This window comes from Mustela erminea, chromosome 17 (assembly GCF_009829155.1).
Source record: "Mustela erminea isolate mMusErm1 chromosome 17, mMusErm1.Pri, whole genome shotgun sequence".
NCBI lineage: Eukaryota > Metazoa > Chordata > Mammalia > Carnivora > Mustelidae > Mustela > Mustela erminea.
The window spans coordinates 1,194,204-1,265,204 of record NC_045630.1 but is presented as its reverse complement, the minus strand read 5'-3'; the positions used below and the strand labels follow the sequence as shown (position 1 = coordinate 1,265,204).

At 47.6% G+C, this 71,001-nt stretch overlaps 1 protein-coding gene across 1 annotated transcript; it reads left to right on the top strand.

Moving 5' to 3' along the window:
- Nucleotides 1-25,747: 25,747 nt before the first annotated feature.
- Nucleotides 25,748-27,339, top strand: LOC116576009. The gene is made up of 3 exons (XM_032317690.1): nucleotides 25,748-26,048; nucleotides 26,581-26,712; nucleotides 26,774-27,339. The coding sequence occupies exons 1-3, from the start codon at nucleotides 25,835-25,837 to the stop codon at nucleotides 27,262-27,264; spliced, it is 837 nt and encodes a 278-aa protein (XP_032173581.1). The 5' UTR covers nucleotides 25,748-25,834; the 3' UTR covers nucleotides 27,265-27,339.
- The last annotated feature ends 43,662 nt before the right edge of the window (nucleotides 27,340-71,001 follow it).

Genomic DNA, 71,001 nt, shown 5'->3' with positions numbered 1-71,001 from the left:
GTTTGGACAGGTAGATAATGGCATGTCTCCGTCATGTAGTATCAGACAGCGTGTTCTCACTGCCCTGAAGTCCTGTGCTGTGCCTGCTAATCTCTTCTCGCACCTCCTTTCCTCCACCAACTCCTGGATCTCTTCACTGTCTCTGTAGTTTCCCCTTTCCCAGAATGTCATATAATTGAAATCACACAGTAGGAGGCCTTTTCAGACTGGCTTTTCACTTAGTAATGTACATTTGTGGTTTTTGTATGTCTCTTCTTGGCTTAATAGTTCATTTCTTTTTAGCCCTGAATACTGTTCCATTGTCTGGATGCCCCACTGCTTATTTGTCCATTCGCCTACCAGAGGGCATCTGGGTTTGCTTCCAAGTGTTGGCCATTACGGAGAAAGCTGCTGTCAAGTCTGTGCGTGCAGGGTTTTGTGTGGATGTAAGTTTTCAGTTCCTTTGGGTAAATACCAAGGAGCTCCACTGCCAGGTCATGTGGTAAGAATAAGGTTAAGTACAAGTATCCTTAAATAGGTATAAGTTTTGTAAGACACGGTCAAGCTGTCTTCTGCAGGAGCTGTGCTACTTCGGTTCCCAGCGGCAGTGAATGGGAGTGTCTGTTGCTTCATGTCCTTGCCAGCTCTCGGTGTTGTCAGTGTTCTGGAATTTGGCCACTCTGATAGGTGTGTAGTGGCACCTGATTGTTATTTTACTCTGTATTTCCATGATGACAGACGACATGACATATATTTTCATAGGCCTATTTTCTGGTGAGGGGTCTGTGAAGGTCTTGGCCCATTGTTTTATTTGGGTTGTTTGGGGTTTTGTTGTTGTTGAGTTTTAAAAGTTCTTTGTATATTTTGTATAATAATTCTTTGTCACATGTGTCTTTTGCAAATATTTTCTCTCAGTCTGTGGCTTGTCATCTCATTCCTTGACAGTATCTTTTGAAGAGCAGACATTTTTCATTTGAATGCAGCTCAGCTTGTCAGCTTTTACTTTCATGGGTTGTGCCTTTGGTGCTGTATCTAAAAAGTCATCTCTCTGCCCTGCGCCATCTTAGGTCTTCTACATGGTTTTCTAGGAGCTTGATAGTTTGCTGGTTTCCATGTAAGTCTCTGATCTAATCTGAGTTAATTTTTGGGAAGGGTGTAAGATCTGTGTCTGGATTTGTTGTTTTGCATATGAATGTTCAGTTCCAGTACTGTGTGTTAAAAAGACTGTCTTTGCTCAAATTGCTTTGTCTTTGCTTCTTTGTCAAAGACCAGTTGACTGTTACTGTGTGTGCCTATTTCTACCCTGTCCAATTAACAGATCTATTTTCTCTTCTTTTATTAATATCACATTGTCTTGATTATTATAGTATATTAGGAATTGAAGGCATCCCATAGCATTATGGGAATCCGAATTCCTTTTTTTCCTTCAACATTGTGTTGGCTATTATGAGCTTTTTGATATAAACTTTAGAATCATTGTCAATGTCTGCAAAATAACTTGCTGGGATTTTGAGATTGCATCGGATCTACAGACGAAGCTAGGAGAATTGATATTTTGACAATATTGATTTCAACTGTTTCATTCTTCTTTCATTACTGTCATCAGAGTTTTGTGGATTTCCTCATACACATCTCGTACACATTTTTTAAGAGTCAGACCTAAGTATTTCATTTTGGAGGGTGGTAATGCAAATGGTATTGTAGTGTTGTTTTTTTTTTCCCTTTGCCTCAGAAGATATATAAAGACAAAATGTCTTTATGACAAATGTCAAAGCAATTGTTGCCTGTTCTCTCTTCAAGGAGTTTGATGGTTTTAGGTCTCACATTTAGGTCTTTAATCCATTCTGAGTCTATTTTTGTGTGTGGTGAAAGAAAGTGCTCCAATTTCATTGTGTTGCATGTGGCTGTCCAAGTTTCCCAGCGCCATTTGTTGAAGGGACTGTCTTTTTCTCACTGTGTATTAATTCTTCCTTTGTCAAAAATTAATTGGCCATATATTTGTAGGTTTATTTCTGGGTTTTCTAATCTGTTCCCTTGATCTATGTTTCTATTTTTGTGCCAGCACCATACTGTTTTGATTATTACCACTTTGTCATATAGTTTGAAATCTGGAATTGTATTACCTCTAGTTCTGTTTTTCTTTTTCAAGATTGGTTGACTCTTCGAGTTCCTCTGTGGAGCCATGCTAATTTTAGGATTGTTTGTTCTAGTTCTGTGGAAAATGCTTTTGGTATCTTTATGGGGATCATATTAAAACTGTAGATTGCCTTGAGTAGTATAGACATTTTAATAATATTTGTTCTTCCAGTCCATGTGTATGGAGTATCTTTCCATTTCTTTGCATTGTCTTGAATTTCTTTCATCAGTGTTTTATGATTTTCAGAGTAAAGACTTTCACCTCTTCAGTTAAGTTTGTTCCTAGATACGTTATTGCTCTTGATGCAGTTGTAAATGGGATTATTTTTCTTAATTTCTCTCTCTCTTGCTTTGTTATTAGGGTATGGGACTGCAAAAGATTTCTGTACATTGATTTTGTATCCTGCGGCTTTACTGAATTCATTTATCTGTTCTAGAATTTTTTTGGTGGAGTCTGTAGGGTTTTCTACATATAGTATCATGTCATCTGCAAATAGTGAGAGTTTTACTTCTTCCTTACTAATTTGGATGCCTTTATTTCTTTATTTTGTCTAATCACTGTGTCTAGGACTTCTAGTACTATGTTGAATAAAAGTGTGAAAATGTACATCCTTGTCTTGTTCCTGAACTTAGGGGAAAATGGTATCATGTTTTTATTTCAAATTTCACTTTTTCTTTGCTGGTATATAGGAAAGTGATTGACCTTCGTGTATTAATCTTGTGTCCTATGATCTTGCTATAATCACTTTTTGGTTTCCGTTTTTGTTTTTGTTGTTGTTGTCATTGATGCATTTGGATTGTCTACGTAGATGACCGTGTTGTCTGCAAACAAAGACCAGTTTACTTCTTCCGTCCAAATCCGTACACCTGCCATTTCCTTTCCTTGTCTTCTTGCCTTAGACAGTACTTTCGGTACCATATCAAATGCATTCTTTTTCCTACTAGCAGTTTATTGAGATATAATTGACATAGAATTCACTCATTGTAAGTGAACAGTTCAACTGTTTTAAGTAAATCTGTAGTTATGCAACCACCACCACCATCCAGTTTTAGAACATTTCTATCTCCCCACATTTCCCTTGGAATCTTTGGAAGTTTGCTTTTCTTATTGAGGTATCATTGAATGCAGTGAAATGGCTACACTCTAGGTATACCTACGATCAGTCAATTTTGCATATCAAGACGCAGAGCATTTCAGTCATCCCAGAAATCTTCCTTGTGCCCTTTCCCAGTCAACTTTCTTTAACCACTGCCTCCACCAAAAGCAAATACTGATTTGATTTTCATCACTGTAGATTCTAGAATATCATATAAATGAAGTATAATATTTTTGAAACTTACCCAGGTTGTTTCAGATATCTGTAGTTTTTACCTTTTTATTGCTGAGTATTTTCCCAATGTTTTCTATCACAGCTTGTTAGTTCATTCTCGTGTTCATGAACATCTGGCTTGTTTCCAGTCTTTGCTTGTCTGAGTAAAGCTGCTGTGGACATTCTTATACAGGCTTTTTTTGTAGACAAATATGTTTCTTTTTCCTGACTAAATAGCTAGGAGGAGAATTGCTAGGTCATAGAGTAGATGTTCATTTTAACTTCCTATGAAACTGCTAAAATGTTTTCTGAAATGGTCGTACCAAATTACACACTTGTCAGAGTCCTGCTGATTCCAATTCCTTTTCAGTATTTGTTATTTTAAATCTTTAAAACTTTAGGCATTCTACTGTGTGTTTGGTGGGATATCATTGTGGCTTTAAATTATCTTTAAAAATGATACCACATTTAGGGCACCTGAGTGGCACAGTCTGTTAAGCATCTGTCTCTTGGTTTCAGCTCAGGGCATGATCTCAGGGTCTTTAAATCAAGCCCTGCATTGGGCTCTGAGCCCAACATAGAGTCTGCTTAAGACTCCTCCCTTCTCTCTCCTCCAACCTACCTCCCATGCATTCTCTTTCTCAAATAAATAAATATTTTAAAAAATGACTTCCAGTAACTTGATTACCAGGGAGGTTGACTAATTTTTATGCTTGTTGGCCATTAGATTTACCCAATTCTCTTCCTAAGTGCAAATTTCCATGAAAGCCTAGCGCCCATGAAATAGTAAGAAACGTCAGAAAACACTGGTCTCTTTTAAGATCAATGTCTGATTTGCAGATTATCTCTAGACTTCAAACACATGGCCCAGTCCTGGCTTTTAATGTTGAATTATCTCTTTCAAATTCATTTCACATTCAATAAGGAAGGGACACAAGTTTAACTATCCTTTTAAAGTTTTTTTTTTAATTTTTATTTTATTACCTAACAAACGAGGCTAAATAGATGAAGTGTTATGGGACCAGTTATGTAACTAGTACGTGGGGCATAATGTTTAAACCTTTTGTTGAATGATAGAATAAATGAATAAACGAAAGATCCAGAATCTGGGGCTCCTTCTGCTTCTGCTACAGCTTCTCTTGTTTCCACTTGTGCTAGGTTGTCTTTCTAGTTTTTCCCTGATGGGGTTTCGGTAAGAGGTGGTAATGTGGCCTTAGAACATAGCATACCTGGGGTCGAGAGCAGTTGGAGGAAGTCGGAGTTACTGTTGTTGTAAGTGGTCCTAAAGCCTTTTTGGGAAGAGTCATAGAGTAGAACACAATGCACAAGACAGAAAAAGCCTGGTTGTGGCCCCACAGCACAAGGCTGACTAGGGAGAGAGCAAGCCAGTCACAGGAACAGTAAGAGCTCTGGTCTGTGGTCCAGACAGTGCTCACAGGAGGAGTCATTAAAGCCAGCGGGGAATACTTTGTGCAATTGGGGCCCTAGAAGAATCTAGGACTGAACTAAAAGTATTGCAGAAGACTAAGAAAATACAGATGGGCAAAAGGAAAAAACTGAACAGGAGCAGAAAGGATCCAAACAGATGCAGCAGCACAGGACAAGCACAGGAGTGGACGGCGCGAGCAAATGCCTGAGCGGGAGCTCGGTGCGCTGTCCGCGAGGCAGTGCAGCAGGGATGGGGCAGAAGGTGCACATCATGGAGAAAGGCAAGCACCAGGCTGGCGGGCAAGTGTGGGCCACATTATAAAGGACGACAGTTAGATGCCAGGCTATACAGCTGGAGGTTTTTATGTAGCTAGTTAGGGACCTTTGTGGCTTCTCCAGAGGGGAGCAGTAAGATGAAAACATCTGTGCTGGGATTAGTTTGGTGATTTTTCAGGCTGTGTGGGAAATAGGAGAGACTGCAGTTGAGGAGATTCTGTGATAACCTCTCAGAAATGCTTTCTCTGAAATGGGAAGAATTTCTTCACCTTCCAAAGATTAAAATCAAGATGTTCAAATATTCTTCTTCACATTAAATGCTTGTACCTCCTGAGCACAGATTTCTCCCAAGTTTTGCCTTCCTTGAAGATGACAGGTTATACAGAATTCAGACTTCATAGGACAATCAAGTTGTTGTTTCCTAATTGAGCACATACTTCGCAGATGTCTCGCAAAGCATGGCCAAGAGCTGGTGTGGAGCTTCTGTAACAGGTCCTAGGTCCAGCAGCTAGCATTTCTGCAGGGGTTTTTAACACTTTTACAAAGTGTTTGTAGTCCATCACCTCAGGGGGCTCCAGAACATAATTTTATTGATGAGAAAACTGATTTTGTGCGAGGTAGATAATGTTGCCGATGTCACAGAGTTAGAAAAAGGTAAAGCCAGGACACTGTTTTAAGAGAACAGCTAAATTTATCAGAATTGAACATAGCACATTTCTGGAATCTGGTTTAATAGGAAACATGGTTTAATTTTAAAATATCAAACGCAAAGGATCTCTGATGAATGCAACTTTTGGAAGAAGCAAGTTTCCCTGGAACACTCATTGAAGTCTGATCTTTCTTCCTTTGGCCGTTATATTGCTGGTGGTGTTTCTTTCTGATAATAGCTAAAATACTACCACCAGCAGCACAACCACTTTTTTTTTTTTTTCTGATCATGTTACAAATGCCACCACTTCTAGTTGTATTAGTGGCTCATCATAGATCCCACCGTGAATATAATAATACCAACATTTCTGGAGGGCTCATGTGTCAGACACTGTGCTGAAAACATTGCCTGTCTCACCTCATCTGTTTCCTTCCCAGACCCTGTAAGGAAGGCACTACCATGATGATTATCTCCATTTTACAAAATGAGAAAACTGAGGCATCGTCAGAGAGGCCAAGAGCCTTTGCAAGTTCACTCAGCTAAGAGGTGGGGCAGCCAGCAATCCAGGCCAGGTTTGTCCTGCTGGAGAATCTTAACCATTGAGGAATAAGATGAAGACATTCTCTGGTCTCGCATCCCAGGAAGATTCTGGACAGCCTGTCAAGAGCCAGTGGTTCTTAAGAACTTTCCTGTCTGGTGAGTGACAAGGCCTGAGCAGCTCCGCCAGCAGCCAGTCCCTGGGAGAGAGCTGGCATTTTACTCAGCCCGTTCTGTCTGTTTTCTGTCCCCTTCTCTTTGCCAATATAAATTAGTGCCAATGAAAGTATCACCGGATTGTGAAAGACATGCCAATAAATCTGCTATAGGAAAGCATCCTTAATAGTGATACTCTGTCCTTGACGCATGGGATCTGAACATCTTCACAGAGCAGCCTGGAGGTACTGGAGTCCCGCGTTTGTGCCGAGAGATTTCAGGTGTCGGGGAAGAATCTGAAACAGGGATGGGCTTCTCAAAGTCTCCCCAAGGTCATAAATCGAGGCTGATCACAAAGTTGTCATTGTCAGGCTATGTTTGTGGTAAGTGAAGACACTCACAAGGCCTGGCCCAGGCCCTGGGGAGAGTCTAGAGTGAAAACTAGACTCTAGACTCTGCCAAGCCCAAAACAGAGAAAGGCAGTGGGGAATGTGGTTAGATGCATGGATTCCAGAACTGGAAGCATTGGCTGAAGGTTAGTAATTAAATGGCTCTATGCCTCAAATTCCTCATTTGCAAGATGGGCCTAATGTAGTCCGGTTGTGCCAGATTACGGTGAGGATGGTGAGACTGTGCTGGAAGGAGGCTGAGTAAAGGGCCATGCCTTCCCAGTCAATGGTAAATAACACGTGTGAAACTCCAGTGCGAACCAACCTCCTTTAGCATAAGCTGTTGGTTTCTAAAAAGAGAGGCATCCTGATGTTATGGGGAAAACCCATTACTGAACACCTAGGCTGCGGTTTGGGTTAGGTTGAATTATATACTATTGTTTCCAGTTTGTAAGTGGAAATGTGGAGATGCAAGTATTTTGCTCAAGATCAGAGGGGAAAACCATCATTTTATGTGAGGTCTGTCTGACTTTAAGGGTTTCCACCATATGGTATTCTTTCTGAGGCACACATTTTTCAGACATGAGATATAAACAGTTGAGATGTTTCTGTGAGTTAACACCTTAGCACCACCGAGTTCTGCTACTGCTCTGCTTGCTAGTGTCAGGACTCCAAGTCCACAAAAGTGGAAAATTCGAACGTCTATAGGTGCCAGACCGGGGTCTCTCACTGGATGTCGGTAAACTAGCAGGGTGTACTGGATATTGAATAGCAGAGAAACCTGAGTCCAGGGGACCAGGAGGCGACAGGGAGTTGGTGAGGACTGGCATGCAGTGGCAAGTGCACGTCGGGCCGGAGTTGCAGCTACCACTCCATTCTAGCCCATTCTGCCATATTGGAAATGGTCAGATCTTGCAATATTTCCAGAGAAGATAAACATCTAAACTTGTATGTGAAATTACATTAAATAGTTTTAATTAAACTTTTTATTTTGAAATAGTTGTACATTCACATGCAGTTGTTAAGAAATAATACAGAGAGCTCCTGTGTATCCTTTACCCAGTTCCCACCAATGGTAACATCTTACAATGTTATAACAGGGACTGACACTGATATAATCAAGGTACAGAATATTTCCATCCTCATAAGCATCCCTGATAATGCCTCTTCTTGGCCAGTTACATTTCCCTCTCTCTCCCACCACCTCCCTGACCCTTGACAAACACTAATTTGTTCTCCACTTCTATGACTTTGACTTTTCTAAAACGTTATATAAATAGACTCATATGGTATTTGGGGATTTGCTGTTTGCACCCAGTTATCTGGTTATCTGGAGATTCATCCGGAAGGTTGCATGCATTGATACTTTGTCTCGTTTTATTGCTGAGAGGTAGTCAGTGCAGCATGGTTTACCAGTTCATCCATCGGAAGACATCTGGGTCATTTCTAGTTTGAAACATTTATGAGTAAGACTACTTTAAATGTTCTTGTACAGGTTTTTGTGTGAACATAAATTTTCATTCCTCTGGGATAAATGCCCAAGAATCCAATTGCTGGGTCATATGGTAATTGCATGTTTAGTTTTTTAAGGAACTGCCAAACTGCTTTCCAGAATGGCTTTAGCATTTTACATTCTCACTAGCAATGTATGAGTGACCCAGTTTTTCCACATCCTCACCAACATATAGGGTTGCCACATTTTTTTTTTTTTACTTTAATCATTCTGATAGCTTTGTAGTGATATCTCCTTGTGCTTTTGAATTGCATTTCCCTATTGGATGCTGATATTGAACATCTTTGCATGTGTTTGTCAACTGTACATGTTTGGTGAAAAATCTGTCCATGTCTTTTGCCCACTTTCAAGTTTGATTTTTTCCCCCTGAGTTCTGAGAGTTCTTTATTTATTCCAGATACTAGTTCTTGGTCAGATGTGTGATTTGCAGATATTTTCTCCCACTCTGTAGCTTGTCTTTTCATCCTCTTACCAGGATCTGCAGCAAAGTATTAAGAAATTTTAGTCAATTTATCAAGTTTTTCTTTTATGGATCATGCTTTTGTTATCAAATCTGAGAACCCTTTGCCGAGTCTTAGATCCTAAAGCTTGTCTATGATTTTTAATGGTTTTATATTTACATTTCAGTCTGTGATCCGGTTTGAGCTAAATTTTACCATTTCTCCAGTACTATTTTTGAAAAGGCTATCATTCCTCCATGGAATTGCTTTTGTACCTTTATCAGAATATATTGAGCATATTTCTGTGGGTTGGTTTCTGAATTCTCTATTATATTGCACTAACCTATGTGTTTACCCATTTGCAAACTTGATTTATAGAGGTATTTTCTGATATCTTTCAATAGCACTGAGTAATTCTCAGTATACAAGTCCTGTATATGCTTTATTAGATTCACATCTAGGTCTTTCTCTCCCCCTCACGGACCTTCCCTCCCTTCTTCCTTCCTCCCTCCCTCTTTCTCTTTCTTTCCTTTCCTTTCCTTTCAACTACTGTAAATGATACTGTATTTTTGATTTTGGTGTCCCCATGCCCATTGCTTGCATCTAGAAATATAATGGAATTTTCTACATTTATCTTGAATCCTAAGACCTTGCTGAATTCACTTAAGAATTCTAGAAGTTTGTGTTTTGTTTTGGTAGACTTCTTGGGAGGTTCTATGGCAATCATGCCATCTGCTAAAAGGGATAGTTTTAGTTCTTCTTTTCTGATCTGTACATTTTTTATTTCATTTTATTGCTCTATTGCACTGGCTGGAATGTCCAATATTATGGTGAGTGGTGTGGTGAGAAGGAAGCACCTTGCCTTGTTCCTGATCTTAGGGGTAAGCATTCAGTCCTTTATCATGAGGCATAATGTTAGTTTTGGTTCCTTGCAGAGGTTTGTGATCAAACTGAAAAACTTCCTCTCTGTTGCTATTTTTTGGCGTGGGGGGAGGTTGTTTCTGTCATAAGTAAGTGTTAAACCTTGTCAAATACTTTTTTACATCAATTAATAAGATCATACGATTTTTCTTTTTCATTAATATGATGGATTACATTGACTTTTTGAATAATGAAGGAGGCTTACATTCCTGAAATAAACCCATTTGCTCATACTTTAGGATTCTTTTCATATATTGCTGAGTTCTGTTTGCTAATATTTTGTTAGGGATTTTTGCATTTTGATTGCTGATGAATATTTTGTATTTGTGGTTTCTTTTTCTTTCTTTTTTTTTTTTTTTTTTGGTACTGTCTTTGTCTAGCTTTAGTGTCAGAGTAACACTAGCTTCATAAAATGAATTGGGAAATGTTCCCTCCTCTTCTGTTTTCTGAGAGAGAATGTATAGAATGTTTGTTTATTTTTTAAGGTTTGATACTATTCTGCAGGAATACCATTTGGGCTGGGAGAGTTCTCTTATTTTTAAAAAACTACTGAGCACATTTCCTAAAGAATGATAAAGCTGTCGGACCCTCCAGCATTCTACAGCTATAAAACATCCTCATAACACTATTCAGCTGCAAACAAGTCTACCTTTCATGAGAAGGAGAAATGGGAATGAAAATGATAATTCCAAGGTAGAGCTGTGAGCTCAGGGAATGGAGCCATTAGCCAGAGAGGCCTTGAAACCTACAAAATTTGCCCAGCTGGATCTCCAAATTCACTGGGCCTGGTAACTCCTGTCTTCCTTCCATTTTTCTTTTTGAGTGGGAATTCCATAATTTGCTATCTTATGCCTGCCTTTACAGGGAGAGGCAGTTTCCCCAGGCTGGATCATAATAAAAGTCTTCCCATCGCTGTTTAAATGACTTAGATGAAGCATTTGGAAATTTGAGCTGATGAGAATTTGGACTTTGAGTTTATGCTGTAACAGAGTGAGACTTTAGAGGACCTCAGGATGGGGTGAATACATTTTGCACATGGGATGGTCGTGAATCTTTGGGAGCCAGGAGGCAGACTGCAGTAGGCAGAGCAGTGGCCCCTCAAAGAAGTCTACATCCTAATCCCCAGATCTTGTGAATATGTTACCTTACAGGGCCAAAGGTCCTTCACAGATGTGATTAAGGATTTTGAGATGGGCAGATTAACCTGGCTTCCCTCGGTGGGCCCAGTATGACCACATGGGTCCTTGTATGTGAGAGAGACAGGAAAGTCAGTACCAGAGTGAAGCAATGAGACAGGCCAGTACAGACGGTGATGACTGAAGATGAGGGAACGGCCACAGGCCAAGGCACGAGGGCAGCTTCAGGAAGCTGGAAAAAGCAAGGACACGGATTCCCCACCAGAGCCTCCATAACGTGACTTAGCTTTGATTCTGGCCCAGGGAGACCCGTTCCAGACTTCCAACCTCCATAACTCTAAGATGATGAATCTGTTTTGTTTCAAGGTACTAAGTTGGTGATCATTTGCCACAGTGGCAGTAAGAAACTAGTGCAAGTACACTGAGCTTTCAATTTTGAGGACTATAGCTTTCAATTCTAAAATGGCCATTTGGTTCTTTTTTATGGCTTACTGAGGCTTTCTATATTTTAATTTGTTTCAAGCATGTTCACAGTTACTTGTTGAAGCATTTGTGTCATGGGAAGCTTTAAAATCTTTGTCGAGTAAGTCTTACATATCTGTGTTGGCATCTGTTGAAGGTTTTTTTTTTTTTTTTTTCATTCCCTTTGAGACCCTCCTGGTTTGGGGGTGATGAGTGACCTTTGATGGGAAAGAGAACATTTTTGTATTGTGTTAGGAGGCTCTGGATTTTATTTAAGCCTACTCTTTTATCTGACCTCTGCTGACCCCATTCTGGCAAAGGAAGTGGACTGCTTTCAGGCAAATGTAGAAGGCCAGGTTTGTCCAGGTTCACCACTTGGCCTCCTTTGACAGTCAAGTGGTGGGAGGTAGGGAGGCTCCCCTTTGAGGAATGGTAGCTATGCCTCATTACTGCTTGATAGGTTCCCCATGAGGGCGGGAGGTTAGGGTTGCCTACCAGTCATAGTGGATGAAAATCTCTACTTGGCTCTCTCTGACCCCCCCAGTGGGGTGGTTGGGGCACCTCAATGTAGCCTCACAACAGTGGAAATCAAGACCTCCCACTTGCAGGTACGGGAGGGGTCACTGATCTTTTTCTTAATGTTTGGCTGGAGTAGAGCCGTTATTGTTTAAACATTTTCTATATTGTTGGGCTGCCCTTTTTCTGTCGTTGTGTCATTCAGGCTTCACAAAGCAGGCTTTTCTTGGGGGTTTTGTTATCGGCACCTGTTATGAACACCAGCATTTCTAGATTACAGGCTTAATTGCAAGTCTGGATACATGAGCCCAAAAGAAAATTCAAGAAACTCACGACTGTGCTGTTTCTCAGGTCCTGAGGGTCCTGTCTAGTCTGGCTTCTTGTCTTTACTTTTTAGAGCCTTCTGTTTGTTTTACAATGTCCAAGGTTTAGTTGTACCTAGTGGGAGGAGTAGAATAAACTAAGTCTACTCCAGCTTTCTGGAAGTGAAAATCTCTCCTAATTTTTTAATGTTGGTAACTCGTTAAAAATAAAAGTAACACATTTTGGGAAGAGATGTTAAAGAAAAACAGTCTATTTGGTCCTGGGCTGTTTGTTTGTGATCTCTACCTTCAAAGAAAGAAACTGAAGGACTAGAAATGTTAGTTTGTCTGTGTGTGTGTGTGTGTGTGTGTGTGTGTATGTGCGTGTATGTGTGGATACCCATGGTGGTGATGTGTGGTGGGCAAAGGGAGGGATGAGAGAAAGAGAACTTTGGAGGTTAGAGTTCATGGAGGCAGGGAAAGCTGAGAGGCCAGGCTGCTCTAAAACACGGACCATAGCAGGTCTCTGGAGGGGAGCTCCTGGCTTCTGAGAGGACCTCTCTGCTTCAAGGTCCCTGTGTTCACATTTGCTAGAGGGACTGCTTTGGAATTTATTCTTTAGTTACCAACTTAAAATAACGTGGTTTTTTTGGATTATAAAAAATACAGTTTCATGTTGAAAAAAAAAAAAACAAAAAACAGAAAACGCAGACAAGGAAAAAGAGGGAAATCCCCTCCCCCAAGCCTTTATTCAGAAACGACTCTGAATATTTTGGTGTGTTTCCATCCAGTCTTTTAATCTATCCATCCATCAATAGCAATAAATTTGTGGCTATTCTTTTTATATATTTTTAACCATTTCCCTCCCTTCCCTTGTCCCTGAATAATTTGTAAGCCAAGCTTTTGATAACTATATTGTGTTCAGTTATTTAAAATTTAGCAACATTTCTCTCTTTGTTGAATGTTTTATTGTTTATAATTTCTCATTATTAGAAGTAATGCTTTGATCAGAAAGCTAGGCCACATGTCCTTTTAATTCCTAGAAGTGGCAATACTTGAGCAAAGAGTATTTAAGACTCTTGATTTGTATCTTCAACTTGTTCTCCTTAAAGACTACCAATTTATAATTCCACCTCCAAGATTAGAAAATTCTTGCCTCACTACAGTCTCCTAGGCACCGAATATTATCATTTCAAAACTCTTTGCGAATTTGAAGGCAAAAAGGTCCCTTATTGCCATCTAATCTGCATTTATTTTATTCCTAATCATTTTAAACTCTTTTTTGTCTTTAAAAATTTTTTTCTGTTAACTGCTTTTTGTTATTTGCCATTCTTTTTCTATTGCACTTTTCTTCTAAATGGTTGGTATGTCACATGTGTTACAACGGTATTTTTCTAGTGCATCATTGCCTTTTAATTTGTCTATGATAATAATTACCATAAAGCAGTTTTCCAATTTCAAGTCTGTTATTCTTTTATTTTGATTCCAGCCAAGCCTTTGTGCTTAGAAAGGTCTTCTCTGTTGGTTCTATTTATCTATAGCTGCATAACAAATGACCCCAAAACTTGATGGCATAAATTAAATCCCATTTTATAATTTTTGTAGGTTAGGAATCGGGTAGGCTCAGCTGGTAATTTTTCTGCTCCACCCAGTGTGGACAGAAGTTATTCAGAGTTCATCTGCTGGATGATTGACAGACTCCGAGATGGCATGACCCATTTCTGGAGCCTTGTGGGATGGCTGGAAGGCTTAGCTGGGACTGTCCCTGGAGTGCTTCCCTGTGGCCTGCCCTCCATGCAGCTGAGGGGTGCATGCAGCTCAGGGACTCTAAACATGAGGGTCCCAGCAAACAATGGAGAAGCACAGAAGCCTTTTCTGACATAGTCTCAGATGTCAGCTGCTCTAGCAGAGTGTTTCAAGCCTGCTCAGATTCAGGTGGGCTTCGTGGGAGAGGTGTCCTGTTATTTGTGGCCATATCTTAATATTGCCAGTCTACCGCAAGATGAGTTAGAAGCAACTTACTTCTTCTTCTAGCTTGTTTATGCTTCTGTTCCTGCTTCTTTTTATTTTCGTACACATAAAATCCTTAATACACCTAGAAAATGTTTTTTATACAAAACTTACACTGAGATTCAAATTTGAATATTTCTCAGGGTGCCTGGGTGGCTTAGTCAGTTGGGCGTCTGACTCTTGGCTGCAGGGGCTTGGGTCGAGCCCCGCATCCAGCTCCGTGTTTAGTGGGAATCTGCTTGGGATTCTCTCCCTCTGCCCCTCCCCTTGCTCATACTCTCTCTATAAAGTAAATAAATCTTTAAAACAATTTTTCTAATATCTCTCCCTAATGGTAAATGACTTCACTCTGGCGTTTTCTGGAGTAACCCTCTTCACCGGCAGCGGACTTCCGCAGGCCCGTGTGAGGCTGCGGTTAGAGGAGGCCGAGTCCACCCCCGACTCTTCTCGCTAAGCAAGAGTAACACCCGCCCGTTCGGTCCGGCTCTTCCGTCCGACGAGCCCCAGCCACACGGCGGAGGCAGGCCAGCGAGCGTCTGTCTCGCCGGAAGGGCCCCGCGACTCGGCTCCCGCTTTTCAACGACTCTTCACAGTGGGGGGCTCTGCCCCGCCGCGCTCTGAGCCTCGCGCGGCCGCCCTGGGCGTGTCCGGTGGTTTTGCGGCCGCTGGTCCGAGTGGAAGAGTCCCGGGGAAGCTCCTGCCGTGAGGCGATGTGACCTCCGGAAGAGCCGAGCTCGCTCCTGCTCGTGAGCCAGACAGGAGGCGACCACAGCGCCGCGGGCGTTTCCCCGCAGCCGCCCCGCCCGCGCCTCCGGGGCCGTGCGGGGCGGCCCTACCCCGGAGAGGCCTCTGCGGGGCCGAGCTTCCTTTCGACGCCTCCGCTTCCGCCGCGGAGAGACGCCGGGCTCGGGCGCCGCGGCCGGGGGGGCGAAGCCTCCGCCTTCTGCCGGGGTCGTGACCCCAGCGTCCCGGGACCGAGCCCCACGTGGGGCTCTCCGCTCAGCGGGGGGCCTGCTTCCCCTCTCGCGCCTCCTGCTCGCGCGCGCTCTCCTGCCAAAGTAAGTGCATTGGATCTTTTTAAAAAAGAAAGGAAGGAAGCGGCGCGGGGCGAAGCCTTGTTCGAAGCTGGCGCGAGGCCGAGCCCTTCTGTGGCCTCCGTGGGGCCCGCGGCTGCACCTCCGTGTCGCGGTCGCGCCGCAGCTCCGGCCGTGCATGTCGCGCGTCTTTGTGGCTCGCGTTGTGCACCGGTGCGCGGCCGCTCTGGGGGCCGCTGTCGTGCCGGGTCGGCTCAGGGCCGGCGGCTCCGTGCGGTCTCGGATTCCCGCCGCCCTTGGCGCTCGTCGGTCTCCAGACACGGAGCGACGCCCTGTCGCCGCGATCTGCTCTCCTCACTGCGGCGGCTACTCCCACGTGTCTTCCCTGAGGCGGAGCGGCGCGGCTGACCCCGGGGTCGCCGGAGACGACACCTGCGTGACGACACAGTCTTGTCCCGCAGGCACGTTCGCCACCCGCCCTCCTGGGGCTTCTCGCGCCGCGTCACCCTGCTGTGAACGGCTCGGGCTGCCGGAGGGGCAGCGGGGACGACCGCCCTGGACGTGGGCCCCCACGGCCGCGTGCCTCAGGGGCGTTTTCTCCCGCGGCGCCCTGCGGCTCGGCTCTTCCGGAGGAAACCGCTTCTGCGGCGGAAGCCGGGATCGCAGGCGGAAGCCGGGGTCGCAGGCGGAAGCCGGGGTCGCTGCCGGAAGCCGGGGTCGAAGCCGGAAGCCGGGGTCGCTGCCGGAAGCCGGGGTCGCCGCTGCGCTCTGTGGAGAGCAGCAGCCGGAGCCGCAGATTTCGTGGACGGACGGTCGGCTGCTCGCTGCTGCGGGGCCCGAGTGGCGGTGAGGGGTGAGGGGTGAGGGTCCGGCCCGCCGCGACAGGGGCAGGGCTCAGGGGCGAGGACTGCCCGGGGCGCGAGGAGACAAAGAGCCCAGAGAAGCCTCCGCAGCTCCCGCTTAGCCCTTCGGAGAGCGGCGAGACGGAAGCGCGAGCTGCGGGCGCCGCGTCCTGCCCGACTCCCGGGACCGTGAGCCGGACGGGGACCGGCCGACCTGAACTGAGGGGACGAGTAGTGAGGGACCCGGGAAGCGGCAGCTCGCCCGTCCAGTTTTACGCGTGATGCAGATCCTAGGGAGGAAGACCTAGGCATGTCTTGGGGATCCCCCCATGGCTTACCCCATTTCTTTGTGGGAAAGTGTGTGTTGTTTTTTTCAAATAGGGATTAAACGATTTTAAGGTTTTCCAAAAGAACCTTTACGAGGCCCCAGCAGGGTCTCAGCGGAGCCGGGCGTGGCATTTCTTGCTCGGGAAGAGAGTATTGGATTCTCGGAGAGAGGCGTGGGTCCGACCCAGAGTGGTCCGGGGCCGCTTCAGTCTGGACACCGGTCTGGACGCGGCCGTGTGTCCGCACCCGCCGGGGGACTCCGCGCGGCGGGAAGATGCAGGCCTGCTCCGGGGCTTTGCCTGCGAGAAGGTTCTGCGGGACCTGGCTGTGGCTCCGGCCCGTGGGGAATGCTGGTCTGAGTTAATGCTTCTGAAAGTCCTTTTCTTTGGGTCGGATTGTAGCTCCGGGAAGGCGAGATCCGCGTCCCGAAATAGTTGATTTCCCCAGGAATAAGGCTAATGCAGTTTAACTCGTCCGCTCCTTGAGATCAGCAACGGGCCGTCTCCCGGTTGCCGACACTGCTGGTTGCTGTGAGGAGCATCTCCCTCTTCCTCGCTGTCAGAATCCCGGTGTTGGTTGCCCTTCTCCGAGCGGCTGTGTCCTTTACAGGAGCCCCACATCAGAGGGCGGATCTTCATTGGTGTGGGTCAGTTCTGGTGGCCTTGCCTCGTCCAGGGGTTGTTGCAGGATGGCCGGATGGTGCCAGTTCTGGCCAGTGAGACACAGGGGACATCTGGTAGAGGGACACAGATAGGGAGATTCCCGTTTCCTCTTTCTGGAGATTGTTTACAGCGCATGAGGCCTGACCTACGGCCCATCTTGGGGCTGTGGGAGAAAGCTGCAGAGGAGCTCAGCCAGATCCGTGATGCGCGGGTGAGCACCCGCTCTGAAACTGTCCTACCTCTGACCTTTACATGATGCGCGGGAACACACATCCTTACTGTCTAGGGCCCTGGTGGATTCAGCTCTTCTGTCCTTGGCTGTCCAGAGCACATTACGTAGCCTTTGTTTGGAAGGGGAGGTTGATGCTGGTGGGGTAAATCAAAACTGAGAGCTGCGTCCTCTCTAACACATGATGGGAAGGGCAGCAGCCTTGTTTGACCGGTAGTTCTGGTCGGTCTGTCTCTGAAGAGCCTTCTCTGCTAACATTCCTCCGAGCCCTGGGACTGGGGGAAAACGATTTCCTGAGGTCGACTCGGTTCAAAAAGAGTTTACATTCCAGGAGTAGCGAAGAAGGGTTGTGTCCCACCTGAGAGGAGGCGCCAGCCTTTGTTGCTGCCTTTCTGCACACCAAGAAGAGGTTCCAGCCAAGCGTTGACCGTCTGCGGCAGTTTTGCACAAACATGATTTCAAAGTGTGACTCTCATCTTGCCAGGTCAAAACTGAGGTGAGGGTCTAGCCAAGGATGGAGAATGTGCGCTAGCAGGCATAGAATGGGGCGGGAGCTCTGTATGTGGGTGCAGGGGCGAGCCAACAAGGATCTGTTAAACCCTGCGGAGCAGCGCGAGCTCCCTGCCTCGGAGTATGTTTTCCGTTTAATTGACACGCAGTGAGCACGTGTCAGGCCCCACGTGAGGTGCTGAGAAGGAAGGAAGTGTGGGCTTTGCCCACAAGGAGCAGTCAGTACACAGTCCCGCCTTTGGCTAAGCACCTTGACTCCCTGCCTGCCTGAGCCCCATCTTACACTCTGCTGGTTTGATGGCCCCTCCCACTCCTCAGTCATGACGTCACTGCCCCGGGAGCTCCCACACATGCCCCATATGATTTCCTTGTTCCAGATTAAGAAACACAGTAGTTGCATTCTGTGACGAGTCATCAAGAACCTGATGTGAGCCGGGTGGGGTGGGGCACACAAAGTCAAAGGGGATCCCCTACCTTGCAGGAAACAACAGCTCCGCTGGGGCTCTCGGATTTGCACAGTGAGAGAGCAAGCAGCTAGGTGACAAGCAGCATTTGAGTAGTACAGACGACTCGTCACGTGTGTGTGGAGCCCCTCTTTGTGTCAAGTACTGAATCAGGCCCCTGGGACCCAGGAACGCTTGAGCCCAGCTTCTGCCCTTCCAGGAGCTGTCTTGAAAATAACGACACAGCAATATTCGTCATATCAAGTGACATGTACTGAGCACCCGTTATCATTACGCATTTCTGGGTGCTCTTCCTGAGAGCTTACCTGTTCCCTACCTCTATGGGGTAGACACTAAAATCCTCATTTACTGATGAGGAGACAGAGCTATCCAGGGGCTAACTTTGCCAAGATCACAGAGTTAGTGTGACAGGGAAGAGATTTATGAAGAATCTGTTTATCAATATTAAATGTAATAAATCTGCATCTGGAAAAACAAGGCTCTTGAGGCAGACGAGCGAGGTACGGCAGCGAAGGAACTGCAAGCCAACTGTGGCACAACATGTGGGGTAAGGTGCCTGCACATTCCTCAGCACGGCCGGGAACCCCCGAGCCCCAGTGATGTGGCCGCACGTCGTGTCCGACGCTATCGAATACACAGCACGTGGGACAGAAAACTGCGGTCGTCGGACGGCCTTCTGTCCACACCCGCTGACCTGAGCTGAGGTCTGTTGAGGACACTTGGTTCTTGGGCACCTGGAATTCGAATCCCATGGAAAATTATGGTGGAACCAGGGGTACGTCTCCCTAATTATGTAATCTAATTGAGGCCATAACAACAGCCAGGGAACGCCAGGAGGGCTGCCCGGCTTCTTACTCTGGGCTCAGCCTCCCGGGAGCCTGCAGGTAGACTGAGGAGTGAGGAGGCAGATTCCGTCTGGGCCATCTTCTCCCAAGGCACTCAGATGCCTTCTGCTAGATCCTAGGTCATCTTCTCAAAATGACACAACCCTTTTAGTCTTGGAGTTGTTGTGATATTGTGACTTAAAATAAATATGTATTTGGTCTTTGTTCCCTTTTCTGGCACAGAGCTCTCAAACCTTTGGAATTTCCTAAGTGGTAGGAGAGATTAAGGTGGGAAGGGTCTTTTGTTGTTCACAGCAATGCCTTTCAAGGACAGCAACTGAGTTTGTTAATGAGGTGAGTTTTAGAAAGCCCCTAGATAACTGCACAGTGGGGGCTGGTTTTCAGGACAATCCACCGTGGGATTAGAGGGCTGAAACTTTCAGTTCCCCCTCTGCCTGGGCAGAGGGGAGTGGCTGGAGGTCGAATCAACCACTGACGGCCAGTGATTTAATCAATCCTGCCCATGTAATGAAGCCTCCATAAAATTCCCTGAGTGTAGGATTCAGAGAGCTTCCCTCCTGGTGAAGAAGAATGCATCCACATGCCAGGAGGCTGGCGTAGCCCAGACTCCACGAGGACAGGCAGAAGCCGCTGTGCAAGGACCCCTCTGGACCTCGCCCTATGTATCTCTTCATATGGCTGTTTGTTCATTTGTATCTCTCAGTATCCTTTGTAATAACTTATAGGAAACCATGTTTTGTTGTTGTTGTTTCAGCTCTGTCAGCCATTCGAGAAAATGATCAAGCTTGGGGTTGAAGGTCATGGGAATCTCTGAGTTATAGCTGGCCAGAATACTGGAGATGACCTGAGACCTGGGACAGAGAGGTCACAGTGGGACCAGGCCTGTGGGACTGGGCCCTTTCCCTGTGGGATATGATGCCATCTCTAGGTAAATCGCGTCAGAATTGAGTTAAAGTGTAGGATACCCACAGCTGTTGGAGAATTGCTTGGTGTGGCAGAAAAGTCCCGTACATTTGAGTACGGAAGTGAGTAGAGAAGAAGGAAACAGTTTTCTGTTTCAGAAGCATATGACCTACACTTGAGAGGGGTTAGAGTCTGTCTAAGAGATGGGCAGTTCTAAAATGAGTACTTTCTTTACATTTTAAGGACGTATTTCTACCATAACTCCCTACCTGATTCTGTACATTTTTCTTCACTTGGGGTACATTTCATTTGTAGTATATTTCATATCTTATTCATACATTTCATACCTCCTCATCTGATTCTATGTATTTTTTTTCCATTTCTTCATTATTCATTAGTGGTTCATGATAGGAACCAATGAACAGTGTCCCCCAGCGGCCTAACTTATCTATACCGTAGAAGTTTTAGTGTCCCCTGATTAGGAGAGAATGCTTCTTAGCCTCCAGGAGGGATCTGAGATGGGAAAATAGGAGAGTCAGAGAGCAAGGGACAGATTTCTCTTAAAGCATTCATTCATTCGTTTGCTCAACACGTGTTTATGAAAGCTCTACCCGGAGTCGAGCCCTGTGCCCGGCTGTGGAGGCACAATCAGAAACAAAATTAAAGTGGCCTGTGTTCTCCGGGGTTAAAGTGGCCTGTGTTCTCCGGGGTTTCCAGGCTACTGTGGGAGACCAGGAAGGCAACAAAATACTCATTTACAAATCCAAAGAAGTGCTTCAAGGATAAAACATAAGTCCAGAAGAGACAAAGTGTGAGGGGCAACCCTACTGTATTTTCACAGTCAAGGAAGGAGGTCACGTGAAAGCAAGACCTGGGGGTTGCAGGAATCAGTCCTGGAAAAACTTTCCAGTCAGGGAAGACTTCTAGAAGAGACTGTGTTTAAGAAATTAATCGAGATACGTCCCGCGGTAGAAAATGGAGGGGCGGAGAGAAGCAGGAAGTGAGACTGGAGAAGTGGGCGGAGTGTGGGAAGGGTTTTGGATTTTCTTCCAAGTGCAGTGAGAAGTCCCAGGAAGACAACATGTAATGACAACTCCTCCCCCTCGTCTCAAACCACATACTGTCCCTTCCAGAGTGAAGGGAAGAGCGTGTGAGTGGAGGGCAAGAAGGGAGGAGTGTTTGCTTTCCTCTGAAACCTCGGAGCTCTTGAAAGAACAGTGCCTGCCCTAAATTATGCTGTGTCAAGTGTGGGAGTTACAATTTCAGGATTAGCACTAGGAATATAATCAAATGGCCTTCAAGGGAGAACTCGGAGGAAGGATGTTTCGAAAGGAAGTTCTGGTTGGAACACTTGGGAGATCTGCACATGTCATGCGTCTTCCGCTGAACTGCTTCGGTGGTTCAGCCGGCCTGACACGGTCCCAGTAAACACGTGTTTATTGAGCATTTACTTCTCGCCCGGCACTGAGAAACATGCAGTGGGAGTGGTAAAAGCATGTTAAATGGTCCCTGTCCTTGAGGCCTAAAACAACAGGATTGCAGGCTTGGCAGAAAAAGCGCATCCGAACCCCGAGCCACAGTGTCTTTAACCTCCCTGTTGGCCTTCATTGTCATTTCACACAGAGTTCCCGCTGACCCAGAGATGAGGACACGGAGGAGAAGCCTGTGAATCGCTAGTGAGGCTCGGCCAAGAAGCGGGTGAGCGAGAGGACGGAGGTTCTCCTCACACGCTGTGTTCCTCTCCACAGGATTATTCCAGACCCTGGAATACAGCAGCCGACTGGGAGGCACTCGCCCACCCTACGCTCTTATCCTCGGCGTTACACTTGTGCCGCCACTGGGCACGCTGGCTGCCATGGTCATTTCCCAGACTTTCAGTTTTCAGTGTAGGGGCGGAGGCCTTTCCCCAGTGTCATACTGCCCCTGTTCGAAACCAACCAAGGAAGAGGAGGAAGGACAAGGCTGCACAGAGTCCATGGGGAGGAAGCTTGGGTGCTCAGTTTCATGTCCCTGGGGTTGTAAACTGGCAAGTTAGTGTTCAGATTCAGGGCCTGAACGTGGCCAGATAACATTTGATCTTATTCTGTTCAAAGGAGCAAGTTGGACCTACTGAACTCCAACCTCACTCCAATGGGCTGACCCCAGCCCTCCTGGACGCAAGGGGCCCTGGGCTCTCCATTTTGTCCAGTGACATATAGCCCGTCGGAGAAATCCCAGCCATCCTGCTACAGGCCCTGAGGCTTTGGCCTTGCCTTCAGTTTAAAAAAAATCCTGTGGCCTGTTCCAGCATGCAGCTGTCTCACAAATTCCTTCTCAGTATCAGTGGGTAATGTTGGAATCTGGAAGTAGGATTGCTGGATGGGGAGAAGGGCCCGCTTTACTGCCCTGTGATGCAGTGCGTCATCCACAGGCATGTGTGGGGTCTGCTGTGTGCCAGGGCATTGCCACGGACGCAGGCCTTAAAGTCGTAGGAGTTAGCAGAGCCATTACATGAGGCAGGTTGATGACGGCACGTGCCCTCTCAGTCGGCGCTCTCAGACTGCTTCATTCTTCCCGGGGTTCAGGTCTCGGGTCCAGGTGTTGTGTTTCCAGCCACTCCTACTGTGGCATGTTGAAGACACCATCCAGAGCAGGGTGCTGGTTTGGTTGACATTAGGGATCTTCCTTAATCGCACAGCAGACCCGTGGCTACCCCAGCCGGTGTGTGACAGCCCTTCCCTTGGGATTCCTACTCCAGGGCAGTCGCAGTCAAAGGGCTCAGATCTCACTTCCAGATTCCTGTTACCTATGATGCCAACTGTTCCAGTGCTCATTCTAGTGGAAATCAGACCGAAGAGAAATATGTGTTGGTGGGACAGTTCAGATCTTTCTGATGGGCTCCATTTTACCAGACAGAATGGCATTCCAGCAGCAGCAGTTAGGGCCCCTAAGATGCTTCTAAGAGAAGTTGGGTCAACCAGTTGTTCCCGCTCCCGGTCATGAAGCAGAAAACTTCAGATTTGGTTGTCAACAAGGGGCTGAAGTTGTGACCCAAGATATTTAGGAACTGGTGTGTTAGGACCATTCCCTCGAATCTGGGTTTATTCCTTACCAGTTGTGTGCTAGTAAGTAAGCCAACCTCTCTGAATCAAAGTTTCCTTATCAATAAGCCAAATTTAGTGTCTATATACTAGGCCGTTGAAGAGAATCAGATGAAATAAAATACGTGAAAGACCTGGGTAAGGGACAGAATGCTATACAGACGTGAGTTGGTCGTATTAGAACGCTAAGATGGGTGACTGGTGTGACAAGTGTCTTCCTCGGCTCCTTGTTGTGGCTCCCTGTGTGGAATTACAGGATCTAAAGGTCCGTAGTTTCTCACTTTAACCACTTGATGCTGTCGGCCTACGGCCTACAGGACTTTCTAAGGGTCCATTAAAATATTTGAGATAGATATAGGAAACATGTAATTCAAAACTACAGCATCAGAAAAGGATCATTAATATTTAAGTAAATGTTAAAAAAAAGTTTCAATTAGTCAAATGCAACCCAAATTATTACCAAGTTGTATATTGTATATCAATTATTATTTTTTAAAGATTTATTCCTTTATTAGAGAGAGAGAGAGAGAGCAGGCTGGAGGAAGGGTCAGAGGGAGAAGAAGAGGGTGAATCCTGAAACAGACCTCCCGTTGAGCACAGAGACTGACACAGGGCTCGATCCCAGGACCCTGAGATCATGTCCTGAGCAGAAACTGAGTTGACGGCTTAACTGAATGAGCTACCCAGGCACCCCAATGTATCAGTCATTTTAACTTGTGATCGGGGGATCTTAACATGTTTGATATGGCGAAGGGGAGAATCTCGAAAAGGAAGTTCTTGGGCCTGTGAGTTGTGCAGGCGGCCCTATTTGTGTCAGTGTTGAAATGGGAACCGGGAACAAAGGCCTTTTCTCTTTCGATAGTTGAAACCCACATTCATCTGTTACAGTCTAGCATCATATCTATTTTTAATTGAATTGCTAAATGCTCTTTTCACTTTGTCCTGCAGCGTCCTACAACTCGTCCCTATAAGCTGCAGATGATGAACTAGCTCAGTTTTGTTCAACTCCAAGGTGAAGTGTGCTCACTTTTTGTATGTTTTGAGAAATGTTGATGCTTCAAGAAAGTCATTCCCATCATGCCCTCTTGCCCTTCTGTTCTCATGGCCTGTGGCATCCATGGGACTCTGGTTATTTGTAGGTATTTATTGCATTGTGTGATGGCTCTTTGAGCTGGAGCCAAGAGGCTTTGTGCAGACAGGCGGATAGCATCCTCAGAGGCTGCCATCTTGCCTTGGCCAGCGATGGTCTGACCTGGGTCAAGCCCTTTCTCTGTTCTTAGTTCTTTTCTCTGTGCAGTGAGATGTGTAGGATCTAGGAGAGCCGGGTGAGCGATAAGGTCCAGCTTTCATGCCTGGGACTTCTGCCTGCGCTCCCAGATCCCTCTGGGGGACACACGGATGACATGGGCACTCCGGAGCATTTTGTCCATCAAAAGCATTTTGTCCAGCTAGACACAGCCATAACGTGCTCTGTGGAAAATGTCAGGCTCCCGTGAACACAGGCAGCCACTCGACATTTCTTTCCCCAGTTAATCATCTCACGTGTCCCATGGGGCTCTCCGTGCTGGGGGTGAGGGAAGGTGCCGAATTCCTCGCTCTGCTGGTTCTCCCTGTGCTGTCACCCATCAGCCTCACTCTGCCTTGCCAGACTAGACCCGGGTATTGGTCACTGCACTCGGGGGAGACAGGGCGACCGGCCCCAGGAATTGGGACAGTCTACTCACAGCGGCTCTGTTCCTTTTGCCTGTGATTCTGTGCTGCAGTTCTGTCCAGTGCGATGGGAGGGGACGTCTGCTAGAGTAGGGGAACCAACCGGGAAAGTTCTTCTTTGAAAGGAATGTGAGGTAGGAAAGGTTTTCGCCCTCCTGTGTCCTGTGCGAGTGTACAGTGCTTGCAGCGGGAGCAGCCGTTTGGAGACGCGAGAGGTCTACGGCCATACCACCCTGAGTGTGCCCGATGTCGTCCGATCTTGGGGTGCACGAGAGCCCATACCTGAAGCTGAGGACGGCAGATGGAGAACATGGAGAGAACGTGGGTCCTTGATGACATTTTTAAGCTGCTCATTTAAGTAACCTGGAGCTTCTCTGCTTTGGAAACACTACAAGAGTGAATGCTTTGTTCCTGTTGCCCAGGGTCCCCTCTGGCTGGGTTTGCGGCTCTCCAGGCCCGCTCATGGCTGGACGGAGCTGCCTCTTTGGCACCAGCATGTGCCTTCCCACGTCAAAGGCACCCTCAGAGGGCAGGTCTCGTGTGAGAGCTTCGACAAGGGACCCCGAAGCCGGGCCAAGGCAAGGGGAAGTGGGTCTCCCTTCAGATGCTGGGGCTGAGCCTAAAGCTGCCCGCCAGAGAGCTGAAATTCGTTTGATTTCCTGACTTCAACTTTGAAATTCATGTGAAATTTTCATTCTGCTCCCTCTGGTATCTTTTTCTTTCTGTAAAACTCACATTTTACCTCCTCGCCAGGCACAGTGTTCAGCCACCCCTCGCCCGAGATGGTTCGCCGTTGAGGAACGTGGCCCGGAGTGCAGACGGATGCTGCCCGCGACGCCAGTGGTTCCAACACCCACGCGCAGAGGAACGGCATGGGCAAAGCTCGCCGAACCTTGCGGCTTCGCTCCTGCTGTTACCGGGGCTGGCGTGGAGGGGCCGGAGCAGGAGGCAGGCCCTGGGGCAGGCCCTGGGCGGGTGTAGCAGCTGCTCTTCCTTCATTCCTCCGCCGGACAGCCCGGGGCACGAGGGGCTGCTGGACACCGAGCACGGGCCACGTTCCTGCCTCACATGGCGGCTGCGGAGGGGACTCCTGAAAAGGACAAGTCGTCGCGGCTGAGAGCCCACGTGACTGGCCCGTGCTGTCGCTCAGCACCCGGGCAGCGTCGACTCAGCACGTGTCGTCCACCTGGTGGGCTCCGTCTCAGCTCGATGTTGGGACAGTTTGCCGACAGGGCTCGGGGTGCTCTTCTGGATGTCCCCCACCCAGAGCGCCTCCTTTGTGGTAGGTCTGAGCTCCCTTCTCCTTCTCGCGAAACCCCCAGACTCCTGGCACCGGGGGGTGAGGACGGGCCTGCCCTGTTCCCTGCCGGTTCCGCACGTGGGACATGCTTGTCAGTATTGTCTGAGTGACCGGCCTCAAGGAGACAGCACGGGGAGACTCCCAAGGCCATTCCGTGGGGAGGAGGAGGTGCTTTGAGGGCAGCGGAGAGCCGCCGGGAGCTTAGACAACAGGAAGAGCCGTGGGGACGGGGCCTGCGAGCCTGGCAGTGTGCAGGGACAGCTGCTGCAGGGGCCCCGCCTGCCCCCGAGGGGGTCCCGCTGCGGGAGGGGTGGCTCTGGCCTCACGGGCCTCGCGAGCCAAGTGCGAACGCAGCTCATCTTGTGTGAGAGCTTTGCGGGCCGGGCTCGGGTCTAGGCCAGGCGATGCCCCTGTCGCCCAGGACCCGGCCGAGCACCGTTTCCTTAGCACCTCCCTGAGGCCTAGCCAGGAGGCCGGAGTCTGATGATGGGACTTCCCTCTGTCCCTGTTCAAGGGCCTCTTCCTGCTTCGCTGCCCAGCGAACCGTCAGGACACGTGTTAGCTCAAAGGAGCCTGTTTCCTCATCCTGGAGCAAAGGTGGGAAAGCCCTGGATTCTCCTGAGACGCGGTCTGGGGGGAGTGCTGAGCAGCAGGAGCGCGAGCCCGCGGAGTCGGCGCGGCGGTGGAAGGGCCTCTTGCTCGAGACCGTCCCCGAGTGCCAACCCCCTGCTGCCAGGCTGTCCTGGTGGCCTTCATGGGCTCTGCCCTCTCTGTGTCTGCAGCAGCCCGGCCACTCTCCTTCTGGAATTCTCGGGCTCCAGCCCGCCTGCTTCTTTGCATGCCTCCTCGGATTCCAGCGACCGTCGGAGGAAGAACGGAGGTCGAAGCCCACGATGCCCGGAGTTGTCCAGGCGGAGGGCGCAGCGATGGACGCGTAGGCCCTGGGGTCGGGCCGGCTGGCTCCGCTCCCGCGAGCCCTCCCAGCTGTCCCCGGACAGCGCGTCAGCGTGTGCGCGCCCTCGGCTCTTCCTCTGCAGCCGAGGCGCAGCATGGAAAGCCGTGGGGCTGTCCCGAGCGCTCAGATCGGTGGGGACGTGAGCCTCTGCTGTGGGGCTTGGCGTGGAGCAAGGGACGAGTAAGGGCCAACACGACTCACTTCTGTTTCTCCTTTTCATCCTTCCTTTTAACTCTTGCCTAGATCGACAGGCACTTTCCCTCCGCGCAGGGTGGTGTTTGTGGCAGTGAAGATGAGGATGGAGACATTCTTCTGTTTTCTTTCTTTTTTAAAAAAGATTTTATTTTTTTATTTATTTGACAGAGACACAGTGCGAGAGGGAACACAAGCAGGGGGAGTGGGAGAGGGAGAAGCAGGCTTCCCGCTGAGCAGGGAGCCTGATGCGGGGCTCGATCCCGGAACCCTGCGATCGTGACCTGAGCTGAAGGCAGATGCTTAACCACTGAGCCCCCCAGGCCTGCCCTCTGTCTTATTTCTTGAGTCATCGGATCAAAAAAACCCTAGAAGAAGCCGCGGCTGCTTGTGGAAGACCAGGCGTGGTCTGGGCTGCAGGCCCTCGGAAATGCGGGCACAATTTCACGCGCCTTCAGACCCCGGAGGAGCCTTTCATTGCCCCTTCCTCACAGGTCGGCGGTAGTGACACGCTTCAGAGGAGCGGAAGGTAGAGGACCTGACATCTGTGGCGTTGGGGACCTGCTGCACCTGTTTCTCTCTCTCTCTCTCAGGACGTGTCCCTCGGGAGCCTGACCACAACACGGGAAATGCAGTGACACCGCAGGGACCACGTGGGAGCGCCGGGTGCCAGCCCCCGGGGATGGAGGGAACGGCTGAGGCCTCCGCAGCCCCTGCCTTGTGTCCGTGCCCCGGAGCCCAGCAAGCGCGTGAGGCAGCCTCCAGCGGGAGCCCAGTCCCAGCCCCAGCCGGCCGCAGTGTCCTAAAGGCCCGGCCCGCAGCGCTGCTCTCCGGCCCCCAGCGCGCCCACGAGCCCTGTGCTGCCTGGAGCAGTGGAATCTGGGCTGATCTGTTCTGCCCCGAGAGGAGACCAAGACAACGGTTTTCAACCGTGACCCCGCGACAGGTCCCGCCGTCTTGCAAACGCAGACACCAAGGCTCGAGGACTCAAGAAGTGTGTCAGTTGCTGTGAGGAGATGTGGGGTCGGGGTGCAAGCGTGTGTCCGGTGACAGCAGAGCGCTCGCCGGGTGCCCTGGGGCCACCTCCGGCGCCGCAGGAGGCCAGAACAACGGACCAACGTGTCACTCTGGTGTCGCCAGGCTGGTGCGCGAGGGTGAGGTGCGGGCGGCGGCGTCGGGCTGAAAGCTCAGCTCCTGCTCGCGCTCGGGGGCTGCAGGCCATGGGCAGAGCGGACGTGCGGGCTCTCGGCCCCATGTGTCCCCTCAGAGCCCCGCTGGGCTGCGGTGAGCTGGGGTCCAGGAGCCCCAAGGCCCCGGCTGCCCGGCGAGGCCAGCAGAAGCTGGGGAGCCCGAGCTCGGGGCCGGTGAGGAGGCCTGCGGCGCGAGTGACCAACGGCGGGGAGATCGACAAACAAGGCCGCGGGACAGCTGCCCGGCAGGGACTGAGGGGCCACGGAGTTCTGAAGAGCAAAGAGGAAAATCCTCGAGGACCGCGCGGGTGAATGGTCCCTGGAGACAAGCAGTAGGGCCCGGCGGCTGCTGAGGAGAGGCGACCAGTTTGATGGGAGCCGGGCAGGGCCCTGCCTGTGGCCACAGACCCCGACAGCGTGGCCGTCATCCCCTGGCAGCCTTCCTGGAAGAGGTGCTCGGCTCCTTCACGTGGACATCCAGCAGGTGCACTCCCGGGCTGCTGACGACGGGACGTTGTGATGTCAATGAGACATACTCGTTCCCTGTGCGTCGAGGCCCCGGGTCTGGAGGGGACGTCACCTTCCCGAGACCTACTGTGTGCTTGGGCCCGTGGTTCCCGAGTTTTATCTCACTTCATCGAGGCCACTTCTTTCATTTCCTTAAACTGTCCCGCAAGCCCCAGGCCCCCGCCCCCGCCCCCGCCCCCATGTCCTCTGCGGGGCTGCAGGCTCCTGCCCCTCACTGTCCCTCCCACTTCCCTTCGCTGGTGTGGCTCCGCCCGGCTGGCCTGGCGCGAGGCCCACCCCTCTGCTCCTGGACCAGGACCAGGTTCACGGCTCTCTTGCTTGCACTTCCGTGAGTTTTCTTCAGGTTCAACCACAAAGGTCACCTGACTAGGTGTCTAGCTGGACTCTGGGGTAGGGGCAGGTGGGAAAAATGAAAAGGAGAAGCTGGTCCAGTGGGGTTCCGCAGTCAAGACGGGCCTCAGGTGCCTGAAAGCAGTCAAGTGGAAGTTCCATTTCCCTTGCCAGAACGGTGTCTCCTCTGAGATGTGTCCGGGTGTGTCTGCTTCTCCCATCTCCACGGCTGCTCCCACTACCACGGCTGCACCCTGACCCGCTTTCACCATCTCTGCTGGGTCACTGCCCTGGGGGTTGAACCTGGGATCCTACTTTCTCTTTTGTTGCATCTGGAATGCAGCCGTCGCATAGCGACCAAAGGATCTCCCGCGGATGTCAGTCCAGTCTCACCACTCGTTGCTTAAAAACATATGTATGGCTTCCAAAAGCGGGAAAAATAAAATAGAGACTCACTGGCACAGCCTGCTGGGCCCCCGTGAGCGGTCCCTGCCTCTCGCTGGCCTCACATCTCTCCACCTGGCCTCGAGGCTAAGCTCCTGCCCCCCCGGGCTTCATTCTCTTCCTTAAACAGAGCCAGGTTTGGTCCAGCCACGAGGCCTTGCTCTTGAGGTCCCTGTTCTGAGATGCCGGCTGCTGCCTCGTCTTCAGGCTTCAGAGTAGTCTTAGCTCCCAGGGGGAAGCTTCTCTGGGCACTCTGACGGAAGAGGCCTGCCACTGTCTCCCCGGCCCTGTCCCTCTGTGTTTTATCCGGGCTGGTCTCTACTTCTCGGGGTCTGAATCTGTCTGCTGTGTTTCCTCGCTGACGGCGCCGGAGGGTGGACCAGAAGCTTTGCGAGAGCAGGGATTGTCGGCTGCGTTCCCGGCGCGGCTCCCGGGTCTCCTGTGCGTGGCCCTCGTTAGGACCTCAGTGGGTGGACTGTGTGATCGAAGGAAGAACACGTGAGCGGAGGAGTTCATGAGCGCCTGTGTGCGGGGGCGGAAGACGAGTGCCTGCGCGGGGCACGAGGTTGGTGAGAAGGGCTCTCCTCCTGGGTCGGCCGTCCTGCTTCCTGCCCGAACGCCCGAAGGGCCATTTGTGCGTGACAACGGACCTCCGCTCCCGGCTTGTGGCTGCTGTGCAGGACTGTCACACCGGAAGCATACGTGGAACCTGGCTAAAGTGTGCACAGTTTTTATTTCTCCTCTCTGGTACTCTGTGCATCTGAGGACATGTGCTTTTCACCAATTCTAGAAAAATCCTTGGCCTTCCCCTGTCCTCTCTGTCCGCTCTCCTGTCGGGCACACGCCAGAACTTCACGTTCTACTTTTGTGTTATTTCCCTTCTCGTTCATATTTTAAATCTCTTTCTCTGCACTGGATCATTTCCTTTCTTCAGATCTGTCTACCTCGGTTCCCTAATTCTTCCTGCAGATGTATTTAATCTGCTCTTAGCTTTAAATTCAGTCACACCATTTTTCCATTCTAGAAGTTAAATTTTTTTTTTCAAAATTGCTTGCTTTTTAATAGTTTTTTTTTATGTTAAAATTTTATCTTTAACTTGGTAATACTTGAAAAGTTACTTATTTTTAGAAATCTCTGAGTTTTCTAACCATCAGTGGTGTTATCTCTGTTCCGAGATGTCTACCTGAGCTTTTTATTTTTGCTGACTCTTGCTCCTGCCGGCTTGTTTACTCACATTCTTTGGGTATTCCACTTTCCGGCTTCTGCTGGGCTGAGCTCTGCCTGTGGGATTCCTGTGAGGTCTGTGTTGAATAACTTTCCCTCCAGGTGTGGCTGATTTTGGCATCTGCTACAAGCTCGGGTTTGTTGCCAACCTAGGGCCATTGTACATTCGCTTTTTCTTTCGGAGTTTCTGACACCAGACAGACAGTGTGGACAGGAACCCCAAACCCACATGATGGCAGGTTGCGGTTATGAATTCTCAGAGGAGACTTTTTCCCAAAGAACCCAGGAATATGTGTAAGTATTGTTCTCTACCTCCTTTGTTGGTACATTTTTCTTGTTCTTCTTCACCGAGGATAGAATTTCAGTGTGCCAGGGTTTATGCAGGGGTCTTGGTTTCATGCCTCCTGTTCTCATGTGCTTTTTTCGTCAGTCTAGAGAATGAAAGTTAACCCCCAAGGGATCTCTTTGTCATCGGGGAGACATCCAGGAGCGGTGCTGCCTGACTCCAGGTTCTTTGCTTTTCCTCTGTCGCTTGAGCTGTAAGGGACTTGATCTAAGTCTGTCTGGAGTCTACTAACTCTGATTAAAGCAAACAGCTAAAGAGTGAACGTCATTAGCAAGTCAGAGGCTTTTTGACACTCAAGGCAAAGCCACCTCTACCTGTTGTGTCCCATCAAGTTTGCAGGACTTCTGCAGGACCGGATTCAGAAACCGTGCTCGACTCAGGCTTGGAAGATCAATTTACTGGATTGTAGTTAAACTAGGAAATTAGTGGCAGAAGGCATTTGACCTAGATGCTTGTATTTCTTTAGTCCATTTTCAGGATTTATCTCTTTATGTTTTGGGAATAACTTCAGTAATTCATTGCCTTATCTTGTTCTATAAACAATCAGTTACTTTCTTAAAAAACAGTGGAATTTTTATGAGAAATGTTAACTTCAGTGACATTTATCGTAACAATTAAGAAGATATCTACAGAGGATGCCTTTTTTTTAAAGTTTTTTTTTTTTTAAGATTTTATTTATTTATTTGGCAGAGATCACAAGCAGGCAGAGAGGCAGGCAGAGAGAGAGAGAGGGAAGCAGGCTCCCCGCTGAGCAGAGAGCCCGATGAGGGGCCTGATCCCAGGACGCTGAGATCATGACCTGAGCCGAAGGCAGAGGCTTCAACCCACTGAGCCACCCAGGCGCCCCAGAGGATGCCTTCCTTAAAGAAATAACTCCTAACTGTAAATAAGGAAATTCCCTACAAGTCCTTAATCTAGTGATTCTACGCTCTCTCTCTCTCTTAATATAAGCTACCCACTTTGGAAACTTCTGAGACTGTGCTGGTGACAAATCCAGCAAGGCCCAAAGTGGTTCCAGCACAAACTGAGAGTAACAATATTGGGGACTTGGTTGGGTACACACCGCGTCATTATCTACTCGCTCCTCCATTCCTCCTGTCTCTGTGGGGGAGATGTCTCCTCTAGACTGTAGGTACGGATCCTCTCTCTTCCCATACTCACTGGGGTGCCGCCTGCCTCAGGCATCGTCCTCTGTCTATTCTGGATTGTCCGTCTCTCCTCTTTTACTGGTTCGCGGCCACGGTTTCATCCCCATGCACAGGAGCAGCTGGAGAGAAGGGATTGCATGTCACTCACTTCCGTGTCTCTGCGTCTACCCAGCACACTGTAGGGGATAACACTAAAATTATTTTTAGAGCTAAGATGTACCGATAAAGGTAACAACCTTTGCTTTTTCTTCTTCCTGTGACTTGAAGAAATACTAACCTTAAACAGAGCTTGGCTGCACAGTTCACAGAGTGTTCAATCCCTTCAAGATGGCAGTTATGACTTGGTTTTAGCTCCTGTGTTACCAGAGAAATGATCATGTGTGTGGCACGGTGGTGGGGTGCGTGTGCATAGGAATGGACTGGATGTCACGAGAGGTGAGTGGCTCAGACCATTCTCTTCTGTCATTCTTGTGCCTAATTTTTCTCCCTGAAGCAGAGCAGAAAGAGAACTACCATCTCTGTGTTGTATGTCTCTACGTTGGCTGCACAAAATCCCACGCCCTCTTGCCAGCGGGAGACTTCTCTATCAATTGACCTTTCTAAGATCTCTATTAGCACTTCCTGTACCACTGTCCTCCCCATGATGTGCTTTTCCTTGGTGGAGAGTCTGTGACTGTCCCAGGCAACCCTCTGTGTCCGCATCTTGTGTCTGATGATACCTTGGAGTTACAGATGCTCAGCACATACCAGGCTCTGTTTCCTTGGGTGGTCGATATCTCTTCCACAACAAGGCAATTTTTTAAGGTCAACCAGAAAACTTAATAGGTTTCTAAAGCGACTGTTTAACGTATTACACATAAAATCCACACGTAGACTCTTAGTTGCAAAAGCAGAACTTGAATGTGTCCACCTCTTAAGGAAGCAAGAGAAAAGCTCACACCTGAGCCCTGAGCCTAGGAAGCCTGGATGGGGACTGGGTTTGGTCCTATAGAATGACAGAGCTCTCTTCTGGCTCCATAGTGGTCGGACTGAATCACCTCCCCGATCTCCTTTCCTTCACGGTTGTAAGTCACACGGAAACTTGCCGTGGGCGTGAGGTTGGGTCCAAAAGACCTGGGCTGGCCAGTGGCCCAGAGGTGCCAGATGGCTGGCCTTTGTGGGAGGTGGTGACACACGGGTGATAAACGAAGGGAAGGAGAATGTGTAGCTGAGAGATACCAAAGTCCAAGCAGCGTTCAGCTCCAGGACTCCCTAAATTGTTGGTTGGGGCGTGAGTCTCTTTTCTCACCCTCCCCCTGGCCAAACATCAAAGGAATGAAAAGCAAAAACCAACGAATATCAATATCCACGTGATTCCCACCCTCAGCACACCTAAGCTCAATTTTTAGATTTTTTTATATTCTCTTCCTGACAGAATATACCTTTTCATCTATGTAGCAGATTACGCGTGGATACAAAAAGGAGCAGAACCCTTTATTTGAATTTTTCTATTAAGTCCAGGTGAAGGAGATATGTGGATGTAAGCAGAAGGACTCTGGCTTTCTGGTTTCTGCTTGTCGGACACTTGAACACTTTTCTTTGCGACCTTGGGAGAGTTTCCTCATCTCACTGTGCCTGGCCTGAAGTGGGTAGTAAGAAGCCTGCAGAGAGGAAGGCCCAGCTCAACTGTGCGAGTTCATAGGAATAATTAACACGGTATGTGCTACTTACTCTTTACAGTTGGTAATATTTTTCTTTAACTTTTTTTAAAAATTGAAACCTACAGAAAAGTTGCAAGAAGAGCACAATGTGCATCCATTTACTCTTTATCCAGATTGGTCAATTGTTACTGTTTGCCAGTTGCTTTATGTCTTTCTGTCCACACATGTGCATGGTTACACAAATATTTTTTTTGGAGAGCCATTTAAGAGTCTTTTTCATAGAGAATTCAATTATTATTATCTTTAATGTTTTCATGCATGTCTTCTAAGCACAAGGACATTGTCCCAGATAAACATATAAATATCACATTCAGGAAATCTAACACTGAAACGTAATATTATCTAACATCTAGACCAAACTCAAATGTTCCAATTATACTTTTAAATGTTTTAATCATTTTTTCCAATCCAGAATAGAACCAAGAATTATTCACTTCATTAACTGTCCTATTTTTTTTTAATCTAGAATGGTTTCTGAGGCTTTAAAAAAAATTTCTCATATCATTCTGACACTTTTGAGGAGTTCAACGCAGCCCTTTTTTCAAATGTTGCTAATCTAATTGTTTCCTCATGCTTGGTTGGGTTCAGACTCCGCTCCTTGTTGATGGGAATTTTGCACACGTGATGTTGTACCCTTCTTGGTCCATTGGTCACATCCAGGAGGCACAAGGTGGCAGAGTCTCGTGGATGCAGGTCATTTTGATTCATTAAGTTGACGTCCCCCAGGTTTTTCCATTTAGAAGTACCCCCCCCCCATGTTTAGTAAAAAGCCATGTGTGGAGTGTTATTTTAAAAGCATCACTCACTGCTGGTGGTTTCTTGTATGCTCATCTTTGTTATTGTGGCCATACATCCTGAAATGTCTCTTTCATAATGAGTTTGTTTTCTTCATCCGACAATTCCAGTAGTCAAGATTCTCAGGTGTATAAATCCACCCTCGCCAGTGGTGTGACTTCCTTGGGCTGGGTCACCTCCATTAGTTTGTTACCTGGGCTTAATGATGTCAGACTCCTGTGTCCTAACTCGACAAAGCTCTCCTCCAGAAAATTCCTCTCTTGCTGTTCACTATTGGGGTTTCTGAAAGTCTTGAGGCAGGGTTCCACAGCAGCACGTCGAGCCAGAGGTCAAGAAAGGTCTGTCTTTGAGAGATTTGTGGCCACACCTTTTTGTCTAATGGAGTACATTATAATCAACACCCAAGAAGTGCTCAAAGTTTTTAAAAGAATTGTACCAGCTTGGACTAAAAGCGAAGAAACAGCGCAAAAGGAAAAGAGACCTTTGAACCCCTCAGCTGGTACAGGCAGGGAGGTGGTTGAGACAACCACTCAGCAGCAAAGTCAAGGTCAAACTCAGGCAAAGGAATGAGGACCCGGAAGAGAACAAAGCCAGAGAACAGAGGGGCAGGGTTGAGCCCTAATTAGGAGCTGGTCGTCTGTGCCTTGCTCGAGTTCAGAATCATTTAGGGACCCGTGGCATGGTCTGTCTCTTGTTCCCCCCATGTGTCCACAGCCACTGCATATGGGATGGGGGCTGGTCACTTAGGTCACCGCCATATAGACAGGAGGAGGGGGACTCGGCTGTGCCCCTGAATAACTCCACACACCTGGACCTGCCTTGACTGCCTTGAACTGGGATGACGATGGGACGGGGCTCAGTGGTCTCGGAGCAGGGGAGGTGGGCATTTTGCCAGTGGGAAGGCTGTGAAGTACTGTGGCCTGAGGGTGAACTTTGGTGACGTATTTTCCAAAGATGGTCACCACAGTATCTCCTGCTTCCCTACCACACGACCTTGACCACCTCTGCCGGGAGGAGCAGTCTGCTCCCTTTCCTCGAGTTCCAGCTGGTGCATGACCCACGGCAGAAACGAGGCTAGATCGTGAATGCTGATAAAACATCTTGTCTGGTTCCTTTGGGTGCTCTCTCTTAAGGCCAGGCACCCTGCCCCGAAGCCCGAGCAGCCACATGGCAGGGCCCCGTGTGGGTCTCCAGCCAACGGCCAGCACTGACCAGCCCGCACGCAAATAGGGAGCCTCGGGAGGACTCCCATCTCCTAAGGTCAAGTAACCCTAATGCTTCAAGTCTTCTCAGCAGAGCCCAGACATTGTGGCTGAGACAAGCTGTCCCATTTTGAACTCCTCACCCACAGAGTATGTGAGTTTTGTTTAAGTTCGGGGTGGTTTGTACCACAGGAAAGGGAACTAGAACAGAACACAGAATAGAGTTTGCACCTCACCCCAGAACATGGCAACATTGTTTCCTACTCTTGGTGTTTCCAAGCTTCCAAATAGAAGCCATTTTCAAAGGTCAATGTGGAAGGTCTTTCCCACATTCCCACAAGGAACTAGGTGTTCAAGAGATGATGAATCAGGGCACTGCCTGGAGAGGAAAATGCTTGGGAATTTAGCACTGCTGAGAGACTCATTCTCATTCTAGAGCACACCCAGTGAGGGGACGTTGAGCGCTGCGGGGAGGCATCAGGGAGAGGTGTGCGTGGGGCGGAAGAGGCTGCGGACAGACACCAGGTCAGCATTTCCCCCATGTCCGACCACCTGCTTTTCTTTGTACGCTCCACTTCGAGTTCTCAAGAAGGAATAAGCTGCTTTTTTTTTTTTTTTTTCACCCTAGGTGATTATCATTATCCCTTGCTGGGTCATTTTCGTGTAAAGCCACCTGCTGGCCCCTGGCTGGTGACCCACCCCAGAGGCATGCACTGACGCCCCAGCCCCCAGTACCTCAGAATGTGATTTTATTTGGAGGTGGGGCCTTTAAGGAGGGAGGAAACAGAATTGAGGCGGTTGGGGTGGGTCCTCCTCCCGTATGACTGAATTCTCGTAAGGGGAAATCTGCACAGACAGAGAGATGCCAGGGATGCGGCACAGAGGAAAGGTCATGTGAGGACACAGCACGCAGGAGGCCACTGCAAGCTACGAGTCCTTACGAGAAACCAAGCCTGCTGACACCTTGACCTTGACTCCCGCGCTTTACCGATTTACAAGTAATCTCCCTTGCAAAGAATTGGAGATATTCCAAGGAAAGATGTGAATAAAAAATTACACACCTAATTTAGCATAGTGGCATCAACTTTAAAGCAGGTTGTAGAGCACAGAATCGGTTCCTAAAATCTGTGTTTAAACAGGCAACTTGTGTCTCACACCTATGGCTAGAAGAAGGAGGAATTTGGGGCAAGTTTTTTGGTTTCCAAATACAGAATCCAGCTAGCTAGATCTGAAGGGCCATCACCTTTCAGGAAAGTAGGATCCTTCTAGGAGCCTATTAAAATAGGATCTTGAGAGATGGTCTAGTTTAACCTTCCACGCCACAGATGAGACTCCGGTAATCAGGAAGCATCTGCCAGCCTTCCCGATTTCTGCAGGTGGCTGGAGAGCAGAGCCAGCCTGACACCGGAGTCCTGATTTGCATTGGTGGTACAGCAGCTGAGTTCCAAAGTTGAGCATTTAAAATATGACATCCTGAGGGTAACTGCCATGGTGCCCTATGTGCCATAAGGGGTTCTCAGGGCAGCGTTTCTTAATGCCTTCATCTGAAGCTCCAGGGCTGCTTGCTAAAAAAACAACAAATATCCAGGGCCTGCTCAGACCTAAGGCATCAGAAGTCTGCATTAGGGGCCAGGAATCTGTATTTCAACAAGCAAGCCAAGTGATTTCTTTCCTTCTTTCTTTTTTTAGAGAGCGAGCAAGAACATGCAAACAGGTGGGGGAGGGGCAGAGCGAGCGCGAGCGTCGTAAGCAGGCTCAGTCCCAGCAAGGGGCCTGACGTGGGCTTGACCTCAGAACCCTGAGATCATGCCCCGAGTCAAAGTCAAGAGTCAGACGCTTTACCGACTGAGCCCCCCAGATGACACCCCCCCAAGTGATTTCTATTCACACTAAGATCTGAGAAGCGCTAGGCCAGGACAAAGTAAGGTTTCCGCTGTTGCTCTTGCCGGCCGTCACCTTTCCTCTCGGTCCGCAGCCGCTCCTCTTCCTCCTGCCGCTGTCCCAGGCCTCCCCACTCAGCCGTCTTCATACCGCGTCTCCCCTTCATCCTGCTGTGGCCGAAGCACTTTTCCTCTTCCTCTTCCCTCCCTTCCCCTGCTGCTCTTCTGGGTTCTTCCTTCTGCCCCCTTCTTCCCGTGTGCTGTTTCCTCTCTCCCTGGCTTCTGACCCACTCTGCTCCCTACCTGGTCCAGCCCCTGCAAGGTGGGGCCGGAGCACGGCCAGGGGCCGGAGGCAGGATGCCAAGGGAATGGAGGCCCCCGTCCCAGGCAGCAAGTGCTGGTCCCGCTGCACCTGGGGAGCTGGGATGACAGGTGTGTCCGCCAGGCAAGGGTGAGGGAGGGGGCAAGCGTGCAGATGTATCACACGGGAAATTCCATGAGGAAGTAAATCGGGAAGCCCAAGACAGGGTGCGGCGGGGCAGGGTGGAGAGCCCTGTGCACACCTGCCCCGTCTTCCTGGAGGCCTGTGTGTGGGCGAGCTAAGAGCAATGGAGACTCAATGCCCTTGTGAATGGACATGGTCCCAGGTGTTTACCTGCTGCGAGGGGTCTGTGGCTCATCCGCCAGACCTGAGACTTGGTAAGGAATCAGGGAACACCCCTCACAGCTGAAGCTTCTGACACACACAGGAATGGAGGCGGAGACATCCCTCCTGCTCGGAGGCACAGAAGGCGAGATTCTCACTCGAGTCTCATGTGGAGAACACAGATGCTTTCCCCATGAGGGGTGGACCGCATTCTTCTGAGGCCCGGCAACTCCCACTGCAGACAAAAGGGCCTTGTTTGGCTGTGCCCTGCACCTGTTGCTGAAGGGTAGGGTACGGGTTGTAGACTCTAAGGGGAAAGGGCGGTACCTCCAAAAGAGAAGCAGAAGGGTCCTCACCCAGGATCCCACCTTTCCAGAACGTAGCTCCCGCAGCAGTGCTGTCCGGGTTGGTCAGCAGCACCTGAGCTGGAGCTCGGGGCCCTCCTCTCCTGTTGGTCTGCCTGAGCCAGAAACTGGTTCCACTCCTGCCCTTCCTTTCTTGGCTTCCCACCAGGTAGCCCTCTCAGAAGGCTGCGTTCCTAACGGCTAGCCCAGCCCTGGTGGTCCAGGCCGCGCGGCCATCCCTGTCCCACCTTGCAGGGCAGCTTTGCTGGGCATGTCTTTCAGAAGCTGCATCTGAATTTAAATGCAAGTTTCTGGATTCTTTGCCAGCAGCCTCCTAAAATCATGGACCACAGGGTCCACTTTGGCCTTAGCATCCTTTGGCTGGCCTGCCCTCCTCCCGCAGCACCCTGTACTGCTCGGCACCCCTGCACCGCTGGCCACCCCTGCACCGCTGGCCACCCCTGCACTGCTCAGCACCCCTGCACTCTGGGTTTGCCCTTCACCCTGCTCTGCCTTTGTTCTTGCCTCCTTCTCTGCTGGGAACATACCTGCTGTTTCCAACTTTTTGTTAAACTTCAATCAAGGTTCCACTCAAAGGACGTCTTAGGAACACTCCCTCCCTCCCCTGCTGATCACCCTCCACACCCCTGCAGAGGTAACCTGTCCCTCCTGCCTCCACTTCCCTGTGCACGCGCCCCTGTCACGGCTTCTCCCCATGTGTCATCATTAAATGTTTATGCCTGCGCCTCCCTGGGGCGACCATGTCGCTCCACGGGTCTTTCACTGGTATCCCCAAGGCCAGCCTCCAGGCTTCAGGATGGTGGTCTCAGGGAGAGCCGCGTATTCCGACAAGGTTGTCTATAATCTCAATGCCATGCCGCTCGCTAGCCCCAAGATAAGCCGCTGGAAAGGGGTCTGGGGGTGAATTAGTGTCCGCTCGCACATGCCGTAGCGCCAGGCAGGAGCCTCTGCTGCTGGCTGGGCTCTAGGTGTCGAGACTAAAGTAGTGACGGGGCCTTCAGGGACCGCTGCTTTTGGATCTCCGCTTCGCTGTGTTTGCAAGCTCAGGCGTTGGCTCATTCGTTCGCTGGTGTCCTGCACAAGCCGGACACTCATGCAGTTGCGGGTGTTTGCGGTGGGTCTCCCGCATCAGGGCACGAACCCTAGAGCGCACAGGGCTCGTCTTGCGTCTTTGCGCGGTGCACGGGCACTGACCGGACGGGCGGACGCGCAGGCACCTGCGCTCACTCCGCGGGCGCGTGTCCACTCTGGCCGGGGGTGCCGCGGGTGCCAGAGGACACCCGAGCTTTTGTTTCGCGTGGGCTGGCCGGTGGGCAGGTGCTGGTGTGGTGCCGGGACCGAACTCGGGGCCTCTTGGGAGGGCGGCCGGCTCGCCAGGCTGGACTCGACTCTTGCGCGGAGTCCCGAGAGCCCGTGAACGGTCGCTGCCGTGAAGTTGGGAAGGACCTTCAGGGACACCCATGACCAAAGCGGGGCGGAGGGAGCGGAGACGCGGGGAGCGCACAGAGAGCCCCGCGTGCCAGGGAAGGGCTGTCCCCGCGGGTCGCCAACCCTGCCCAGACTTCAGGGTGCTGCCCCCCGCCCCCCCCAAAGACGGTGAAGTGCAGCTGGCCCTGATGGGCCCTGTCCCTGCCCAGTGCGGCCCCGCCTCTCCAGAGCAGAGTGGACAGAGGTGGCCGCGGGGACCGGCGTCCGGGCGGCGGGGCGGGCAGCAGCGGGCCTCGGGACAGGGCGCCTCCCCCGGGAAGCCCTCCACCACGGGGCCGCGGCCCTGTCTGACACCCCCCAGCCAGCGGCCCCCGAGGCAGATATGCAGACGCAGACGGACACACGCAGATGCCAAGGTCCGCAGCGCTTCCCTGCAAGGTTCTGGGTCCTTGAGCTACAGCCTTCGGGGGTCTCTGCGAGGCAAGGGGCGTGGTGCCAGCCCGTTCGCCCCCGTCCCCCCTTCCACTAAGACTCACGTCTGTGGTGGCCTGGACCGTCCCGGCGTGCGCAGGTCGGTGCGGCAGGGAACAGAGCCTGCGAGGCAGCCCCCCCCCCCCAAGCTTGCCCCGCAGCGCGTGTGGGGTGTGGGGCTTGACAGAGCCGAGGAAACAGGCAGACACTGTCCGAGAGGGACAAGGGAGAGGGTGAGGAGGGAGAGGTGTGCACAGTGAGATGACACGTAACGGTTACTGCATATCATGTAAGCTGTATCAACTATGTTATTTTAACATAGAATACACAATACGGTAACATACGTATGACACTGTGGTGATTAGATTTTGACGATAGTTGAGCATTTTTCTCCCTTTGCAATTCCGTACTATCCCTGTACTTAGCCTCTCTCAGTCAGTAGCCTGATCCTGTTGGGCAGGGGTTTCACAGAATACAGCAAAGAATCCAGTTCCTGGCTTTTCTGCCCCACGTTCCCGTCGTCCCTATAATTTCCCTGTAAAGGGGAGGCGGAATGGTGCATTTTTGAGGTGAGAAAATTTAAAACAGAAACCATGGTTTTAAAGGAGCCAGAGTTTTGACCTGTAAGAGTTGAGTCACTTTTCATCATCTCTCAAAAACGAGGGATTGTTAAGAACAGAGCTGTGCCCCAAGGGTCCTGGCCCCGGGGACCAGTTAAGGCCAGGGGAGAATAGGAGGGAGCAGGGACCTTGAGGGCAAGGTCAGTGATCCTAGAAGAGGGCTCAAGCTGGCCTTCCCACTCTGGGCTGTTACCATCTCAGCCCAGAGTGGGAATTAAGCCACATTTTGCCATCAGAGGGGCCGCTGTGTCCCGGGGAGGGGAGATAGGGCCATTGGGGGTTACCATAGGCGGGCCCAATGGGGCACAGCCTGGAGGATCCCGCAGGAGGAAGGGCTCAGAACCAGCTGAGTGATGCCTGTGGACCTGGAGAGGACGAAGGGAAACACAAAGACCCCAGCTGGAAACCCGATGGGGTCCGAGACTTCTAGCAAGTGCCCATAATGGAATGAAGGTAGAGGGGATGTCAGCTGCCACCTGGGTGTGGAGGGTGGGAGGAGGGGCACACAGAAATGACCAGCTTTAGACTTGAAGGGACACCTCTTTTCACCTCAAGGGACTAGGTCAAATTTTCTGTCAACAGGTGGAACTAATATTGCATGAAATAGAAGCCGAGGTACAGAAGTTACATTTCTTTGCACACTTGAAGAGCGCAGTTTGCAAACTGAGCCTTTTCACCCACTCTGCTAATGATGAAGTAGGACACAGGTATGCAGAGGTTCTCTGGGAGGTTTTCCAGCTAAAAATCCATGATCAGCCTTTGGTCTTCTGAACCCAAAAAATGTGGTCAATCTTCCTCGGCTGGAAAAAAAAAAAAAAGTGTGAGAATTTCCTTCAGCTTAAAAGCCTTGTGTTCACAGAGGGAAACTGGTGTCCTTACTTTTCTGCAAATATCATAGTTATTTGCAGTTCTTCTGGCTCCAGCAGCTCTACTCAGTCTTGTGTCTCTGAAATTCCCAGCGCAGGTTCCTGTGTGGTGTTCTCTGTTGGTGTTTTCATCCTCGTGGGAATTTCTAAGCCTGATGCTTTGGAACAGGGCACAGAGGGATTCAGAGTCAGAACCGAGTGTGCCTAAGAGGCCAGGTGGGGCGTCCAAAGAGAAGACGATTTACGATCAGACGGTTTTGGGCTCTGCCACTTGCTGGCTGTGGGACCTCCTTTAAGTGACTTTACCTTTCTGGGCCTCTGATTCATCACCTCCAAAAAAAAAAAAAAAATAGATATTACACCTACTTTTACAGAGATTATAAAAATAAAGTGAGGTAGTGTATTATGAGTTTTCTAGGGCTGCTGTAGCAAAATACCACAGACTGGGTGGCTTATACAACAGAAATCTATTTTCCTCCCCGTTCTGGAGACTTGTCGTCCAAGACCAGGGCGTCCGCCGAGTGGGTTTCTCCTGAGGGCCTTTCTCCTTGAATTCCCGGTGATCGTCTCATGAGGACATCTGTTGTGTCGTGTGAAGAGTCTACCCACATGACCTCATTTTACCTTAACGGCCTCTTTAAAGGCCCTGTCTGCCCACATGGCCACATTCTGAGGTACTGGGAGTTGGGCCTTCGACATACGAATCTGAGGGAACTTCGCAGCTGTTTGCAGGGAGTGTGTCTGAAAGGGCACAGCACACAGATGTTCAACTGATGTCCGTCCCTCACCATTTCTCCAGGTGCCATATGAGACTCACACTGTTCATGACATCTACGCAAGAGAGATGTTCTCCTCTGAGGTTGCCTGTGGGCAACTGGCTTGGAGGCATCATAGTAAATATCGGAGGTTTAATAGAACCTGGGAACTTAATTCTGCTCATACTCTTTCGGTTTGGATTTGGACCAAACTCATGATCTCTCAGATTCACTTCCTGACAGGAGTGACTAGTGCATAGGGTAGGTACCAGATTATGATAAGGCAATGGTTCCAAATGCTTGACTTCTGTTAGGGGTGTCATAAATATTTCTTTAGTTGGATGTAGAGACTTTCGGGAAAGAACACAGTGCTAAGCAAATGTGAGATACCACATTCTCTGCTCGCCTGACTTTGAGCGCCACTTTGTGAGGTGGAAATGCCCACGTGTTATCAAAGACCCAGTTTTCCTTGTTTCTTTGATGCTGTTTCCTAGGTGACCGGCTCCCTTGGATGTGGAGGTCTGGGTTTGCTGCCCCACGGGGGCCTCCTGGAGAGGAAGGCCCGGGTGGCTGTTGTTCTCCAGAGCTCTGAGGGAGGAACGTGAGTGGTGGTTCTTTCTGTTTTCCACTCCTATTGCGTGGAAACCAGTGAAAGCCCCAGAAGCCCCTCTCAGGATTTCCTGTGTCTTATCTCACAAAGACACACAGAATATCCCATCTCCCTAGCAACCAAACGTCCTAGGAAGCTCCTGGACTGACTGGGCCTTCTTGAAGGCAGAGCCAGCTGTTGTGTTAGCTGTTGGCCCCAGGTGCCGGTCATCGTGTCTGACAAGTGCTTAGTGCTCAGTGTTCGCTAACTAGATGCTGGCTCCCCTGTTCCAGCTAAACTGCCTTCAAAAGCAGTGGGACTCTTTTAGATCTCCCCGATCCAGAGCTTTCTCCATCTCCATAGAGATATTGCCTTGCTGAGGGCTGCCTCCAGCTGCCAGAACCCCATGGGAATGGGGAGCAGACCATGGCAGGGGGGAATTCCGAGGTGTGTGTTCCAGCAAGAAACGGGGGACAAGTTGGCCTGAAGTCTCCTGGTGCTCTTGTGCCTTTTGGAGCCAGCTTTTACTTTCTATTTTTTTTCTTGGTCCCTTGAGGCCTTACCCATCCAAATGCTCTTGTTAATGAAGCCCAGAATGTGAGTCAGAGGCCCGTGTGGGGTCCACAGGGGATTGCCCTCACTCTGTTCAGAGAGACTGGTATGGGAAGGAAATCACAAATTCACTTCCTCTGCTTGGAAAGACTGGCACGGAGACTCAGTGGGCCAGCACATTTGAGGGGCAGGACTGAGCAATCCCTTTTGCTGAGGTTTTTCTTTCCAGTCATCAGAGATGCTTTTAGGCTCCCAGAACTGCCTGGAATGCCCACTGATGTCAAAAAGAGATTTCACTAGACTCTTTCCTTCAAAGGAAAATTTGGATTGTATGTGGTATCCTAAATAGCACTCTGTCTTTATTTTTAGAAAACCTCATTTGGTTATAGTGATTTTCTCTTTAATGGTCGATATTGACTTTCCTGAGTAGACAGGTGATTTTTTTTTAGTGTTTCTTTTTTAAAAATTTTTATTAAGATATAATGTGTTATTGGTTTCAGGGGTACTGTGAGTCATCAGTCTTACACACTTCACAGCACTCACCATAGCACATACCCTCCCCAATGTCCATCACCCAGTCATCCCGTCCCTGCCACCCCCTGCCTTGCAGCAACACTGTTTGTTTCCTGAGATTATGGTTTATCTCCCTCCCTGGTTTCATCGTGTCTGATTTTTCCCTCCTTCCCCTGTGGTCCTATTGTTTCTCAAATTCCTCATATCAGAGAGATTGTATGATAACTGTTTTCCTCTGATTGACTTATTTTACTCAGCATAATATCCTCTAGTTCCACTAACATCATTGCAAATGGCAAGATTTTGGTTGTTTTGATGGCTGCATAGTATTCCATTGTGTATATCTATCACATCTTCTTTATCCATTCATCTGTTGATGGACAGATGGGTAGGTTCTTTCCATAGTTAGGCTATTGTGGACATTGCTGCTATGAACATTCCGGTGCACGTGCCCCTTCGGATCACTACATTTTTATCTTTAGGGTTAATACCCAGTAGTGAAATCGCTGGGTCATAGGGTAGCTCTATTTTCAACTTTTTGAGGCACCTCCATGCTGTTTTCCAGAGTTGTTGCACCAGTTTGAATGCCCACCAACAGCGTAGGAGGGTTCCCCTTTCTCTGCATCCTTGTCAACACCTGTCATTTCCTGACTTGTTAATTTTAGACATTCTGACTGGTGTGAGGTGGGATCTCATTGTGGTTTTGATTTGTATTTTCCTGATGCTGAGTGATGTTGAACACTTTTTCATGTGACTGTTGGCCATCTGGATGTCTTCTTTGCAGAAATATGTTCATGTCTTCTGCCCATTTCTTGATTGGATTATTTGTTCTTTGGATGTTTAGTTTGGTAAGTTCTTTATAAATTTTGGATGATAGCCCTTTATCTGATATGTCATTTGTGAATATCTTCTCCCATTATGTCAGTTGTCTTTTGGTTTTGATGACTGTTTCCTTTGCTGTGCAGAAGATTTGATCTTGATGAAGTCCCAATAGTTCATTTTTGCCCTTGCTTCTCTTGCCTTTGGCGACGTTTCTAGGAAGAAGTTGCTGAGGCTGAGGTTGAAGAGGTTGTTGCCTGTGTTCTCCTCAAGGATTTTGGTGGATTCCTGTCTCACGTTGAGGTCTTTACTCCATTTTGAGTCTATTTTTGTGTGTGGTGTAAGGAAATGGTCCAGTGTCATTCTTCTGCAGGTGGCTGTTCAATTTTCCCAGAACCATTTGTTGAAGAGACTGTCTTTTTCCCATTGAACATTCTTTCCTGCTTTGTCAAAGATTAGTTGACCATAGAATTTAGGGCCCATTTCTGGGCTCTCTATTCTGTTTCATTGAGCTATGTGTCTGTTTTTGTGCCAGTAGCATACTGTCCTGATGATGACAGCTTTGCAATAGAGCTTGAAGTCTGGAATTGGATGCCACCAACTTTGACTTTCTTTTTCAATATTCCTCTGGCTATTCAAGGTCTTTTCTGGTTCCATATAAATTTTAGGATTCTTTGTTCCATTTGTTTGAAAAAAGCTGATGGTATTTTGATAGGGATTGCATTCAATGTGTAGATTGCTCTAGCTAACATAGACATTTTCACAATATTTGTTCTTCCAATCCACGAGTATGGAACGTTTTTCCGTTTCTTTCTGCCTTCTTCAATTTCCTTCATGAGTATTCTATAGTTTTCTGAGTACAGATTCTTTGCCTCTCTGGTTAACTTTATTCCTAGGAATCTTATGGTTTTGGGTCCAATTGTAAATGGGATTGACTTTTTTTTTTTTTAAAGATTTTATTTATTTATTTGACAGACAGAGATCACAAGTAGGCAGAGAGGCAGGCAGAGAGAGAGGAGGAAGCAGGCTCACCGCTGAGCAGAGAGCCTGACGTGGGGCTCGATCCCAGGACACTGGGATCATGACCTGAGCCGAAGGCAGAGGCTTTAACCCACTGAGCCACCCAGGCACCCCAGGATTGACTTCTTAATTTCACTTTCTTCTGTCTTGCTGTTGGTGTATAGAAATGCAAGTGATTTCTGTGTATTCATTTTATATCCTGACACTTTACTAAATTCCTGTATGAGTTCTAGCAGTTTCAGAGTGGAGTCTTTGGGTTTTCCACATAAAGTATCATACCATCTGCAAAGAATGAGAGTTTGACTTCTTTGCCAGTTCAGACACTCTTTATTTCTTTTTGTTCATATGATTGCTGAGGCTAGGACTTCTAGTACTATGTTGAATAGCAGTGGTGATAGTGGACAGGGGAAAAGCTCTCAGTTTTTCCCTATTGAGCATGATATTCATTGTGGGTTTTTCATAGATGTCTTTGATGATATTGAAGTATGTATCCTCTATGCCTATACTGTGAAGAGTTTTGATCAAGAAAGGATGCTATGCCGTCAAATGCTTTTTTAGTATCTACTGAGAGTATCATTTAGTTCTTGTTTTTTCTTTTATTAATGTATTGTATCACATTAATTGATTTACAGATGTTGAACCAACCTTGAAGCCCAGGAATAAATCCTACTTGGTCATGGTGAATAATCCTTTTAATGTACTGTTAGTTCCTATTGGCTAGTATTTTGATGAAAATTTTTGCATCCATGTTCATCAGGGATATTGTTCTGTAATTCTTCCTTTTGCGGGGTCTTTGTCTGGTTTTGGGATCAAGGTAATGCTGGCCTCATAAAATGAGTTTGGAAATTTTTATTTCATTTCTATTTTTTTGGAACAGCATCAGGAGAATAGGTATTAATGCTTCTTTTAATGTTTGGTAGATTTCCCCTGGGAAGCCATCTGGCCCTGGGCTCTTGCTTATTGGGAATTTTTTCCCAAAGATTTCACCTATTTATTTGGCAGAGAGAGATCACAAGTAGGCAGAGAGGCAGGCAAAGAGAGGGGGGAAGCAAGCTCCCTGCTGAGCAGTCCAATGTGGGGCTCAATCCCAGGACCCTGAGATCCTCACCTGAGCTGAAAGTAGAGGCTTAACCCACTGAGCCACCCAGGCACCATTGTTGGGAGATATTTAATGGCTGCTTCAGTCTCCTTACTGGTTGTGAGTCTGTTCAGGTTTTCTACTTCTTCCTGGTTCAGTTTTGGTAGTTTATACGTCTCTAGGAATGCATCCATTTCTTCCAGATTGTCAAATTTGCTGGTGCATAGTTGCTCATAATATGTTCTTATAATTGTTTGTATTTCTTTGGTGTTGGTTGTGATCTCTCCTCCTTCATTCATGATTTTATTAATTTGGGTACTTTCTCTTTTCTTTTTGATAAGTCTGGGTTTATTGGTTTTATTAATTCTTTCAAAGAATTATTGGCTTTATTAATTCTTTCAAAGAACCAGCTCCTAGTTTCATTGATCTGTTCTACTGCTCTTTTGGTTTCTATTTCATTGATTTCTGCTCTGATCTTTATTATTTCTCTTTTCCTGCTGTGTTTAGGCTTTCTTTGCTGTTCTTTCTCTAGCTCCTTTAGGTGTAGGGTTGGGTTGGGTATTGAGACCTCTCTTGTTTTTTGAGAAAGTCTTGTATTGCTATGTACTTTCCTCTCAGGACTGCCTTTGCTGCATCCCAAAGATTTTGAACACTTGTATTTTCATTTTCAGTTGTTTCCATGAATTTTTAAAATTCTTCTTTAATTTCTTGGTTGACCCATTCATTCTTTAGTAGGATGCTCTTTAGCCTCATATACTTGAGTTCCTCCCTACTTTCCTCTTATGGCTGAGTTCTAGGTTCAAAGTATTGTGGTCAGAAAATATGCAGGGAATTATCCCACTCTTTTGGTATCAGTTGAGACCTGATTTGTGACCCAGGATGTGATCTATTCTGGAGAATGTTCCATGTGCACTAGAAAAGAATGTGTATTCAGTTGCTTTGGGATGGGATGTTCTGAATATATCTGTGATGTCCATCTGATCCAATGTGTCATTTAATGCATTTATTTCCTTGTTGATCTTTTGCTTAGATTGATATGTCTATTTCAGTGAGGGGGGGTGTTTAAGTCCCCTATATTATTGTGTTATTGTTGATGTGTTTCTTTGATTTTTGTTATTAATTGGTTTATATAGTTGACTGATTCCATGTTAGGGGCATAGATATTTAAAACTGTTAGATCTTCTTGTTGGACAGACCCATTAAGTATGACATAGTGTCCTTCCTCATCTCTTATTATAGCCTTTGGCTTAAAACCGAATTTTTCTGATATAAGGATTGCCACTGCAGCCTTCTTTTGATGTCCATTAGCGTGGTAAAGGGTTTTCTACCCCCGCACTTTATTTATTTATTTATGTATTTATTTTACGATTTTATTTATTTCTTTGACAGAGAGAGAGATCACAAGTAGGCAGAGAGGCAGGCAGAGAGAGAGGAGGAAGCAGGCTCCTTGCTGAGCAGAGAGCCACCTGTGGGGCTCAGTCCCAGGACCCAGAGATCGTAACCTGAGCTTAAGGCAAAGGCTTAACCCACTAAGTCAACCAGGTACTCCTCACCCCTCATTTAAACTTGGAGGTGTCTTTGCAACTAAAATGAGTTTCTTGCAGACAGCATTGGATGGTCTTGTTTTTTATCCATTCTCATACCCTGTATCTTTTGATTGGGGCCTTTAGCCCATTTACATTCAAGGTAACTATTGAAAGACATCTAGTGCCATTGTATTGCCTGTAAGGTGACTGTTACTATATGTTGTCTCCATTCCTTTCTGGTCTATTACTTTAACGCACTCTCTTTGCTTAGGGGACCCCTTTCAATATTTCTTGTAGGGCTGGTTTGGTGATTGCAAATTCTTTTAGTTTTTGTTGGTCCTGGAAGATTTTTCTCTCTCCTTCTATTTTCAATGACAGCCTAGCTGGATATAGTATTCTTGGCTGCATATTTTTCTCGTTTAGTGCTTTGAATATATCATGCCAGTCCTTTGTGGCCTGCCAGGTCTCTGTGGATAGGCCGTCTAAGATTTCTACCATTGTATATTATAGACCTCTTGTCCCAAACTGCTTTCTCTTTGTCTCTGAGACTTGTAAGTTTTCCTATTAGACAATGGGGTGTTGACCTATTTTTATTGATTTTTGAGGGGGGTTCTCTGTGCCTCTTGGATTTTGATATCTGTTTCCTTCCCCAAATTAGGGAATTTCTCTGTTATAATTTGCTCCAACATACCTTCTGCCCCTCTCTGTTTTTCTTCTTCTTCTGGGATCCCAGTTATTCTGATATTGTTTTTTCTTATGGTATCACTTCTCTCTCTGATTCTTCCCCTTGTGTTCCAGTAGTTGGTTGTCTTTCTTTTGCTCAGCATCTTTATTCTCCATTATTTGGTCTTCTATGTCACTAATTCTCTCTTCTGCCTCATTCATCCTAGCAGTAAGAGCCTCCATTTTTTATTGCACCTCATTAATAACTTTTTTAAAATTTCAACTTGGTTCGATTTTAGTTCTTTTATTTCTCCAGAAAGGGATTTCATTTCTCCTGAAAGGGATTCTGTAGTATCTTCTACGCTTTTTTCAAGCCCAGCTAGCATCTTTATAATTGTCATTCTGAACTCTAGTTGTGACATCTTACTAATGTCTGTATTGATTAGGTCACAAGCAGTTGGTACTGCCTCTTGTTTTTTTGTTTTGTTTTGTTTTGTTTTTGAGGTGAGTTTCCCCGTCTTTTCATTTTGAACGTAGAAGAATAGATGAATGAGAGAACAAGATGCTAAAAACAACCCCAGAAAAATTTACATTAACCAAATCAGAAGAGGCTGGAAACTAGGGAGAGAAGAAAGGAAAAAAAAAAATGATTAAGTTGGTGAATATAACAGAGCCACACAGTTGATTTTGGGTGTATTTTGGTCTATTAGAAGAAACTGCCTCCCAAAATTTTAAAGAAAAAGTTATATATATACAAAAATAAGGGTAAACATGATGAAGGGATGGAATATGAATGTAAAGATAAAAATTAAAAAAGATTTTAAAAAAGATTTTATTTGATTTATTTGAAAGAGAGAGAGAGAATGAGAGTGAGCAAGCTTGAGAGAGGGAAGGTCAGAGGGAGAAGCAGACCCCCTGCTGAGCCAGGAGCCTGATGCAGGACTCCATCATCATGACCTGAGCTAAAGCAGTCACTGAACCAACTTTACTTTTGCACGTGCAAAGTAAAAAGGATTTTAAAAAAAGAATTGATAAGATAATAAGTTAGTTGAAAAAAGAAAAAAAAAAAAAAAAAAAGAAGGCGAGAATGTGATCAGGTTGGAGAATAGAAGAAAGCCATACTCTAGATTTAGGGTATATTTTGGTTTGTTAGAAGAAACTGCATCCCAATTTTAAAGAAAGAAAAAATATGTATACAAAATATGAGGTTAAATACAATGAAGGGATAGACTATGACTAAAAGAATGAAGATTAAAAAGGATTTTTAAAAAGGTATTGATAATATAAAATAATTAAAATAGGTTAAAATAAGAAAGAGGAAAAATTCAAAAAATAGAAAAAAAAATTAATGGTGAAAGACTAAAGAATCATGGAGAAAAAGCCATGAATTCTGTGTTGCTTTCCGGAAGCTCATTGATCAGTGAACTTGGTCTAGGCTGGACGTTCTTGCTGATCTTCTGGGGCAGGGGCTGTGGCCGTGATTCTCAATTGTCTTTGCTGGAGGCGGAACCGCAGCGCCCTGTCAGGGTCCGGGCTAAGCAAGCTGCTCGGCTTCGCGCTCGGAGATTTTGTTCCCTGAGCGCTTTCCGTACCGCGGTGGACGACGGGAATGAAGGTGGCGGCTGGCTCTCCAGCCAGAGGAGCCTGTAGCTCGGGGTCCCACTCCTCAGTGCGACCTCAAGAAAAGCCGTCAGTCCCTCCCACCTCCCTGGTCTGCAGCCAAGTCCGAGCTCCCCGCGGCCGGTGACCAGCGTTTCCGTCTCTGGCGCGGCCCGTGGGGAGCCTCCAGACCCCGCGGGTCCTGCCGCGCAGCCTCGCCGCTCCTCCACGAGGATGGAGGGTCTCCCCGGCCCTGCCGCTTGCTGACGGCGCCACGGACCGCGGCGTATGGCCACCCCGAGCTGGGAGCCCCTCCTCGGCTCCGGCTCCGGCTCCGCCCCCGGCCGCCCGCCCCGACACCGGGAGCTCTGCCGCCCTCGGACACCCCGTCCTCCTGCGACCCCGAGGGACCCGAGACCACACGGTCCCCGCGGAGCCGACTTCTGCTAAAGCTTCGGGTTCGGCCGCGCTGCTCTCCCTGCCGGTAAGTGGCCGGCGGAGCCCCCCCGCGGCCTGTCCGCCCGAACACCTCGGCTGCGCTTCCAGCAGGGGCCGCTTTGCTGTCCGTTCCTGCGGTCGCCGCTGCTCCTCCCTTCCGGCTCCCGTGGAGCGGGCAGGCGTCCAGGACGGCCCGGCGCTGCCCGAGGTCCCGGGACCCGACGAAATGCAGGGCCCCCGCCCCTCTGCCGTCGTGCTCCTCCCGGCCGGCGACCGCTGTAGTTCCGGCGTGGGCCGGGGGAAGCCGCTTTGTCCTAGGAAGTGGGCGTGCCCGGGGTGACGTGCTCGTGCTGATACTTTGTATCAGGGGAAGACACGCTGCCCGGTTCGCTTCCTGCCGTGGGCTGCCGTGGTGGGCGGCCTTGCTTCCGCCCCGGGTCGGTGTTCTTCTAACTAACCCCTGTAGTGAGGACGGCCGGGCGCTGGTAAGTGCCCCGTGCGAGGGCGCGTTACGGCTCCTTGCGAATACGGAGGATAAGGTTGGTGACTACCTCGCGTGGATGTGTTTATTCCGCACAATCCCCAGTGACGTAAGCCCTACTGGTTGGTGTCCCAGTTGTGCGGAGGAGGAAGCGGCTTCGTGAGGGTTAGTAGACTGTCGAAGCCGGGGCTGGCACGTGGCGGGCGGACTCAAACCCGGTCCGGTCCGATTCCACGGCTGTGCGTGGGATCACGGCACTGTCCTGCGTCCCGTTCGGGGGTTGTCTTATCAGAACATCACTGCAGTGCTCAGACTCGGGCCGGACGTGTTAGCATCACCCCAATACCTGTGAAAAGCGCCGTGTCTCAGACTAAATCAAATTGTTGAAGCAAAAACTCTGAGGGCCAAGTCCGAGTGTTTCTGCTCCAAAGAGTTCCGGATGGGATCACACCACCCCTGTGCTGGAACTTCCAGCCAGAGCGCCCATAATCCCAGGGGGCACTCATTCTGTCTGCTCTCCTGGTCCTAACGTCACCAGTTATTGGAAAGCTCTTCCTTATACGGGAGTACAGTTTGCTTCTCTTCCTTGTTCACCCATCGTTCTGGTTCTGCCATTGGCCCCATTGACAGGATAGCTGACGGTAGCTGATGAAACTGATGTGATCTAGAGCAGAAAATTGCTAAGGTCTTAAAAAGAGCTTGTCTGATGGAACTTGCGCGGTTTGAATGCCAGCTTCCTCTTCTGTGCACTCCCCAGAGATGCGTTCTTCTTTGTCCTACAGATAAGATAGAAAAGGAACATTTTTGAAAAAGGGAAAAAAATAGACTGAGGAGTCAGGGTTCCAGGGTCTCCTGTTTCTTCAGGGAGTAGTCTTTCTAGAAGCTCTGGACCTGGGAGATATTTTGTCTGCTCCAAAGTCACAGGTATAAAGGTCAGGTGTAAAATCTGTCCTGAAGAGCGAAGGGGGCCACTGAGACTTGAGCACGCCTTCGAGCAGGGTGGGGCTCGGCAGTCTAGAGGTGCGTAGGCCAGAGTGGCAGGAGAGCTCAGAAGACCAGAGATCAGGTGTGATGATGTGTCCGGAGGCCTACAGGTGGGGTTCATGTACTCCTTTCGTAAACTGACTACCCCAGGAAACAAAGCTACTACTACTGCACTGTGTGCCGTCTTGGGGAAAAAGGAGTGAGGGAAAAGGGATAGGGGCTGGGGATGGCTGGAAAGTCAACCCAATAATGCATTATTGAGTTGACTTCTACTAAATACAACTAGTTGGACTCAGCTGCAAAGCTGGACATGTGCAACTTAGAACAGGAACTCTTGAGGGAGAAAGACAACTTGCCCCCTGGTTTTTATCTCCCATCTGTCAGAGCTCTACCCATAGAACCTTAACATCCTCAAACTCTGGGTCATGGGGACGTGGGCGTCATGTTCGGTCCTACAGTGTCTTGTTCTTCATGGTCAGCAGTATGGAAGATGAGAGGCATCTGGTGCAGGCAGGAGCTGAGACACTGTCACATTTTCCCTGCACAAAATCAGAACCCAGGCAGAGTTGGTGGCTCCGGTGGCTCCGGGAAGAGTCAGGTGAGGCTGGGAGGCCTCAGATGGCTCAGATGTTTCTGATACAACACCCTTAAAGTAATTTTGAAAAAAAAAATCCTTCTAGATTTTATAAGGTTGATATCTCAATGGTTTCATCATTAGTCTAAATAATGGCAAAGGATATCATTCACAGCTTACCCTAAATGTCGATTGACATTTAAAACAAAATTGGGTGCTGATATGGTATGGTGAACAAGACCCTTCCTCCATCCACATGGAAAACAACCGAAACACCTGGACCTTCAGAATAAAACCCCACTATCCGGAGGTACAAGAGGATAAACAGAAGGGCACAGGTTCTGGGGGGAGGCTCATACTGGCCCGGAGAGGGAAGACTGGATTATACAAATAACTTCCTGTCTGGGGCTTCTTGCTTGGGGAGAGGTACAGTCTATGTGGCAGCAGCACATACGACAAAACTTGCAATTTTTCAGGCCGAGAGAATAATAAAAACATCAGGAAACTAAATACCAAAGGGAGTGGCGAGAACCACTCTTTTCAGGAGGGAAAGAACCAGAGAGGGGGACCCCCCCCCCACCAAAAGGCCGCCTGCCCACATCTCTTACTGACTCCCAAGCTGCATATGGACAGAACAGACAGGAGCAAAATTTCATTACACATGCATGTCTCAGAACAGATGAAGTTATGATTTTCAGTTTATGTATTCTTGGACACATATTACTTATTGCTAGTGTTAGTAATACTCCTATTTGTATAGGTATAAATATTGAGAAAGTTCATTCATATAAGTAAGTGGACAGAACTGAAAGAGGGTTATATGGGTAGTAGTCAATAATTGTACTAAAAATGATTCTTGATGAGCCATCACCCTATTTTCAATTCTGTACAAAGCAAAGAATTGGAAACCACTTGCGTAGATTCTTTTTTGTCATTAGAGACGCTCACATTTGTATCATACATATAAATTTAAGATTGTCACGTTGTTTGGTGTCCTGAATTTCTTTTTTTTTTACACTCTGGGGTAATGCAGTGAAGTAAGTTTAGGACAGGCAGGAGGTGCATTTTTCTTCCATTAAGGAGGACAAGCGTGTTTAGTGGTGGAGGAAAACCGCACGAGCAACCACACCCTCACCCATGTCAAATAGGCGACAGTTCAGACAGAAGTTGAGGATCTGGAAACTGATTCTGGTGAGACTACACATTGACACGTACTTCCTAGAAGTGCTTTATGTACGTGAATGCATACTGCCGTTGGACATCTTAGAGAATCAGGGAGCCAAAACCACCCACTGCATAAGGGACCTTGGAGAAAGTTTAGGTTTAAAAATCTGCAAAGGTCAGAAAAAACCTGCAAAGTTCAGAAAAAAACAAAACAAAACAAAACAAAACACCCAACCCTCGGATTTATTGCAGCCAACAGATTCATGTAAAACAGGGAAAACTTGGGCTGGTCCAGATTAACACAGGACCCAAAGGCCAACAAACAACGGTAATGTCTTGGCTATCCAAGATGGAGAAAAAAATAGTTTCTCATTTTAGCAACATAAAGCATAACTGCACAAAAATGCAAACAAAACATAACAAGACAAAACCAAACCACAAAGAGAGGAAGATCAGATTTGACCAAAGGAGCTACACCAGCAGCACTTGTGGCTAAGGGTGGAAAGACACTTTGTTTAGATGCTGGATTTGAATGAGTGCATTGGAGTCTGAGGAAGCCTGCAGAAGTAGTATTCTAGAGATACTAACAATACCAGAAGAAAGTTACCCGTTTTAGTGAGGTTCAGCTAAGGACTTCAGTAGAAGGTGAAGCAAAAAAACCATTCAGAGCCGAAGAGGTAGTAATGGCACATGACTGAGTTCACCAAGTGATCGAATGAAGAGCTACTTTTGCCGAAACTGGTGCAGAAAGTTGGGTTCAGGCTTATGCTATCCTATCCCTTCTACATCTTCCTCTTGCCATGCCTTGGACTCTGAATTGAAAGGAGATTTTGCCGGATGATGGCTAAGCTTCCTTCCAGTTCTAACACCCTATGGAAGAACACTAGGCAAACGTGCATAGCAGCATTGTTTATGGTAGCCAAAAAGTGGAAATCAATGGCATGTCCATCGACCGATAAGGATAAATGAAGGTGGTAGTCAATGAAATATTACTTGCAATAAAAGAGGGATGGAGTTCTGACACATGCCACAACATGGATGAACCTTGGGCACATGAGACTAAGTAAGAGAAGCCAGACGAAGAGGGCCACATATCATATGATTGCACATGTGTGAAATGTCCATGAGAGCCAAATCTGTAGTGGTGGGAAGGAGAGGAGTGGTTGTCTCAGCTGGGGGTTGGGGAGAACTGAGGATGACTGTTAATGGGCACAGGGTTTCTTTTTGGAACGATGAAAATGTTCTAAAATTGGCTGTGGCGATGATTGCACAACTCTGTGAATATACTAAAAACTATTGGATTGTACAGTTTAAATGGGTGAATTGCCTGGTATGTAAATTATCTCAGTAAAGTTGTTATTTTTTTTAAAGTTAAGAAAGGAATTTTAAGTGGAGAAAAGAGCTTAGATCCTGGCATAGACATAGGACAGAGATTTGAAAGGAGAAAAAAAGCCAGGAGTCGCACCTGGAGAGGTTGGGGGGGGACTGGAAACACGACTCTGTGGGGAGGACAGGGCGGACAGCCAGCGACACAAGGACAGTGGGTGTGTGGTGGTGGGTGAGGATGCTGGTGGGCTACGCCCCGAAATGGAAAAAGGAGCACTGGTTGAGAGCACTTTTCTCTGCTTCAAGCTTTGCCTCTGACCAGATTTGCACTTGGGTATGTCTTCCTAAATGGGTGCCTCGCCCCCAACTCCCATACCCATATCTGGGCAGCTAGAGGCACAATTTTTCTTTCAGTTGTTTTGAATTCTTGTTAAAGTGTCTTCTTCTTACCAGCTTCCACATCTTTTGACATAATGTCTTTCTCCTCTTTTTCTTCTGTGCTTACCGGGTACTTTCTGTCTCCTTGGCATAGGCTATTTCTTGTTATTAAAAAGTCATCCTTGACTTTTATATTTCATTTATTCTTCCCTTGGGTTCTTTGTGACATTATCTTAAAGGATTATTACATATATATGTGCAGCTTCACTAATACATTTAAAACGAGGGAGACCAGTATACCAGGTGCTACTAAGATGAAGAACTGTATTGATAAAAATAAGGACAAAGCAATGTGACATTTTATTTTCAAACATTTGCACAAGAAAGAACTTCAGAGCCTCCTTGAAAGATTTTCTTTTCTGTATTCTTATTTATTTTTTATGGTAATAGGGGCACAGATTTATGTCTTAGCCAGAGTTTGTCCAAAGAATCCCCTAGATTTTATCCAGCTAAAACCAAGGCTGGATTTCAGTTTCATGTGTCCAGTGCTGACAGCGTAGTGACCACAGGGAGAGGACGCTGCTGGCTCTCGTGACGCGCGCAGTCCAGCAGGAGACACAGATATGAAGCGAAAGGTCACACAGATCTCCCAGATAATTATATAATTGAAACTATGATGTATCAGGTATTGTTTCAGGATTTCTCCTCTCTTGCCTTTCCTCCTCCAGGTACTTGCTAAGAAACCCATGAAAAATACTGGAGGAGAATTTCAAATCACTGAATATTTGAAAAGACAGAAAATTTAAACCTTTCACGTAAGTGCTTTAATGAACTCAAGGAGAGGTGGCCCTAGTGTAATGACTAGATCCCTCACTTGTAACAAGCAACGTTTAAAAAAAACATTAGTGGCTTTTAATGTGAGTATAACCTATGTAGGGAAGAGTATAGAGACTGTGGATAATACAACTTAATGAATTTTTATTAGATGAATATAGCTGTGTAACCAGAACCTAAATCAAGAAATAGAATGTTGTTAGGACCCCAGCAGCTTCGCGCATGCCCACGTTCCCCACCGAAGTCATTTTATAAGGGGTCGGTATTCTGGAGCACGTGCTCCGTGCCAGGCTCGTAGTCTTTTACACATCCCGTGTCACGTGAAGAGCAATTTTTTTTTCTCTCTTGCGTATGTTGAATCATTCCCTGGGAATCTAGTTGACACCAGTCATTTAATTAGCAAGGCCTTCCTTCCCAGAGAGCCAGGAAAGTGCCCTTCACCCCACACAGGTAGGATTCTCGCCATTCTGCGCTGCTGGAGATCCTCCGTAAGTGCAGAAAATTTCCACGCTGGAGAGGCTTTGGAGCCCATCCGCAGAAGCAGGGAAGTGGCAGTTTCTCTGGCTGTGTGCCAGGCTTTTCATTTTCTGTTCTGCCTCTCCTTCCCCGAGGAGAAATCTGTGTCTCCCCACTCCCCTGCACAAAGTCATCCTTAAGCATAACTAAGACCGACTTGCTAATTTATCTGAGTAGTGAAGCCACTCTGGGGTAAGCGTTCCTTAATCACTCAAAGCTCTGCAGAAATTCACATCCTGTGTTTGGGGCATCGTCTCTCTGAATTTTGGGGGTGGACAGCAGTGGGGTTTTAAAGAGTCTGGCTGGGGGGAAAAAGGATCTGAAGGGCCCTGAGAAAAACAGAGATGGAAAGACACCTACTGCACAAAGGAGGGAGGCCTGGCTTTCGTGGGACGGAAGTTTAGCGGTGGGCATTTTCTGCTTTAGAGACCAATCTAAGCCAGAAGGCAGGAGCAGGAACCGGAAACTTAACACGGCTCTCAGTTGTACAAGGTGCTATAGGGGACAAAATGTGTCAGGGAGCCGACACCCCTGGACCTGTGCTGGCAAGACTTATCTGTGTAGAGGATGAAGTGGCTGAGTACCTCTTACTATGGTGCCTGTGTGGTTGGGAGAAATGGGGTGTTTGGAGATTAATAAAACACCACAGGCAGTGGTAAAAGGGAAAACTAGCCCTACGGTCTCGTCCAAGAGATAAAAATCTCTTTATTGTAAAAACAAATATATGAACAAACAATAAGCAAGCTATCTCTAGCTGGTCCAGACAGAATTCCAAAGTCCCCAAACAGTTCACCTCTTCGTGGGAGGCACCGAACACCCCAGAAACAATATGACTGTCTCCCCTTTGGGGACAGCTCAGAATCTGACCAGACCTTCCATGAGACCGCACAGTCAAGCATCGCCCAAGTCCTCAGTGCTCACTACCTAGTGATTTTCTGCCACGGTTTGTTCTCTCTGGCACCACGAATGTTCTGTCCCTCCTCAAGCTCCAATCCCAATGCCCCGTTTCTTCCATTGTGGGGAGGCAAGTTCGTCCGTCCCTTTGCGGAGAATTTGGAGGTCACTGAGCAAGCCCTTCCTCACCTTCCTTTACGACTTTTCCTCCTCCCTGCCCCAGTCTTGGCACATGTCCTTTGTTGACTTTCTCCTGTTCCAGAAGACAAAAGCCTGTCCTGTGCCCCAAGACCATTCTCTGTGCTTTGTTCCTGGGACTGTGTTTCCTCTGTCACTGATCTCCTTTCATATTTTTTGTTTTAAACTTACTATAACAGTGTTCAAACATAGACAGAAGTGGAGAGAATAAAATAATGATTCCCCATGGACCCTTCATCCAGATTCAGTGAGTGTAATATTTTGCCACATTTTATGCAAATTCCATCATTATCTCAAAAATGTCTTTTTACAACCAGTTTGTTTAAATTAGGATTCAAGTAGGGCTCACATATTATATTTGTTTGCTATGTCACTTCATTTTAATCTAATCAAGATCATTTTCCCAGCCCGCTTTTACTTCCTGTCACATTATTGACTTGTTGAAGAAAGCAGGTCAGTTCTGTAAAATGTCCCATAATCTGAATTTTTCTGATTGCTGCTTCTTGGAGTTAATGAGGTACTCAATCTCCTGTATTTTCTTTCTTTTTTTTTTTTTTAAGATTTTATTCATTTATATGACAGAGAGAGATCACAAGCAGGCAGAGAGAGAGATCACAAGCAGGCAGAGAGAGAGAGGAGGAAGCAGGCTCCCTGCTGAGCAGAGAGCCCGATGTGGGGCTCGATCCCAGGACCCTGGGATCATGACCTGAGCCGAAGGCAGAGGCTTCACCCACTGAGCCACCCAGGCGCCCCTCCTGTATTTTCTATAACCTGGAAATCAGACCTAAAGGCTGATTAGCTTCCTTCTTCCCGACCCTCTTCTGTTTTGTCACCTATGTCACACCCAAATGGGTGGTGGCTCTTCACCCAGGTGCTTGCTTGTGGTCTCTGTGTTCTCTTGACCTCTCTCCTGTCACAGCTCTGCTATACGGCAAGTGGTTGGCATTGGTTTCCTCTGCTGGTTCACATACATTTTCCCCCAACTCATCTCTGTTCTCTGCGTTGACTGTGTACAGAAATGATTCCTTCAGAGTTCGCTAAGTATCCTTAAACAACAAGACCCATGACTTCTTGTTAGTGTTGTAATAAATGCCATCGCTGTCACCAGCTTCCAGGTCCCATTTCAAGCCTTTAACAGTTTCCAAGTGCTTTCCCTCCATGGTGGTTTTATAAGAACTGTCCTTTCCGATTCTTGGTCTCAGGACCCTGATCACCTTTATATGACAGCTGTGGCATCTTTGTCTGGAGCTCTGACTAACTCCTCTGAGCTCCAAACCTGGGTCTTCTTCCTCACAAGCAATTTTATCTCTAGATGATTCCTCACACTTGGAATTCAGTCTGTCTCAGTCATATTGTCCTATCTCACTGTCAGCTCTTCCTGGTGGCACCTTCTCTAGTCTTTCCAGGAAGAATTAATCACTTGCCTTCGTGTTTCATACTGTGGTGGCATGATCTTCTACAGACCGACTCTTACTGTCATGGGTTGTGTATGTCTCTGCTTTTTCTACTGATTGTGAACTACTTGAGGACAGGACTTGGGTTTCCTGTGCCATTTGTTAACTAATTCTATGTAGTATTTATTGGCTATCTACTATGGTCAAGGCACTATACTTGGTAGCCTTTGGATTTGAAATAGTAAAACCTTGGAACAAGAAAGGCATAAAGGACCAGCAGCAATGGTACGTGTTGGCTAACGCACTGTTAAACTTACTTCCTCTTTAAAGCACTTGGCTAGTCTCTTCATTTGAGCATCGCTGTAATCCTATGAAGGAGTTGCTATTATTAGGTCATTTCACAGATATGAAATTGAGACACAGAGAGGTTGAGAGAGCTTCCAGAGTCCCAGAAAGGGGCAAGAAGCTGTTAGACAAAGTCAGTTCTGCTTGGCCAGTGAGTGGAGGCTGGTGTTCTGCAGAGTCAAGGCAAGAGAAGTGTCCTTAGAAATCAGCAGATAAGGATACTTAAACTAGGAAATTAGAGCAGTTTAGTGCAGAGACTAAGAGTTTTCTTTAATTTTCTATAAATTGTAATGTGATACCAAGATGTTCAAACCATCCTCAATTGCTATTTCCATCAAGTCCTCAGCGAAAATACCCTTCAGATGTAGTTATAAATAGCTTTGTGAGTCTTTTGGGCTCAAACTGAAAATTACAGTCAAAGTCTATTCAGAGTGGGCAAATCAAAAAGCAGATCCACTTAGAGAATTCTGTTTTCAAAGAAAGATCCTTCTCTCGGGGTGTTCTGGATGGCACTCGGGCCCTGGGGCTAGGCAAGGTGGGGAGGGGACACAGAAGAGATTCCTGGAGGGATGGGGGTTTCGTCGTGCTTTAAGTGTTCTGTCCCTTTTTCTTAAGTAGTGATTGGCACATGCCATGTGTTCAGTGAAGACTTGTTGATTGAACAAGTGAACGAATGAGTGAGTGATGGAGAAGTACAGATAGAGCATGGAGGAAAGCCTGTGTAATGGGCACTCAGCAATCACATGTGAGGCTGAATGGAACAGGACCCTCACTAAGGCATGAAATAGAGTAAAAATAACAAGAACAACACCAAAAAGGCTTGCACGAGCTAATAAGGAGATGGTGAAAGCCAGACCTGCCTCAGCTCGCGGTGTTGGTTTATAATGCCTTGTGGGATATTTAAAGTTCTGTTGCCAGCATAGAGTCTCTTTCCAGAAGCCTCCTCCCCAGACCCCTCCCAACTTTCCTCCCCTCACCCGTTATAAGGTGGTTCACATGGAAAAGCCAAAGGTTTTCACCCTCATCAAGTTTCATCAGAGAGAGGGGGTGATAACAGAAGAGAGGGAGAGGACTTCATTTGGGAAACCCTCTTCTTTTACTATTTCTAAGGTCACATCTCTTCATGCCACTACTGCGTATTTTTGCTGCTTGCATCATTTTGCTGCTTGACCCAGCTTGCCAGTAACAGCTGTGTATCTGTCAGGCTGGTACCTTCTTATGTGTGGGAGGGTATGTCTGCACGTATAACGGACTTTTCCATTCTTTCTTGGTGCCTCGCATGGGGGAACCTGTCTCTCTCCAGAATGGCTGGTGAAAGCTTATCCCTCTAAAAGCCCTGCTATGCGGTGTCAACTCAACTTCAAAGACCTTGCCAACATACTCAGGTTGAATTAACAACACCACCTCCTTGGCTGTCTGGTTTCTGTATACAATTCCATTAATTATTTCATGGATCATTGAATGAATGAAAGAATCCAGAAATCTTATTCTTCTGGGTAGCTCCAGAAATTTGCACAGTATGTGACCCAATAAGCACAATACCATGGTACATCATGGAAGCTCAGTAAATGTGCAACAGTCCTGAGCTTCACCTTCCTTTCTTATCTCTTCTTCCTGACACGAGGTTGCAAGACGTTAACATCTGTGGGGACAGGTGAGAGGCCCTGCTCAGCTCTGCCACTCGATACAGACATCTTCTGTAGAAGGAGTCTACTCTGTCTACTGTCTCTGTGAACATCTCCTGGGATGGGATGCTCACTATTTCATAGTATGGTGTGACCAGTTTGGACCACTCAAATTGCGAGCCAAGTTTTTTTTATATGTATATATGAGCTTAAACTTGCCTTTCTGTAAATTTTACCTATGGATCCTATTTCTCCACTCGCTCTACACCGAGAACTCTTTAAAATAAGATTGACCTCCCTCCATTTGACTGTCCTCAGGTATTTGAAAACAACTGTCTCAATGTGGTTTTAATTTGAATCTCCCTAATGGCTAGTGATAATGAACATTTTTTCATGTGTCTGATAGCCATTTGTATGTCTTCATTGGAGAAGTGTCTGTTCATGTCTTCTGCCCAATTTTTGATATGATTATCTGTTTTGTGTGTGTTGAGTTTGAGAAGTTCTTTTTTTTTTTTTTTTAATTTTTTTTATTTATTTACTTGACAGACGGAGATCACAAGTAGGCAGAGAGGCAGGCAGAGAGAGAGTGGAGGATTCAGGCTTCCTGCTGAGGAGAGAGCCCGATGCGGGGCTCGATCCCAGAACACTGAGATCATGACCTGAGCCGAAGGCAGAGGCTTTAACCCACTGAGCCACCCAGGCGCCCCAAGTTTGAGAAGTTCTTTATAGATCCTGGATATCAACCTTTTGTCTGTACTGTCATTTGCAAATATCTTCTCCCATTCCGTGGGTTGCCTCTTTGTTTTGTTGACTATTTCCTTTGCTGTGTAGGAGCTTTTGATCCACTATGGAGTATCATGCCTCCATCAGAAAGGATGAATACCCAGCTTTTGTAGCAACATGGACGGGACTGGAAGAGGTTATGCTGAATGAAATAAGTCAAGCAGAGAGAGTCAAGTATCATATGGTTTCACTTATTTGTGGAGCATAACAAATAGCATGGAGGACATGGGGAGTTAGAGAGGAGACGGGAGTCCAGGGAAATTGGAAGGGGAGGTGAACCATGAGAGACTATGGACTCTGAAAAACAACCTGAGGGTTTTGAAGGGGTGGGGGTGGGAGGTTGGGGGAGCCAGGTGGTGGATATTATGGAGGGCACGGATTGCATGGAGCACTGGGTGTGGTGCAAAAACAATGAATACTGTTATGCTGAAAAGAAATTAAAAAAAAAAGAAATTAAGTTATGAAAAAAACCTGTCATCCTCCACTTAAAATTTTCTATTTCAAAACTGGACTGTTCTGTGTTCAAGCAGACTTCAATAGCCCATCATATCATATGGTTTCTAGGCCATTCCTTTTCCTTGTCTTTCTACTTTAACTTCTAGTTAGTCAATGTAACTTGTACAGCCCAGTATTCAGAACTGGCTCTATGGGGCCAAGAAGGCCAAAGTTATAGGTGTGATCACTCTTTCCATTTTTGGGCCCTCTGAGTGCCAAGGTTGTGCTAGGGTCTGAGGACTTGGAGATGTCAGGGCCTGCCCTCAGCAAGTCCCTGGAAGAGAAGACGTGCTTCACACTGAAGCTCTGCTCTGAGACCCTGTTTGTCTGGTGCATCTTTTCATGCAAGGACAAGAGAATTCTCTCCAAACCCTGGCTTGGATGAAGGAACGTCTGTCTCTTGTTGGTCTTTTTTTACCTGAGTGAGCTAGAATGAGCGAAAGTGCCCAGAGTGGGTGAAGGGTGGTGACATCCAGGCCTGCCTTCACTGGCAGGGATCGAGGGGCTGTGTGTCAAGGGACATGGCTGGGTATCAAGGCCAGGGGATCCCTGGTGGACAGGAGAGGTCGGCTCAGCATCGTGTAGATTTCTGGCGTTTACTGAGAGTGTCGAGGTCGGGTCCTCTTCACTTCGAGGAAGTAACTGCAGCTGCGTGTGCCGTCAGCTGGCGTCTGTGGTGCTACCAGCAGGTGTCCACCTGCGAAGGCAGGCAGGCACCCAGTGTAGAGTAGGTGTCAGGGGTCAAGCACTGAGAGGTGTCTGAGAGAAGAGGGGGCCTTTTCTGCCCCTCTCCTCCCCTTAATATCTGCATGAGATGTGCAAACACTCCAAGAGTTGCACATGCTGGACAAGAACCAACCCGATCAAGAAATGCCTTCAGAAAGGCCTTCCTTCCTTCCCAACCTCTGGGTGAGGTCTACCTGCCAACCCAGAGAGTGCCACATCTGCCCTCCTCTGAGTTTCCTCTTACAAGATCCTGTGTTGCTGCTCTGAATTTATTTTCAGGAATATTCTGTAGCTGGAAATATACCTCCCAGACTTCGAGGCAATTCTCAGCTTGGAGGCATACACAGTGAGAACCCTTAGAAAATGAAATGGGGTGACAGAAACAAAATGCAAACAGGAGAAGTAAGAAGTAGATGAAAGGGAGCAGACTGGGCTGAATGGGGTCATTTGGTTAACACAGAGCACAAAGGAGTCATGAGTTTCAAAGCCTGGGGCTGGCTGGATGCCCAGAGAACAGGCCAGGGGCTGGAGGACACTAGGAGAGGAAGGCAGGGGGAGAAGGCTGGGCAGGGGCTTTGACAGATGCTGTGGTGGCAGATACAGTGGTTGTTCTCAGTGTATGTGACACTTGAAGGCAGAGGCCCATGTGGCAGCACTTGTGGACTCCGGCTGGGCCTGCGTCACCAGGAGCGCACGGCTCTGGGATGGTGGGGTTGGCACGTGGAGCGGGTTGCAGCAGCCTCTGGCTCTGGTTTCTCCTTGGGCTCCTGACGGGTTTGTCTGTGCAGGTGACCCGTGCTGCACAAAGGGTCACAGCCGGCCGAGGGACCGCCTGCACTGTCTGGTCTCCAGCATGAGCTCTGCGGGCACAGAGCTCCAAGGACCAGAGGTGGTGGCAGACTCCTGTCAGCAAGGGGCATGCTCAGAGCCCTGCTGGGTCAGCAGATGCTGTGGTGGCAGATACAGGGGTCAGCAGGGGTTCTTACCTCTTCTCTGTCTCCACTTCTGAATGGCTCCGTCTTTGTCTCTCTCACCCATAACCCCCCGAGCTGACATTAATTGTCTGTGCGGCGTGTCCCCACCTAACACGCCTGACAGCCCCTGGATGGCTGGGTCAGTCTGACTGTACCTCAAGTCAAGTAATCATTGAGCGTGGATGCCTGGTCCCACAGCAGTTTTCTTTCTTGCCCGCCAGTGATTTTGTGTTTGGGGGGGGACCCTAAACTCGTGCCGTCTGTTTGACCATTCATCTTGCTTACAAATGCACCCCTGCCTGGGATAGTGTCACTAAGTCCTGGTCTCTGCAGTTGAAAAGGACTTGCACAAACTGTCTTCATCATAGCCTTCTGGTCTCAGTCACCTTGGCTTTGCGGACTGTCTTGCGAAGGTGACACCTCCCACCCCTGACCGTGAGGCCCTGACCTATAGAAGAGCTTCATATATGAAGGGGAGGTACTGAAAATCAGGAAGTAGGAACAGGGTCTTCTCCATCGAATGGCTAATGCAGAGCAGGGGGCCCTGTACAGAGCAGACACGCAACAGTATTTGTTCTGCGAGGAGAGAGGAATGGAGGGTTGCTCAACAAATACTCATCTGATTTTTTTTTTAGCTACTTAAATTTGAGACTCCATTTAGAGAGCCATGTCCTCCCAGTATACAGTAAAATAAATGACAGTTTAGTGCAGAGATTCATAGGGGAAAGGAGGGAAAACCGAATGAGAAGAAATCAGAGAGGGAGACAAAACCATGAAAGACTCTTGACTCCAGGAAATAAACTAGGGGTTGTGGGAGGGGAGGTGGGTGGTGGGAAGGGGTAGCTGGGTGACGGGCATTAAGGAGGGCAGTTGGTATAGGGAGCACGGGGCGTTCTATGCGACTGACCAATCAGTGATCACTGCATCAAACAAATGATATACTATATGTTGGCTAAGTGAGTTTAAATAAAAAAATAAATTGCAGATTAAAATTTCAAAGTAAAAAATCTTAAAAAGACTAGAAGAAATCCTAGGACATGTTTATTTGAGATGAAGGATTTTCTAAGCTTAAGGTAGTGAATGGAGTTACAGAAGAAAAGATTAACTGGATAGACTAATTAAAACTTCTGTATCAAAAAGAAAAATGAAAAAGAAAAGTGAGAGGTGAATTTGAAACCGTATCTGAAAAAATATTGTTGAGGTTTTAGAGGACTCGTGATGAATGTCTTTCTCTCCCTTTTAAGTTTGGAACCATTTTCGGAGCAAAGAAATTAGACCAAGAGTTGAAAATGTCATGTTATTGGCGATAAAAAGCAGACTCAGTGGTTCAGATTTGAGACTGGCACGTTTCCTAATACTTTATCCTAGAAATAAAGCCACCTGCCTTATCACAGGCAGGGCAGGGTGACGTGGACATCCCCAGGGGGCAAAGCCTCCCTTGGTCAGTTTCCAGCATGGCAGAGAGCGGGCTGCTGAGAGCGAGAGAGCGAGAGACTCAGAGACACGAGAGGGGTCAGAGCAGAGGAGGAGTTGAAGCGACTCTGTTCCTTCTCTAAGTCTTGGACTCCTGAGTCACATAAGTCAAGGGGTGGAAAGGGAGCCATGGCTGATACTCCAGGATAGGGGTTCTGAAGTCTTGGGTGCGATGACCCACGCTGGCAGTCTGAGGAGGGCGATGGACTCCCTTTTTAGAATGGATTCCGTAAAATACCCAGAATGACAAAGGAAACCTACTGTGCCGAAATTCAGTCATGAAAAGTATTTCAAAATATTTGTGGCATATAAAATACATCCTTCTTAATTAGCCCACTAAATACATGATCTAGTGACAGACCTAATAACCACTATAATTTTGATGTAGCGATGAGTGTAAGTTATATTTGGATATATGCAGTGTGATGTAAAATTATCTATGGTTTTTATCGGTGGCAAAGTTGCAGGTACTGCTGATGTCAAGGTGGCTGGTTCCCTACATTTGGAGTTGAAAGAATCCTAGTTTCAAGTAAAGGATAAAAAAAGTAAAGATACTTTTTTTTTTTTTTCCATTTAAGCTCAAAGACACTGTCCCCCCACCTCCTCCTACATTTGTCTCCAGACCTGAAGGACTTCAGGTGAAGAATCCTTTCTCTGAAGAAGGTTCCTCCATCATAACATGAGGTCAGGGAGTTGAAATTTCTCCTCAAATATTAAAAATATAGAAGTCTCATACAAATTAACAGGAAGAGACAAAAAGATGGATGGGCCAAGAACATGACGAATACAGACAGTGATAAAGCTTGACCAGAAAATTCAACTTCAAAACAAAGTAACAGAAATTCAGTGTTTTGGCCCATTAAATTAGTCAGGATAAGACATGCACCCACATAAATACAGTTCTGCCAGATTCTGACTATTCTCACTGCTCTTTGAATTAAAACTTGGTATAATTCTTGTGGAAAACAAATTATTCACATTTTTGAAATCAATTTATTAAACAAACTTAAATTATTGTCTTTTAATGGCTGAGCACCAAGATTTTTCTCACATAACTAAGACTGCTCAGATTTTAAAGGACCCATTGGGTTGTATACCCCACCAGCTCCTTTCACACTAACAAATCAAATATTTCCCAGGCCCCCAACCATAAACATAATAAAACCCACTGCATCCCATGCTGTATGCCTGAACCTCATGGGGTCTTTTCATGTATCCTTTAAATCTTCCAAACTCTGAGTATTGGTGGGGGAAAGGCGGGTTGCCTAGGAGAATGGTATTTGGGTATGGTGGCCAATTTTATGCGTCACCTTGACTGGGCTAAGGGATGCCCAGATAGCAGGTGAAACATTATTTCTGGGTGCATGTATGGGGTGTGTCTGGAAGAGATTAGCCTTAGAATTAGTCCTGAGCAGAATGAAGAGAGAAGATCGTCTTCACCATGTGGGTGGGCATGGCCGGACACTCTGAAGGTCTGAATAGAACAAAAGGCAGAAGAAGGGTGAACTCACTTTCTCTGCTTGAGTTGAGACAGCCGTCTTTCCCACGCTTGGACATTGGTGTTCCTAGTTCTCAGGCTTTTAGATAGACAGGACTCACACCATCAGTCCCGAGTCTCAGGTCTTTGGACTCATTGAATTTTACCACTAGCTCTCCTGGTTCTAGAGCCCACAGACTGTGGGCCTCCAAACCACATGAGCCTATTTCTGTAATAAATCTATAATTATCCACTATATATATTGTATAATATAATATATAATTATATATATATTAACTCTATGTGTACAATTACATAATTATATGTAGATTATACATGAATATGTGTGTTGATATTTTATCTCCAGTTGGTTCTGTTTCTCTGGAAGAACCCTGGTTAATACAATTGGTATAGGTATTTTGGCACAGTATTAGTGGCCAGGATTCAGTTTTGCCCAGAAGGTTTGTTTGTTTATATTTTACTATCGTCTTTGTTTTCCTCTGATCTCCCCTCCAGACCATAACTTTTTTGCCTTGATCTCGGCATCATTGTTCCATTCACTTAATATACTTTTCTTGAACACCTATCATGGGCCAGGAATTGTGCTAAGTGTTACTGATTCAGTGCAGAACACGTTGACTTCATTCTTGCCCTCAGGGAGCTTGTGATCTCAAAAAACTAGTGTTCACAGTTCCAGATCCAGCCTGCTATCTGTTTCTGTACAACCTGTAAGCTAGAATGGTTTTTACATTTTAAGATGCAATAGAAATCAGAAGAAGACTAATTTATGACACCTGCAAATTAAACAAAGCTCGAGCATCGGTGTCCATCGAGAAAGTTTTGCTGGAAGGCACCACTCTAAGTTGTGTGTTATCTACAGGGGCTGTTGGGCCGCAGCAGCAGAGTTGAGTTGTTGCAGCAGAAACTGTATGGCGCAAACCTGAACTATTTGCTGTCTGACTGTTTGCAGGAGAAGTCTGCAGATTCCTGACATACTGGGATAGACAGAAAGGTACCAAATAGGAAATAGAATAATAGCAGCGTGTGGCAAGAGATAGGAAGGGGGGAATGAGACCCAACCAGAGAACAGCAGGAACGTAGTGGGGAGAGGGCGGTCGGAAGGCTTTCGTGGAAGCGACACTGAGGCTGAGCTAGGCGGGGTGAGCAGGACCCGGTAAGCGGAGAGCAGGGGCAGGTCGGCTCCAGGCAGCAGAGATGGGGTGGGCGATGGCAGAGGGACGGCTGTGGGTGAGATGCTGGTGTGTCCGGGAACAGCCGGAGAGTGGTGGGACTGGAGACGGACGCATAAACACGTGGGGACCACGGGAGAATTTTAAGCAAGGGGATGACATGGTTTGATTTGTGTTTTTATCAAACATCACGCCAGCTGCTCTGTGGAGAATAGATTGCAAGAAAAAAATGAGAACAGGAGAGTGTTCGAAGTTACCGCATTAGCCTTCTCCAAAAGGCATCATACCTGCCTTCCTCCGTCAGCCTGTGCTGTGATGAACTCAGGAAACCAGCCCAGAAGGGGCACTTCAGGGTTGCCAGGTTCTGTAGTTATTGTTTTGAAAGTTATCAAAAAAGAAAGGAAGAAAGAAAGCTATCAATGAGGTTCAGAGGTGTAGAGTAGCAAGATAAAATTTCTGAAGAACCGTGGGTTAGATGTCAGGTGGTATTCTAAGAAGAACTCCTTGAAGACTATTTTCTTGCTAAAAATGCAGTTTTCAAATATGGCGCAACAGGGTATGGAAGCGCGTTGCTAGAAATCGTAACTGGTGGTAGCCACTTTTACCTCCTGGCAAACAGGGTAGCATTTCTCTGAAGCAGAGAGCCATCCTGGGGGGAAGAGGAGGTCGGCATGACAGCGGAGCATGTGCTCAGGAGAAGTTAGTAGTAATCTGAGCTTAATGCCACTGGAGACAGAAGGAGTGTTCTGGGAAGACAAGATAGAGACAGGGATACGAAACTGAGGGGACCAGTGAGGAATTTCTGGAAAAGGAGTAGCCTGAGGACTTTTAAGAACTCTGGTACCTCCTTATCTTATTTTTTGAAATGCGGCCATGTTAAAACCTTCCATTTTCCCCAAAAACTTCAATGAAAGTCTTGTCCAGGCATGCAGACTGGGTTGGTAGTTTTCTGGAAGTCATCGTGGTGCTGTCTCACCAAGTCCGAGATAGTACAGGGAAGCAATGACATGCCTAGGGCGGTCACATGACCTAGAAAATGAAGGGGTTTGGTAAAGGCAGAAATTCAATGCCACGTCAACTCAGAGAACCTTTCTCCAAGAAATACAAGAATCCTAAGAAAGACCAGGTGAGATGACAATTTTCTTACCACAAATAATAGGGATTTTGAAGTAATTTCATTTGTCAGTTTAAGGACAATGTGGCTCCTGCTTGCATGTGGGTT

What these genes read in the sequence shown, in the direction of transcription:
- LOC116576009 (XM_032317690.1), top strand. Translation starts at nt 25,835, where the DNA reads ATGGCGGCTGCGGAGGGGACTCCTGAAAAGGACAAGTCGTCGCGGCTG. An exon ending in CCCAGAGCGCCTCCTTTGTG is followed by an intron (nt 26,049 to 26,580) that starts GTAGGTCTGAGC and finishes TCCCTGTTCAAG; the next exon opens with GGCCTCTTCCTGCTTCGCTG. An exon ending in CGGTCTGGGGGGAGTGCTGA is followed by an intron (nt 26,713 to 26,773) that starts GCAGCAGGAGCG and finishes TTGCTCGAGACC; the next exon opens with GTCCCCGAGTGCCAACCCCC.